Source organism: Tupaia chinensis, unplaced genomic scaffold, assembly GCF_000334495.1.
Source record: "Tupaia chinensis unplaced genomic scaffold, TupChi_1.0 Scaffold000392_1, whole genome shotgun sequence".
Taxonomy (NCBI): domain Eukaryota; kingdom Metazoa; phylum Chordata; class Mammalia; order Scandentia; family Tupaiidae; genus Tupaia; species Tupaia belangeri.
Window position 1 is genome coordinate 2,336,582 of NW_006159894.1, and position 72,089 is coordinate 2,408,670.

The following is a 72,089-nucleotide window of genomic DNA, read 5'->3' on the forward strand; positions in this document are numbered from 1 at the left end:
GCTTGTACAAATACAGATAATCACAGTCTCCCTAAATTAATCAGCCATCTAGACAAGATTTTATTTAAATTTTAGTCAGAGACAAGCATATTAGTAACATATTTATAAAACATTGGAGCGAATCACATGATGTTTGATGTAACAAAATAAAAGTTTCTGTTCTATCTACAGGTAAACCAGATTTTTTTTTTTTAGGCATATTTTTGCTATAGGGCACAAGCATTCGCCAGACAGACAAAGAGAGAGTGAGAAATCACCCTCCCTCCTCCCCTCCCCCTGAGGGGATGGACACACCACAATCCCTTCTCCTATTCTCTTGGGATTTTGGGTAGGCACGCACATGTGACCAGTGTGAGTTTGAAGCCGCTGGGTCCAGGACTTGAACCATGGTTGGCCATGTGGGAATATAATACCTTAACCACTATGTCACATGCTGGCTTAGTAAACTGGTGTCATGGACTCAATTCACAGCATAGGCCATCAACTGGCGTGCAGATAGAGTCTTCTGTGAAATAAGGCAATATGCCCAATGTTAGAGTTCGTCAGTGGATTTATCATTTATTCCACAGTAGCATCATTACCAACAACATTTACCATCACTGAACTACCACTACCACCACCACCACCACCACCATTAGCTACACCATTAGTATCACCTATCACCACCACAATTGCTATCACCACCACCATCACAAGGCACAGTGTGTTTACGTACTTATTTTGCTTTTGTCTCTTTCTCTCTCTCTCTCTCTCTCTCTTTTTTTTCTATAGGGACATGTACTTTCCTGAGACAGAAGAGAGAGCAAGAGAGAGGAGAGAGACAGAGTGAGAAGGAAAGTGAAAAATCACACCTCTGGAGATGGCAATGCTGCAGTCCCTTTTCCATTCTCCTCTCGAGATGTTTTTTGGGCATGCACACACAAGGGCCTAGTGTGTTTTTCAAACTTCCAGATCTAGAACTCGAACTGCAGAGTTGGCCATGTGGGAGCCTTAATCACTATGCCACCTGGATGGCCCTTATTTTACTTTTCAAAATATATTCACCTACATGATCTCATTAGATTTTGTCTACTTGGTAAGGTTGGCACACCTGGCATCACTATTCTCACTTTATCTGTACAGAAACTAAGGTCCAGAGAGAGAAGGTAGTATGTATGAAGACACCAAAGTGGTTGATAGAAGTTCAGACTAGACGAAAGCCTGGTTCTTCAGAGTCCAAAACGAATGCTTTTTTTTCTTTTTCTTTTTTTTTTAATGCACCCCATTCTTTGAATGAAAATAAAGAATTCCTTTTTTTTTTTTTTTTTGAGGCTTTTTTTATAGGGCATGTGCACTCGCCAGAAAGTTGGAGAGACCAAAAGCAAGAAATCACACCCTAGGGGAATAGCCACTTTGCAATCCCTTCTCCTCCATTCTCTTCTTGGGATTTTGGGCACACTCGTACACACACTTGGTATGAGTTTAAGCCACTGGGTGCAGGACTTGAACCGTGGTTGACTATGTAGGAGTCCAGAGACATAACCATTACACTGCTGGTCCCGAAAATAAGGAATTCTTAACTTCTGATAGTAACGACTTTGGTATAGGGACCAGCTGATGGTGTAATGGCTATGTCACTGGACTCCCAACATAGTTGACTGTGGTTCAAGACCCAGACCTTGTGACTTAAAACTCAGGCCAGATGCATGTGCATGCATGCCCAAGATCCCAAGAGGAGAATGGAGGAGAAGGGATTGCAGCATGGCCATCCCTTGTGGGGGGTGATTTCTCACTTTCAGTCTCTCTGGTGAGTATGCACACACCCTGTAGCAAAAATCTCTCTAAAAACAAGCAAGCAAGTAAACAAACACACACTCTGGTTCTATATTTGAGTCAGTCTTTAAAATGAAATGACCCCTTAGTACCATTAATCCCAACCCCTAATATTTCACATGAACAATTAGCCACTCAAAGTTTATATAATTCCAAGACGTTGAATTTCAATCCAGATTTTTTACTTCAATTTCAGTCTTTTCCACCTTGAAATGCCCCCCAGAGTCTCCTGATTCTTTTGAGAACATTGGAAGTCCAGACACTCCCCTGGGACCCAAACTTTGCAAATATGGTTGAAAGTTGCCGCTTTACTTTCTCTTCTCAAAACAGTAGAAAGAGAAGGGAGGAGGTTGCTAGCTTCTGGCCATATGCCATCAGCCAGAAGGACCCACAGCTCCAGGATGTTCCCCATGGCCCACTCATGGGCACCATTCCTCTCCCAAGTTCCAGGTAAACCCAACACTGTTCTCCCATAAGAAGGCTGGGGCCTCTGCAGTAAAGTCTTACTTGCCTCGACTTTCAAGGGACCTCCTGGGTTCCAACTTGGGGCCCACCATTTTCACACTTTGGCTCTAGGCTGGGCTGGCTGGGCTGCAAGACAGCTCTGTTGCTAAGGGCCATTGTGGAGCATTTGACTACCTTGCTCTGGGTCCCTTTCTTTTTTAGTTCAGAGGTCAAATTCGAGTAATAAATATCTTCCAAGGATTTATCATTCCTCCTGAGAATGTTGCTGGCCAACCGGAAGAGGAAAATCACCCCGTAGATACCAATGATGGTGAGGATGTACCAGGCGGCGCTTGTGCCATCTGGCAGCTTCAAGGCCCTGGTGGAGTTGTTATCATTCCTTCCCTCCATGGAGTGACTGAGGAAGGTGCTGGCCTGGGTCTGGTTGGAGTCTCCCTGGGCAGTCCACTTGATCACTGAGAAACAGAGAGGTCCAGATGAGATCAGCATCCTGGGAAGAGGGCTGCCTGGTCCAGGAAAGGAGGGAGTGGATCTTATGTCAGGGAAAACATGGGAATGCCTAGAGGCTTTCTCCAGGAATGAGAAGGGCCCTAACAATATATATGAAGGGTCTTTAAAAAGTTTACAGAAAAGGCTGTATGATTTTTTTTTAATCAAAAAATTTCTATGGATTTCAAAGCTTTTTTTTTCTTTGCTCTAAAATAGATTCATTCTTTAATTCCATGAACTTTATGAGATTCCTTCAAGTATCAGTATATTTTAAAATGTCCAAAGAGTTCAAAATGCCACGTTCTTGACTAGGAGATGCAACATGATAAACACGTCAATTGTCCTAAAATAATTTACTAAATTAACATAATTGTAATAAAAATACCAGCAGGATGTCTTTGTGAATTAGAAAAGCTATTTATGTCGAAAAATCTATTGCCAAGACTAACTAGAAAAAAAAATCTTAAAAAAAAAAACAAGTGATGCAGGCCAACAGGTAGCATAATGGTTAAGATACTGGACTCCCACATGGCTGACTATGGTTCGAGTCCTGAACCCAGTGACTTGAAACTCATGTCAGGCATGTGTGTGTGTGTACCCAGAATCTCAGGAGGAGAGTAGAGAAGAAGGGACTGTGGTGTGGCTATCCCCACTGAGGGGTGATTTCCCACTTTCTGTCCCTCTGTCTCTCTCTGTCTCTCCAGCTAGTATACAGCCCTATAGAAAAAAGTCTCTCAAAACAAAACAAAACAATAATGAGTGAATTGACCTAGCTGGAATTAAATCTACCTAGCCAGAAAAATCAACTTATGTCTATTTTTAAAATGAATGACTGCTTTATACTTCCAGCCTGCGGAAGCTCGCTGGGCAAAGGACGTGAGTGGTGCTCTGCAGAGTCAGGTATTCCTTTCCTTAGAAATATCTCTGTACAACTATAATAGCTAAGACAGTGTGAAATAGATACATAGACCCGTGGCCTCCATGAGCACCAGTGGTACAGAGTAAAACCAGCAGAGATGGGTTAGGAAAAGATAATAAAAGAGCATCTAAGCAGTAGGAAAAAGATGGGTTATTCAATAAGTACTATTGATGTAATATAGCATCAATCCACATCTCTCACCGTATGCCCCAAAACAATATAGACAAAGCAAATATTTTAGCATAAAAATGTGAAACAATTTAAAGAACTAGAACAAAAAGGCAAATATTTCTCTTTATCATCTTCAGTTGGCTATCTGGGGTCCAGCTGCCTTTACCACCATGCCACTGACTGGCCCACGAATTTTCTTAATAGCCTTCAGTTCTGTAAGAAAAAGTTCAAAAGAAAAATATGCAAAAGTATATGGACAAATAAATCATAGTAAAAATAATGGAGCTTCAATATAAAGAAACCCTAAATATCATTCATATAAGAAATTGCAAATTAAAATTACAATAGATAACATTTTGTTACCTGCTGGGTTTGCTAACTCACGATGTTTCGGAATGCCCTATGTGGATGTGTCTGTGGGGTAAACAGGTCTAGGACAATTGCTGATCAATGTGAAAATTCATACAGCCAGTATGGAAGGCACACTGAGAAGATCTAGCAACATGACAATTAGACTTACCTTAGACCGCAGATGCTCTAGGACACATCTGAAATAATGCATGCTTATGGTTAGTCACTGCAACCTTGCCTCTGATGACTAATTCTTGGGAACAGCCTGATTAACACCAACTGGGGGATGGTTAAGTGCGTGTCGGAACTTCTATGCAATAGGATATTACAGAGTCAAATAAAGGAATGGGTGTTTGTTAGGAAGTAAATATTAATAGGTGAAAAAAAAAAAACCAAGCTAGCAGTGCTATACTATGAGACCACATGTGCGTAAATGGGGTGGGTAGTGTTACCTGTTTGTAGTTTATGTATGGAATATCTCTAAGAGATACACAAGAGAGATACTTATGGCTGGCTCTGTGGGAGAGCGGACGAAATCCTTAGGGCTGGCTCGGGGGAAGGGCGGGCGGGGGGGGGGGAAGGAGAAGTACTTTCCACTGTGTGCTCTTCTGTACACTTTGCACCATAAGTACTTATTTTCAAAAGAAATTAATTTTACAAGGAAAGAGTATAAGTTGATACTTTTCTGGTCTCCTTGGTGAATGCCTTTGGGCAAAGACATTGTGTGCCCTTGAAAGACCAGAAGATAAAGATCTCAATTGCTGTTTAATTCAAAACTGTTTTCTCTACTTGTGGAGCCAGTGAAGAGCATGAAGTGACAAAAACCAGAGAAGTAGTACAAAATTTTACTTTTCCCAGTTGAGCTTTATCAGTTCAAACTCCTATCTCTTGCTCTCGGTGAACACAGATACATTCAGACATGCCATTAGATAAATGTCAGTGTGCTGAGTGGACCAAAGGTGCTTCATCAACGCTTCCTATTTGATATTATTTACTGCTAATTCATTATGCTGGTGTGAGACTCAGAAAGGTCAGTGTGTTTAATTTTTGTTAGTTGCTAGAATGAGTTAATTACCTTCTTCCTTAAAGATGAAGGGAGAAACTATTGAAATATAATTTAAGAAACCACATGCAAGAAAGCCCAGGGTCAATGAAGAGATGAATCACTCATAGGAAGCAACGCAACAATCACAAATTTTATACCACTGTTAGTTAAGTAGTTTGAGACCTTACATGAAGGAAGAAGAAAAAGAGAACTCCAAAGTGATTTCTTAGAAAACACAGCATATCAACTCAACAAGAATACTATAAACATTAATTGAGGAAAGAGAACTTACTTAAACTCAGAACATATGTATAAACTCATAGGACTTTCTGGAAATTTTTATAGAACGGTGTGATATGTTCAAACACAAACAAAATATACCTAATTAAGACTATGAAAGATTAAATTTAAAAAATCATTTTCTACAGAAAACATTATTTCACTTATTAAAATGCACTGTACTTCAACTTTATGTTTTGAAAAGGTAAGAGTAAGTTAGATTGTATCTTAATGGATAAACACATTCGTAGAAGAGAGAAAACTTCATCTGTGCCACTTTGCACTTCTAGTTTAATGGCGTAAAATACATCAGTAATTCTAGAATGGCTCATCCTTGTGTTGCAGCAAAATACTTACATTCCATGAGGTGAGCTTTTCCTTAAGTCTTGGGGAGGCACGTTTAAGCCAGCTGCCATGAAAGGGGACGATGATGAAAGGAGAACTCCTCCTCCTCCTCCTCCTCCTTCTTGCAAACGATCACAGTCCCACTGCACTTAGGCTGTAATGCATTGCTGCACTGCGTTCCTGAGCAGGGAAAAGCATGAAGCCTCAAGAACTTTAGGGCAGCACCACACTGAAACCTAGCAAAGGGTAAGTGGATGCCTTTGCTCTCATCCAATTAATCAGAGGATCTAGGTTGGTCTGTCTTCTGTTGGCTTATATTAAAAAACCGTTCTTGGTCTTTGGCTTGTTAAGAAGGTCTAAATCAAAAGAATTTTAAAAACCGTGCTGGTACTTGGGAGTCTCCAGTCCTCCCAGGTTCAACCAAGGCCTGCAGTGGCAGGAAGCTCACGCTGGGGATGGCTCACCACCGTAGAGTCTGGATGGTTCCTGAATTTCCCTGTTCTGCACCTGTTGCAGGTGGGGCAGATGGCCAGGTGTAGCTGAGTCTCGTCATTATAGATCCAGGAAACTCCATGGGCAAGAGTCACTGGCTTCCTCTTGGACAATGTCCTGGACAAGGAAACCCAGAGATGAGTGGAGCAGCCCAGGTGCACACCTGAGGGTGCCCGACTGCTCCTGGGAGGGTCATTGCACAAGGAGCTCCTGGCCAGGCTGTAAGGAATGGCTCTTCTCTTCCCATACCCCAGCGTCACAGCCCACAGTGGAACTGCAGTAGATCTAACTGGAAAGTGATAGAAAAAGAGTCTGGTCAATGGTTGAGATAATGGATGCACTAATTACTCTGGTTTAATCACTGTGCAATGTACCTATGAACTAAAATTCATATTGCACCCTACAAATATGCACAATCATTATGTATTAATAACAACAACAAAAAGATAGGGAATACAAAATGTCTAGGGGGAAAACTTTCCCCAGAAATAGGAGAGAACAATGCTGTCCTCGGTGGAGAAGTTCTGGATTCACATTCGGAGACCTTCCCGAGTATACCAGGCATATACGTCCTCACGATTTGGGGCTGGCTGAGGCTGGAGGTGGGTTGTGGCCTCAAGATCCTATAGGCATCCTTTCTTTCTTCTTTTTTTTTTTTTTTGGAGAGGTTTTTTCGCTATAGGGCGCGCGCGCTCGCCAGACAGAGACAGAGGGACAGAAAGCGAGAAATCACCCCCCAGGGGGGATGGTCACGCCGCAATCCCTTCTCCTCCATTCTCCTCTCGGGATCTTGGGCACGCACACACGCCTTGCGTGAGTTTTAAGCCACCGGGTCCGGGACGTGAACCGCAGTGGACTACGTGGGAGTCCAGCGACATAGCCATTATGCTAACTGCTGGTTCCCAGCATCCTTTCTCTTTCTGTGCCTCTCTCTCTGTCTCTCTTGCTCATGGAAGAAATAAAATAATATTTTTTTCTTTAAAGATGGGAAAGCAAAGAAGAGAGTATGTTAACACTTACGTAAATATATAAAGGGGAGGCAGCATAGAAAAGCATATATATCTGATTTTGCTTATATAGGTATTGAGCAGCCAATGAAAGAATGTCTAAGAAATTACAAACAGCAGTTACCTGTGGGAGGCAAGAACTAGGCAGATGGAAGGCCTTGATCCTATGTCTTTATGCGTTAAAGAATTTTAAGCATGTCTGTGTTACCTGCTCAATCGTATTCCGCCCATAGTTAGATACACATCTATGCTGGAGTTCATTTAGGCTCCTGTTGTCTCTTGCTGTCAGGTGGCCATGGCATCCCACTTTGCCACACAGATGAGTTTCCAGTGCTGGCCCTGTGAGGTAGAAGGAGCAGCACCCTTGGGGTGTGAGTCTGGGCCAGGCCCGCCCATCTGTGGGCTCAGTTCCCTTCTCTGTCAGAAGGTGGTGGAGGACCAGCGGGCTCTGTATCCTTGGTCCTAAGGGAGTAGGAAGCCTGTGCTGCTGGATGAGAAGGGCAGCTCCTTGGGTAGGCATCCAGGTTGCCTCAGGAGGGGAGGGCATGCCCAGGCCTTGGGGAGTGTGTCATTACAAGGCCATAAGGTATTAGCATTCAACTTAGGGGGACAATGGTGTGGTGTGGATGGAAGACAAGCTCTAGAAACATCGGGGAGACAAGAGAAGGTGGCTGTCATTATGCAACTATTCTTCCAATGGAATCTTGCCCAGGCCGCTTGGTAGAGGGGCACAACGTCAGGGGGTCGTTCTGCATCAGGGGGTTTCCATGCCACCTCTTAGAATCATGTAAAACAGAAGTATTGTTCCCATACAAAGAGTGGGACACTTAGGTTCACGGAAGTGACTGGCCCATGTCATGTAGCTCATAAAAGCCAAAGGTGGGCTGACTCCTAAGTGTTCTCCTTCTATGCTCTGAACGCCACCTTCCAGCTGGATGCAAGGTCTCGTGCTCTGATCCTACAGAATCACTCTGGCACTGGAGACTGTCACTGCAGGCACACATTTATGACCTTGACACTCCCCCTATTGGGCAAAACCAATCCATGATATTAAAGGTCAGGATCATGGATATCTTTCAGGTGAGGGTAAGCGATAGGGGTAGAGGGGACCCCATCTGGGACAATTTGCAGACTTGTATGCTTGTGCTATATGCACTTCATAGAATGGATAGAAACCTCCACCTGTTCTTCCCTCCACATGGAAAGCCTTGATACGTAGTGGGAAAACAAAGTTGAAGGTTTATATGGAAAAATACAAATGCTATTTCTGAAATATCGGCCACAGGCTACCATCTAAGAAAGAGTGAGCAGCCCCTGGGAGTGGGGGTGGCCAAGATCATGGTTGTTGCAGGGCTTCTAATACAGCATGGATGGTGCCACCTATAATATTTGTCATTCCTGAATGCTTACACAACAGCAAAACGGAGCAACCTGTACCCCGTGAAGGCCAAGAATTCGCCTCTGCCTATGTAGGCCTCCTTCGGTCTCTGGTTCAGTCTAGACAAATTCTGACTTAAATGCAATCAAGCAAAGCCACTCTGCCAGTAAATATTTATCCGAGCTGCAGTTCTGGGAAAAAGGACTCCCACACACTTCGGCATCTTTGACACAGAGAGCTAACTCTCCTAGAGGGCTGGGTTTTTATGTCCATTGAAGCGCTTAGAAGACGTTTGAGCTGGGAGCATAGGTGGAAAGATGTGAACTTCACTCTCCCTCACATTTTTTTTTTTTTAAAGTAAGAAAATAAGTACTTTTGCCTTTCAGGGTAAAAATGGTCATTTTAGAGCTGTCCCTGCAGCACAGATGTTAATCCCTCTGCATAGGTAGCTGAGTCCTACATGGCCAATTGCAGTTCTAATCCCAGCCCCTGTGGCTGGCAAAACACCCTGTGTGTGCATGTTTCTGTGCCAAAAATCCTGATGGGAGAAATGGAGGAAAAGGGATTGTAGCAAGACCATGCCCCATTGGAGATGCTCTCTTTCTGGCAATTAAAAAAAATTTAGCGAAACTTAAATAGCATTTAAGAAAATGCTAACAAATACATTCTCCTATGACATTCTTTCTGAGAAGTTTTTTAAGGGAGGCAGACCTCAGCAGTCAGTCCCAATACCCTGCAATGCAAAATGACATTAAAGTGACAGTGAAGGAGCCCTGAAGAGGGCAATTTAGCTTTCCCTTGCCCTACTCCTACAGAGAAAGAACTTCTGCAGCCCCTCTTGTCCAAGAACACAAGTCCAGATGTTTTTACCTCTGCTAAGGGTATGATCTTCCAGAATACATTATTAAAGATGCTGTATTTTATTTATTTGTTTGTTTGTTTATAAACCAGAGGATGTGTGTGCTTGTCAGAGGTGGGGAGGGGCAGGAGCAGGGAGTGGGAGAGGTACTAAGCAACAATTAATAGGATGCCTCTGCTTCACAGAAAACAAGACAAAACAAAAAGAACATGACAAGTGTTGGCAAGGACATGGAGAAACTGGAACCCTGCTACAGCTGGTCATAATGTAAGATAGTACACGTGGTATGAAAAAGGGTATGACAGATTCTCAACAAGTTGATCATATAATTACCATACTATATACAAATTTTACTCCTTAGTATCTAAATGGATAAACAAAATGTGGAATGTTTTTCAGCCATAAAAAGGAATGCTGTACTAATACATACTACAACATCAATCAAACTTGAAAACATTATGCTATGTGATACAAGCAAAATATCATGTATTATATGATTTCATTTATATGAAATGTCCAGACTGGGTACATCCATAGAGGCAGAAAGAAACTCAGTGTTGTCAGGGGCTAGAAGAAGTAGGGAGTAACTGCTTAATGAATATGGGTTTCCTTTTGAGTAATTAAGATGTTTTGGTACTAGATACATCATTGTGAATGTGTTAAATGCCACTGAACTGCAAATTTGAAAAATTTAATTTTATGGGGCTAGCAGGTGGCATGGTGGACTTCCACTTGGCTGACCATTGTTCAAGTCCCAGGCCTGGTGACTTGAAAATCATGCTGGGTGTGTGTGCATGCCTGCTCAAAATCCTGAGAGGAGAATGAAGAAGAAAGGACTGTGGCATGGCCTTCCCCCTCAGGGGGAGCGAGGGCTGATTTCTCACTTTCCCTCTCACTATATCTTTCTGTCTCCCCAGCAAGTGCATGTGCCCTATGGCAAAATCTTAAAAAGGAAAAAAAGTTAATTTATTGTTATGTGAATTTTACCTCAAAAAAAAAAAAAAAAGAAAAGAAAACATGTAAAGAAATAAATTGTATTTATTTATTTATGTATTTTTTAGAGAGAGAGAGAGATTTACTATAGGAGAGACAGAGAGAGAGAGAGAAAGAAAGTGAGAAATCACCCCCACAAGCGGGATAACATGCCACAACCCATTTTTCTTCATTCTCTTCTTGGGATTTTAGGCATGCATGCACATGCGCCCAGTGTGAGTTTCAAGCCACTGTGTCCAGGACTGGGACTGTGCTTGGCCATGTGGGAGTCTAGTACCTTCACCATTACAGCACCTGCTGGCCCCAAAGAAATAAATTTTAAATTAATCATCTGATTCTGGAAATGTAGGAAAACAATAACAAGCCTAAAAAAAAGGAAAAAAAAAAAGAAAGAATAAGAGCTGAATTTAGAAACCAGGAAAATAATAAGTATAATAATACATCTGAAAGTCAGTTCCTTGGGAGAAAAAATTTAAAAAGATAGACCATTAGCCACTGTGGTAAAGAAATAAAGAGGAAAGAAGAAATATTCAAAATAAGTACTATGAAGGGAATAACTATAAAAAATTTTTAAAATGATCCTTTAATTCCTTTTCTCAGTTCTGTGTAAATCGATTGGAAAACATTGACCAAATGGATAATTTTTTATTACTTATGTAAATGACCAAAACTGACCCTAAAGAGATTTTAAAAGTCTTAAAATGTTTGTTACCATGTAAGCTGATGAAAAACTGACTAAAAAGTCAACCACCCAGAGAAGCATGTGGTTCTGAAGGTTTCTCAGTGAATCCTACTAAATCTTTACTGATCGGAAAACACTGATGTTAATAAACTGTTCTAGAGAGCTAGGAGAAAAATCTCTCTATTCTGATGAAGCTAGCCTGTCGATGATAACCTAACCTGATACAGTCACCATAATATTGGATCATTGGAAAAGTTATGATGTATTTTTCTGTGCAAAAATGTGTCGTGACTTTTCAAGAAGCCCAACATATAAGAAAATCACAAATAAACTTTGCTGCAGATATCGGTATAAATATTTTAAATATACTATAGCCAGTAGATCCAACAGTGTGTTATAAGAATTATAAAAATTGTTCAATATTAGGAGATCCATTAATGTGCTTCACCACATATATAAATCTCAATAGAATGTTTTTATCTTCATAGATGACAAGTAGGTATGTGTTAAATTTCAATTCCATCCCGATTTAAAAAATCTTGATAGATACTTAAAGACAGATATTTCTCTAATATGCTAAATGAATATAGCTGGAGACAGAAACTAGACTTATGTCTAATGGTGCGACATTAGAAGCAACTCAATATTGTCAGGAATAAGACACAATTACTGATTACTACCACTGATATTTAGTATGTATTGTATCAAGGATTTGTCTGATTCAATCAGGCAGGAATGAAAAAAGTGGTACAAAAGCTGAAAAGGAGAGAAGTGGGAATAATTACTGCCTGTGTGACAGTAAATTAAGAGAATCAATTGCAAAACTGTTAGCAACAGTAGGATAATTCAGTACATGGGGTAGGCACAACGTACACATCAAAAAACCAGCATCCAAGAATCTATGTCCACAGCAATAACTCTGTAAATACAATTGAAGAAGGGTCTATCAACAGTAGGAACCAAAAATATAAAACATCCAAAAGTATAGGAAATATACTGGATTCATATAAAGAAAATATGTAAACAAACAAAAAGGAAGCTTTGACTAAATGTTGCATAGACAGATTCGCTTGTATCAAGATAACAAATCTCTCTGAATTGATTTATAAATTCACTGTACTACCCAATGAATTCACCAAGTGAGAATTCATTTTTGTTGTTAATTGTTTTATTTTCCAAAAATACGCTGAATGCCAAATACCCTGATTCCATTTTTTAATGATCTTTTTCTTTTTTTTCCTTTCCAATGACATATTTTGTGTTTTTCAGGCCCTTGTTTTCTTGGTACCAATGAATGGAATTCCAGCTGCTAGGTTTGAAAAAACCATGGCAAACAAGCAGAAAATGTTCCTTCTTCTGCAGCTGCAGATAAGGGCAGACAGTATTCTGTGTCATAAACACCCATCCAGCAGATGTTACTCTAACAAAGGAACAGGTGCGTCACCTGGATGTCAGAGGTCACTGTCATGCCCTAACAAGCAAAAGTCATCCTAACTTCCCAAAGGCTTAACATTCAAATTGGTTGGCCTTGGCAGAAATACTTGAATTGATTCCTCTCTTTCTTCAAAGGTGAAGCATTTTTTTGGGGGGTGGGGGTGAGGGTGTCTAGTTTTCCTCTTTTCTCATGCAGAACATAAAGTAAATAACTCTGTTCTTTTTTTTTTTTTAATTTAAACAAAGAGTTTGGGATTGCCTCATTCACATTAACGTAGACAAGATGCTAAAATTGACACAAAAAATCGAATGCACAAGAATAGCCAAGAAAATTCCAGGAATAAAGTAATGAAAGAAAATATCACTACAAGATGTTAGAACATATTGTAAAGCCACAGAAATTAAAAATATTTGATCCTGGCATATAAACAGGCAGACAGCTTAATGGCACAGAATGAAGTCCAAAATAGACTCAAAATATTCAGGAAAGTTGTATAAAAGAAAGGGAACCTTTCAAAGCAACGGGGAAAAGATGGGTTATCTCAGAAATTGATGGGACAATTGTATAGATGTCTGGGAAAGGGTGAAATACTTTAATACTCGTCTCAAAGTAAATTCCTGATAATCCTAAGTTGTGTGTATGTATACATATATGCATGTATATGTTAATAAAGCCGTGACAGAGTAGGGAAAACATGGAAGTTTTCTTTTTATAATCCGGAGCGTGATGATTTTTCCAAACATGACACATGAGTCTAAATAAATAAATAAAGACTGATAAACCCAACTATGTAAGAATTAAAAATTTCTCCATGGCTTAAATAAAATAAAAAACAAACAACAAAAAAATACTAGCAAAAGGGCTGACATCCATGATGAACAGAAGGTAGAGGGGAGCATTCGCAACAAAGTGATAAACTCAAATTTCTTAATAGTCAAAAGGCTTTTTGAATTATGAAACAGGCCAGCAACTCACGAACAACTAGTCACAGAAAACAAAGTACATCTTTCCAACATATGAAAATGTGCTCATCCTCCCTTGTAATAAAAAATAAGTATGGATTAAAATCACGATGAGATTTCATTCTATGACCCGTACAGGAGTAAAGACCATCTAAAGTGGTTTAGCTCATCTATACAAAGCTGTCAGAACAGTGTCCAACACTCAGAGCCAGCTCACAGAAGTCACTTAATAGTATTAACCACTTAACCTTGATTATTATTATTTATTTTATTTTTTTAAGAGATATTTTTGTTATAGGGCACATGTGCTTGCCAGACAGACAAAAACAGACAGAAAGCGAGAAATCGCTCTCCAGGGGGAGATGGCCCACCTCAATCCCTTCTCCTTCATTCTCCTCTTGGGATTTTGGGCACACACGCACACGTGCCCAGTGTGAGTTTTAAGCTGCTGGCTCTCGGACTTGAACCACAGTCAACTATGTGGCAGTTCAGTGACATAACCATTACACCATCTGCTAGTCCTGACTTAACCATTATTAAGGATAATTAGCATTATTAAAATTTATAACATACACATCTTAGGTCTAGTCATTGCTTGTTTGTAACAGCAGAAGATTGGAAGCCACCTACATATCCATCAGGAGAGGACTGGTTAAGGAGAGGGTGGAAACCCAGGGCACGGGCTCCCATGCAGGCACTGGAAGAACCGGGCCGATGTCTGTGTCTTAGTAAGGACACTCTCCCACGTACTGCGAAGCAGGGGAAGAGGAAGCATGGTACAGGCGGGTATGTGCTGTACATCATCATTACAGATGAAAGGTGGATATTATTGTATTGGCATATCTCTGAAGACACAGAATCTTTTTATTGTCTCTGGGCGTACCTGTTTATAAATGGTTTATTTTTACCGTATGTCCATTACCTATTAAAAAGGTAATTTTTTTCAAGTAGAGATTTTGCAATAAACTTGTTAGCACTTTGCAGACACTCGACCATTTTAATGTAAGTTTGAAATTCTTGCTTTCGAATATTGCAAATGTGACCCTCTACACGTCCGTCCGTCTGTGCACCCCGTTTGCACTTCTATAGGAAACGTTCCCCTGGGTAAGGTAAATACCCTGTGTCACAAGAGAGAATCAAGAGAGCAAATGGCAAAGTGTAGTTTCTTGACTTCAACCAGAACAGGCCTTTTGAAAATCAGTAATTCCGTCTGACACACTACCACCGACACTGTTGATGTAGACGGCCCTGATGCTAACGCCGCTGGAGCAGGAGCGTCTCAAAGCGCATCCGGGAGCCCCCTGGAGTCCGAAGCTAAGACCCACAGAATTCTTTTACTGGTGACAATGGATGTTGTGCTCTCCTGTGGCAGGAGGCTGCTATGACAACCGGGTCGTTGTGGCAGAGCAGCTACAGGATTCCCTGTGTGACCAACTCAAGAACTTTCAATAGAGGGCGCTAATGAGACAGTGACGGTTGGGCTTGTGTGTTTTATATTGTAACAATAGTTAAGTGGAATTCACACATTCATTTATAAGGCGATTACAAATTTTGAATATGTAATTCTGGGCCTAATGATAGTTACTGATTAGCTTTTGTTTGTTTTTAAATACAAATTCTAGTGTTGTATACTTACCAGACAAAACTGCTAAACTGTGGGGTGTGTTCAGCTAGGGCCTCAATCTGAGAAGTTTCCATGGTGCTTCTCACCTGTGCTCGCAGGCCTCAGAATGCCATGCTTAGGCCAGATGAGGCCAATGTTGTCAAATTTGGCAACATAGTAAAAATAATGCAGAATGGTTCTAGAGCAGGAGTTAATGCATGGATGCATGCATGCACACACACACACACACACACACACACGGCCAGATAGCCAGCAGTTTTGAATTTGTGATCCATATGATCTCTGTCTCAAGGACTTATCTTTGCCTTGGTCTCATGACTGGAGCCTTAGGCAGCATATAAATCAATGTGTATATCTGTGTCCCAATAGACTTCATTTATAAAAACAAGGCAGACTGCACACCTATTATTATAGAAGGGCCCAAACCCAGAACTCTGATAATACCAAATGCCCATAAGGATACTGAGTGACAGGAACTCTCATACTTTGCTGGTGGGAATGTAAAATGGTACAGTCACATTGCAGGACAGTTTGGGGTTTTCTTACAAAATTAAATATGCTCTTATATCATCCAACAACCATGTTCCTTGGTATTTACCCAAAGGAGTTAAAGATTCATGTCTGCACACAAACAAAATCCACGTATAGATGTTTATAGCAGCTTTATTCATAGTTGCTAAAACCTGGAAGCAACCAAGACATCCTTGTCACCAAGTAGGTGAATGGATAAATATTGGGTCATCAGAAAAGTCATGACATATTTTTCCATGAAAAAATGTCATGAATTTTTCAGTGACCCAGTAAATGATAATATTTTCAATGGAATATTACTCAGCACTAAAAACAAATGAGTTACCAAGCTATAAAAAGACATGGAGAAACCTTACATGCATATTATTAAGTAAAATAATTCAATCTGAACATATTACATATTGCACGATTCTAACCACAGGACATCCTGAAGTGGCAAAACTATGTACCCAGCAGAAATATCAGTTGCTAGGGACTGGGGGGAAGGAGAAATGAATAGGTGGACCACGGGAAAATTTCAGGGCAGTGACACTGCTTTGTGGGGTAGTGTAATGGTAGATACATGTCATTTGTCCAAACCTATAGAATTTAGAACTACCAGGAGTGAAACTTGTTGTAAACTATGGACTATGGGTGATTATGATGTGTGACTAAGTGTCTTCAGTTACAGCACAGGGACTGTTCCGGTAGCGGATGTTGATAGTGGGGGAAGCTATACACATGTGGGGGCAGAGGGTACATGGAGCATATTCGCAGCTTCCTCTCAGTTTTACTGCAACCCTAGAATCTATAAATAGTCTTTATTTGAGAATTACAAAAGCAAACAAGAAAGCAAGTTGTGGACTACATTTACCCTCAGGTTGTAGTTTGCCAAACTCTGGTTGAAAATGATCATTCTTGTCTCTAAAATCCAATGACCTCAGTGGCAATGTGATTTTTTTTTTTTCAATTTCTGCCCCATGAAGTTGAGGGTGCTACTGGGCTGGGACAGGCACAGAGTCAGTGGTTTCTCTTTGCTCAGTTAGTGTTCAGACATCCTGTGACCCTGTGCGGTGTGTGTGTGTGTGTGTGTGTGTGTGTGTGTGTGTATGTGAGGGAGACATACTTAATATCTCAGCACTATATGAGGCTTTAAAGTCTCTGGTCCAAGACATCTGTTCAAAAAATGCTGTTGTCAGATGTCTCCATTCTCACCTGTTACATCAAAACACACAGTTTCCTTGCCTGCTTCAGCATCTCCCAAAGCTCCTGTGAGCACACACGCACTAAAAAACACTTCTGTCCTATTTCCTCCATTGGACCGTAGGAGCCTCCCTCCTTCTCTATGACCTAACTGTGTGGTGAGCCTTTTGCCACAGACTGAATGGGTCCCCCGAGTTTCCCATGCTGAAATCGTAACCCCTGAGGTGATGGTGTTAGTAGGTGGGACCTTTGAGAGGTGATCAGGTCATGAGGGCGGAGCCCTCATAAGTGGGGTTACTGCCCTTATAAAAGAGATCTCAGAAAGCCCCCTCACCCCGGGCCCTGTCTGAGGACACAACAAGCAGGTGGTCTATGAACAGGAAGCAGCCCTCAGCAGACACGGGCTTCCGAGCCTCCAGAACTGTGAGGAATAACTGTCTGTGGCTTACATGTGGGTCAGTCTATGGCAGTTTGTTACACCAGCCCAAACAGATTAACACAGCATTCCTCCCCCGTTTCCTGTTTTATTTATTTATTTATTTTTCTGTATTCAGGTTGTGGCTTCCAGCCTCCTAAGCAGTGACACTACCTTGCAAGTCAATGTGGCTGGGCCTTTAATGCCTGTCTAACCAATTTTCATATTAATTTCTCTGTTAAAGCAAAGATTTCTGTTTTTCTGATTGAACTCTGACTAACCAACTACAAAATAAGATGAGGCACGCTAGTGTCAGGGATGAGCATATGCAGTGAAAAACTACACTTGGGAAATTCCCAGTTGGGGGAATCTTATCTGCAGGAGCAGAATGTGACCTTATCTGAAAATAGGGTCAATGCTCGTGTAATTAAGGTAAGTGTCAAGATGAGATCAACCTGGATGAGGCTGACCCCTATATCCATTGGCCTGTATAAGGGACAGAATGGGTCACATAGACACGGGACATAGAAGGACAGAGGTGGCGGTTAGAGAGATGCAGCTGCAAGCCAGAGGGTGCTAGGAGCCACCAAAGGCTGGAAGGGGAGAGGAAAGATCCTCCCCTGGGGCCTCCAGAGTTAGCGGGGCCCTGCCAATAAGTGCATTTCTGGCCTACAGAACTGTAGGAGAATACATTTCTGTTATTTCAAGCCACTGCTTTTTGTGGCTATTTGTTATGGCAACTATAGGAAAAATAAATATGATCTCTCACCTAATTTTCTTAGAAAAGCTGTGTTGAAATAGCTGAGGGCCAGCTCCATGGTGTGGTGGTAATGCACTGCTCAAGTGAAGCTGGATCACACATGGCAGCTGTGGTTGGAGTCCCTGGTCTGGTCAGCCTGAACCATGCCAGGCTCAGGGAGAAAGGCCCAAGATCTGACAGTCTGGAAGTCAGGGGAGAAGAGACCGTGGCATGACCAGACCCTATGGAGGGCATTCATCCCTCTCTCTTTCACTCATGTGCACACACATGCACTCTACCATGAATAACTGTGGGAAAAGAAGTCTGGAAACATGAGTCATGTTCAGTGGATCTCCTGGGTTCCCTCAGAGCCTGGATATTCTCCATCCTTCATGTTACCTGAGCCCCTGAACCCCATCCTTGGTAATGCAAGACGCTTCCCTGACCCAGGCAGGTGGACCTGGTTCCCACTCATTTCCTTGCGCTCACTGTCCATCACATTTTCTCTTTGAAACTTTCCAAGAGGAGCCTACTTTGGGTATTGTCAGTGTGAGAGCGTGATAACCACGGAGGGAGAAAGGTGGTGAGCAGGCTGGGGCAGTGTGGTGCAGCCACAGGGACCTGCCCCCACCATGTGGCCTTAGACAAGCAGCATCTTCTCTCCTCCTTCTTTTCCATGGAAATAGCCGAACACTCAAAAGATTACGACTGCCTAGGTTTCTGAGCCTCTGAGGAAAGCAGTTCAGATTTTTAATCTCAGATACAGCGAGGGTCTTCACTGTTGCCCTGGTCTCACTCCCTTTCATGATTTCTCAACTGTCCAGGGAGGGACTCGCTCCACCAGATCCCCTCATGTGCCCCTGTCTCTTCAGTCCTGGGGAGGCCCCAGTGTGAGTTGCTCCTGAGGGACAGGCTTGTCTGCCGGCCGGGTGGTTCACATTGTCCGCACTCAGAAGCAGGTGTGGAAGGCTCACAAGGATAGAGAGCCAAATCCCTTTGCAGAGCTCTACATGCCCAGATGGGCTGGAGAAAGGCCTCTTCGATTAGGCAGCCACGGTCCCACATCTGGGCTAGGGAGGCGAGGGCTGGCTCTCCTCCTGCACACACCACAGGTGTATCGCCAGACTCAGTGCATGGCCTACTCTGCCATCCCCAGAGGTGGTGTGTTTAAAACAAAGGCCCAATATTATGCTCTATGTTGCCACCTGGGAAATTGGAAGGGCCTTGAATGGCCAAACTGCAAGCTCCCCTCCCTACTCTGCTCCTGCAGATAAGATTCCCCCAGCCCAGCAATCCCCCTTATCACAGCACCAGATGTAGCTCTGCTCATCCCTGAGGAGCGGGCTTCAGTTCCCTGCTGCTCTCTGGAGTTATCCCCGCAAACCGATCACACCCTTCTCCAGGAACCAGGGCCCCTGGACCTCTCTCTACTGCAAAGCCTGCCTCCCACGGCATCAGCTCGTTCACTCGGCTCCTGAGTACCATCACCATCTGGCCCTGCGTGGGGTGCACTCTCCCTGTCTCTTGGGCTGTGAGTACAAGTGACTGATACTCACTATGCTTGTCACCTGTTCAGTGTCCGGTGCCATATGCCTGGACATTCCCACAGCTCTCAAGTGGGCAACTCTCTTTTGCCAACAGGATAAATAAGAGATGATAAGAAATAAATCAGAGGAGACTGGATGGAGGCACAGCAGTAAAGCCCCGTTCTCCGTGAGGCTGATCCACATGGAAATGTTTCAGGTTTGTGCCCGGAGACAGCCCTGAGTACATGGTCTGGACCGGCTGAGGCTGTGGGTGGGCTGAGGCGTTGGGATCCTGTTGGGGTGCTGTCTTTTTCTCTGTGTCTGTCTCTCTCACTAAAGGAAGAAATAAATAAACTTTAAAAAAAAAAAAAAAGCCGTCAGGGCCAGCAAATGGCATAGGTGCTGGACTCCCACATGGCTGACCACGATTCGAGTCCTGGACCTGGAGACTTAAAAATCACGCTGAACTGCAACCAGCAGTGGTGTAATGGCTATGTCGCTGGACTCCAATGTAGTCAACCACGGTTCACGTCCCAGACCCAGTGGCTTAAAAAAACTCACGCCGGGCACGTGTGCGTGCATGCCCAAGATCTCGAGAGGAGAATGGAGGAGAAAGGATTGCGGCGTGACCATCCTCCCTGGGGGATGATTTCTCGATTTCTGTCTCTCTCTCTCTGTCTGTCTGGCGAGCGCACACGTCCTATAGTGAAAATCTCTCAAAAAAAAAAAAAATCACGCTGAGCACATGCGTTTGCATGCCGGGCATCTTGGGAGAAGGGAGGAGATGGAATGTCAGTGTGGTCATTCCCCTTGGGGAGGGGGGTGATTTCTCGCTTTTCCTCTCACCATCTCGGTCTTTCTGGCGAGTGCAAGTGCTCTAAGGCAAAAATCTCTTAAAAATAAATAAATAATCAAGCCCCCAAACATCAGAGTTCCCCAGTGTTACACAGGCATGGAATCCTTTCTGCATTCACAGAATGAGTGGTCACAGGCCTGGACTCTGAAAGGGACCCAGGTCTAGGTGAGAGGTCATTTTTCCAGGGCTGGAAAGGATGGCAAAGAATTATTCCTGGAATAGGCAGGAGACTGAGCAGGTTCCAGCACCCAAGAAAGGCCCTAACAGTCTTCCACGATCTCTGAGCTGACTCCGGGGTGCTTGCTCAGAGGAGGTATCTCACAAGGCACTTTCAGAAGCATGCATTCCCCTCCCATGTCATAGTAGTGCCCATGGAGGATGCCATTGCCCTGAACTTGACAGAAGTTAAGCCTCTCAACGGCATCAGGAGCCACTCAGAATACTGACCCAGCCCCAAGCAAGCACCCAGGGACTCTGGTGCGGAAGGTTCCCTGTGTGTTGAGAAACAGACTCAAAGTAACCACAAGGGGGCAGAATTCCTTCTACTGCACACGTGTGAGTCTTTGGATAGAGCCCCGTGTCTGGAAAATATCTACAATGCTCAACTGCTGCTTCACAGAACTCAGACACAGACTAAAGCACTTGGCTTACTCTAAATCTCCTGGCTCTTTTTTGTGTTTAGATTTGTTCTAAGTATCCAGAGTCCGCTTACTGAAGGGGTTTACCAATCTGTATCAGTCCATTTGTAGCTTTAGGTACATTTCTTTGGTCCTTGAGCCCTGTAGCCTTTGTTTACCTACGTGGGCTGAGTCAGTGCTCTCACTTATGCCCATAGAGAAGTCTCTGCTGATGTGGATTTAAGATAGGGTGTACCCTTGAGGAGGCCACGTGCAGTATGAGATTCAAAGGTTAAGGAGCCGGAACAGTTTTCTCAGCCTGCCAGCTGATTTTTGACTTGTGGCTACTGTTGGATTCTGACAGGGGAGCCTAAGTTCAGACGCTAATGCAAAGGCAATGTTTCAAAGCATATTCTCATATTCATAGTTGGCTTCATTTTGAAGCAGTTGGCTTCCCTTTTTTTTCCCCCTTAAATGGCCTGGTTCAGATACCAGTTTATTCTCTCTGAGCAGATATCTGGGTATGCAGTGTAAATGACTGAGGATCATCTTTGGGAATACATTGTCTGGTGTTACCAAATGATTTGCACTAAAAAGTGCATCGCTGGCACTGATGACCTTTCCTTGCCCACTGCTCAGGCCTGCGGGAGTCTGGTGTGTTGAGGTAGCTAGAGAAGGGTAAGGGCTGGAATTTAGGGAGCAGACTGTCTACTGGCTTCCTCCTGTAAGTGACTTATGACTTGGGGGGTGTCCCTGAACCTCATGGAGTGGTTGTTTCCCCTGCAGTTGTCCAGTCGTCCTCCGTGGAGCACTTCAAAACCACCTGTCTTGGGAATTGCACACAGCATGTCTATGCTGAGGATGCTTAAAGCCATTCACTCAGCTAGGCCAAGGGGCCCAGAAGGGAGGTTTGGGCTAATGTGTGCCAGTCCGTGACAGCCCTCGACCTCTAGGAGACCAGAACCTAATTTTTCTGTACATACTGTGACCCACCTGTCTAACACAGACTCACTATCATTGGTCTCAAGACAAGAAAAGGAAAAATTATTGAGTATCAGGTAGGTGCAAAAGTAGTTGTGGTATTGCATTGTTGAAATTTGTCATTTGACATTGGATATATTATTAAATATAATATGGTTATATTATACACCATTTAAATTCACATTTCTTGCTTTATTACTACTATTATTATTGCTGATGACTTGTTACTTGCTGTTTATTTTATAAGTATTTTAAATTATGGAAATGACATTAGACAAAAAGGAAATTCGAGCAATTTCCTCATTTGAGTTCAAAATGGGTCAAAAAGCAGCAGAGCCAACTTGCGACATCAAGCACACATTAGGAATTGCTAATGAATGTACAGTGCAGTGGTGACTCAAGAAGATTCGCAAAGGAGACGAGAGCCTTGAAGATGAGGAGCTTAATGTCCAGCCATCGGAAGGTGACGATGATCAATTGAGAAGAATCATCAAAGCTGATCCACTTATAACTACACGAGAAGTTGCCAAGGAACTCAACCAATCATTTTACAGCTGATTGGCATTCGAAGTAAATTAAAAAGGTTGAAAAGCTTGATAAACGGGTGCCTCATGAGCTGACTGAAAATTTTTAAAAATAATCATTTTGAAATGTCTTCTCTTATCCTACACAACAATTAAACCATTTCTTGATTGCATTGTGATATGCAATGAAAAGTGGATTTTATATGATGACAATCAGGGAAGACCAGTTCAATGGTTGGACTGAAAAAAGCTCCAGGGCACTTCTGAAAGGCAAACTTGCACCAAAAAAGGTCATGGTCACTGTCTGGGGTGGGGAAGGGGGGGGTCTAATCTACTATGACTTTCTGAATCTCAGAGAAACCATTATATCTGAGAAGCATGCTCGGCAAATCAATGAGATGTGCCCAAAACTACAATGCCTGCAGCTGGCATTGGTCAACAGAAAGGGCCCCAATAATGAGGCCTGACTGCATGTGGCACAACCAATGCTTCAAAAACCGAACAAATTGAGCTACAAAGTTTTGCCTCTTCTGCCATATTCACCTGACCTCTTGCCAACCAACTATCATTTCTTTTTCTTTTTTTTTCTTTTCTTTCTTTCTTCTTTTAGGTTTTTGCCATAGAGCACAAACGCTTTCCGAAGAGAGATGGTGAGAGGGAAAGTAAGAAATCACCCCCAGGGGGGATGGCATGCCACAATCCCTTTTCCTCCATTATCTTCTTGGAATTTTGGCCATGTACGTGCATATGCTTGCATGATTTTCAAGTTGCCAGATTCAGGACTTGTGAACTGCAAGTGGCCATGTGGGAGTCCAGTGTCTTAACCACTACGTTACCTGCTGGCCTCCTGACTGGCATTTCTTTAAGTATCTCAACAACTCTTTGCAGGGAAAATGCTTCCACAACCAGCAAGGTGCAGAAGATGATTCCAAGAGGTCATCAAATCCCAAAGCATGGATTTTACACTACAGGAATAATCAAATTTATTTCCTATTGGAAGAAATGTGTTGATTGTAATGGTTCCTATTTTTTTTTAAATAAAGATATGTTTACACCTAGTTACAATGATTTAAAATTCACAGCCCAAGACTGCAATTCATTTTGTACGAACCTTTGTTGGTTGGAAAGTAATTTTTTATAGTGAGGGGGTCCTGGCACCCAACCGGGGTCAGATGAATGGGATATTCCTATGGGGTCAGGTAAGGATAGCCTGATACAGAGCTTACCACCAGGCTGGGCCCTGAGGAACCCTCGGCCCTGGACCCCACTTGGGAAGGGAAGGGCTTGCTCTATGACTCTGCTGTTGCTTCCCACTGAGTATGTCTGGGGCTGGTGGAGATATTCTTTCTGTTTTAAAGCAGAAATTGTGGCTTTTGGGCAGAAACCAGCACAGGTCATATTTTGATTGGTCCACACAATTTTTGAAAGATAAATTAGTTGTCAAAGTATAAAAATCAGGGGATTTCACACAGCTTCCCCTAAATATCCAGAAGTCCATTGAAACTGCGCTCACACTCTTGGCTGACTGAAAAGGGCAGGGACTGAGTGGATCTAGAGTTTGCCACCAGCCCAGGTGAAGCTTCTCTCCCCGGCTTTCTCTCCACAGATGGCAGAGGGGCCCACAGCTCTCTGTTCTGGCATGGTGTGTGTGAATGGCAAAGTTTTCCAAAGGCGATCTTATTTTCCTTGTCCCCCTCCCGGTGAACTGATATCCATTTTCTAAAATTATCATAGTGATACTAAAAGAATGCATACACAGATCATGATAAAAGGTGTTATTTAAAAAATCTAATTAATAGCATGAAAAAGCATTATTCCCTTATCCAATGACCACCTAAAATATTGCATGCAAAATAGAAATTGAGATTCTATCTGTTTTTATGGAGAGATTTTTGCTATAGGATGCAATGTTCACCAGAAAGACAGAAAGAGACAGAGAGACAGAAAGCAAGAAATCCCCCCCACCCCCCTGGGAAGATGACCACACTGCAATCTCTTCTCATCCATTCTCCTCTCTGGATCTTGGGCACACACACACACATGCCTGGCTTGAGTTTTAAGCCACCAGGTCTAAGATTGAACTGTGGTCAAGTACATGAGAGTCCAGTGATGTAACCACAAAAGAATCTTGTGGTCCTGAGATTCTTTTTTTTTTTTTTCTTTTTTTGGAGTGGTTTTTGCCACAGCCCACGTGTGCTCGCCAGACAGACAGAGAGAGACAGAGAGACAGAAAGCAAGAAAGCCCCCCCACCCCCCTGGGAAGATGACCACACTGCAATCTCTTCTCATCCATTCTCCTCTCTGGATCTTGGGCACACACACCCACATGCCTGGCTTGAGTTTTAAGCCACCAGGTCCAGGACTTGAACTGCGGTCAACTACATGGGAGTCCAGTGACATAGCCATTATGCTAACTGCTGATCCCCTGAGATTCTATTTTTAAAGAGCTCAGAATAGGGCTGGTCACATGTCCTGGTGGTTAAGGGAAGCAGGATCCCATGTGGCTGAGTGTTTCCCTCTCTAGGGCTTGGATTTGAATCCAGCCCTGGAGGCTTGAAAAACACACCAGGTGCATGTGCATGTGTGCCCCAAATCTGGACAGGGTGGAGAAATGGAGGAGAAGGGATTGCTTACCCGGGGAATTGCCATGCCACAATCCCTTCTCCTCTATCTCTCTTGTCTCTCTGTCCAGCACACACACACATGCCCTGGCAACTTAAAGGTAAAAGAGCTTCAAATATTACCTGACACATAGCAAGCACTCTATGTATGTGAAATCAAAATTTAAAACATGTTTAGATTAATGAAGATATGTTGTGAATCAATGAAACATGGGGAAAAAAAAGGAATGGAAAGCAACTGCAGATACCAGAGACAGTGTGGGAGGAGGATGGGAAATGGCAGAGGGTGAGAAATAGGGGGAGAAAATACACATATATATACAAGAAACAAGAAATGGAAAATTATTTGTTGGTGATAACATGTATGATTAAGCCACTTTGCAATGTATTTTAGATAGGAAATCACATTTTGTAAGCTGTGGTGATGTACAATGAAAGAATGTAAAGTAAATAAATTGATTTAAAAAATGCAAAATTTAAAACATGGTAGCAAGAGTTGGAAATTTGTGGGTCAATTCATTTCCCTTTTCTCCTTCCCCTTTAAAGCCATGAGAAAGGGGAGGGAGGAAGAGATAAGAGGTTTGCATTTCAGGGAAGTGAAAGCAATGCCTGGTCCTTCAAGGACAGGAAGGACTAAAGCTCCAGGCAGGGATCTCCCTCTGCCTTAAAAGGCACAGCAATCTATGTGGGCAAAAGTGAGCTTGTGATAAAGACCAGTCCGTGTGCCTGGAATAGCAAAGTCAGTGTGCAGTCTGGATGACCTTGTGGGTCACGTGTGCTTGCTCTGCGTCCCTCTCCAAATCTGCCTTTCCTTCATTCTGGGTAATATGTGTCTACCTGAGGCTGCATCTGTCTCGTACAGGGGTCAAGAGGTGTCAGCAGTTGTCACTGGGCTTCAGTGGCCCGTGAACATTTGAGACAAGGGAAAAATACTATGTCTATGTGCACTTTTTTCTTTAGAGATTTTTGCTATAGGGTGCGTGTACTTGCTGGAGAGGCAGAGAAAGACAGAGAGACAGAAAGTGAAAAATCACCCCCCAAGGGGTGATGGCTATGCTGCAGTCCCTTCTCCTCCATCCTCCTCTCGGGATTTTGGGTATGCAAGCGTATGTGCCTGGCATGAGTCTCAAGTTGCCGGGTCTGGGACTAGAATTGCAGTCAGTCATGTGGAAGTCTAGAGCCTTAACTACGATGCCACTTTCTGGCCCCCTATGTGCATTTTTTCAGGAGAAGAGGATCATGGATTTCATGAGATTTGTAAAGGACTCAGTGACCTAAACCATTCATGTTGAGGACTGCAGTAATCCAGAGACTGATTCATGCCAGGGCTCTGCCCTCCAGATGACTCCTAGCACATACAGAGGAATCACTGTGTGTCACAAAGGGAGTCTTCAAAAAGCTCATGGGCCCAGTGAGAATGCATATTATGGAAAAACTATGCATGGGTTTCAAATCTTTTTTCACACCCAAATAAACTTGTACTGACTTGTTATAACATGTCTGAACAGGATCTAGTTTGAGGCATTGAGGAAAAAACAACAGTTTGAAAAGAGCTCCTATCAGAGCAACATGAATTCCATTCAAATTGAAGCAAGAACAAATATCAACTTTATGGCTAAGCTTGGGTGAAAGAATGGTGAAGTCAATGTTTTCCAAAAAGTTCATGGGACAATGCTCCACAGAAACCAGCAGTTTACTCATCCTAAGAAGGGATGAGACAATGGTGAAGATGATGCCCACATGGGCAGACCATCTGCTTCAGTTATTAAAGAAAAATGGATCTTGTTTATACCCTAACTGAAGTAGACCAATTAACAGCACAAACCATAGACATCTCAGTTGATTCAGCTTCCACAATTCTGACGGAAAAAGTTGAGCTAATATCTGTGTGGTCGGTGCCAAAACTGTTGTTACCCATTCAACTGCAGAGCTTTCAATGGGAATTTTAAATAAGTGAGATTAAGATCCTGAAGTGGGCCACCCAGTGGCATAGTGGTTAAGATGACTGGACTCACATGGCCAATTGCACAGTTCAAGTCCTGGACTTGGTGGCTTGAAATATATGCTAGATATGTGCATGCGCAAAATCCTGAAAGGAGAAATGGAGGAGAAGGGATTGAGGCTTGACCATGCCCCATGGGGGTAGTTCCTCACTTTCTCTCTCTATCTTTCTCTATTTCTCTCCAGAGAGCACCAGCACCATCTGGCAAATTAAAAAAAAAAATCTTGAAGCAGTATTTTAAAGAATTGCGACAGAGCCAACACATGGCTTTACCTTCACAGTCCTGACGACAAGACACAATTAAAACAACGGCTACCAAGAGGCAGAAGTGGTTCATTCAAAGCAAAAACAGACACTTTAAGAGTAAAGGTCATGGCAGCAGTTTTCTTGGGAGCTTAAGGTGTTTTTCTTGTTGACTTTCAGGAAGGCCAAAGAACAATAATAATAGCTTATTATGAGAGTGCTTTGAGAAAGCTAACTAAAGCTTTAGCAGAAAAATGCTCAGAAAAGCTTCACCAGAGAGTCCTCTACCATGACAGTGCTTCTGCTCATTCCTCTCATCAAAAAAGGGACAAAAGAGAAAAATAGAGACAGGACATTTATGAGACACAGAAATAGATGATTACCCATTGATGATAATGTGTATAGTATCTTCAACTGGACTGGTGTGAAGTGTATTCATGCTGGGTAAACTCACTTTATAAGCTGTAGTGATGTATAGTGATTGTATAAAATAAATAAAAAAATAATAATAATAAAGATAGGTTTTCAAGAGTTTTGATGAGAAAACATTGGATATCCACCTTACAGTCATCATTTGTCTCCTTATGACCTCTCTTTGTTTCCTGATCTCACAAAGTCTTTAAAGGACACCCATTTATCCTCAGCTAATAATTTACAATTGCAATGTTGACATGGTTAAATTCCAAGAATCTTTGGTTCTTTAGGAATGGATTAAGCATCTGGGAACATTGCTCAGAAAACATTTTCTCCAGGTACCATCCTCCTCCATCCCTAGTCCCTTCCCATCTCTCATTCATGATGGGAAGTGAGCTGGTAGCCAAAGCAGCTGTGACTCTGAGTGGGGTGAGAGGTCCTGCATTAGTTTGCCAAGCTGCTTTAATAAAGTAGCCCAAACTAAGTGGTGTGAACAACAGTTATGCATTGTCTCACAGTTTTGGAGGTCAGAAGTCTGAAATCAAGGTGTCAACAGGATTATGTTTCCTCTAAAACCTGTTGTAGAGACATCTTCCTTGCCTCTTCTTAGCTTCCTCTGGTGGCCAGCAATCCATGGCATTCCTTGGCTTGTGGCTGTATCTTCCAATCTCTGTACTCATCACCATGGAGTGGTCTCTCCATGTGTCTGTGTCCGAATTTCTCTCTTCTTGGAAGGACACTCGATACATTGGAATAGGGCCCATCCAAGTGACCTTATCTTATCTTGGTCGTATCTGCAAAGATGGTCTTTCCAAAGAAGGTAACATTCACAAGTACAGCAGATTCAGTCTTCAGTATATATAAACATTTCTTTTTTTAGCAGGGGCACAATTCAATCTACAGAACAGGCACATCACCTCAAAACATGCTGCTGCCTCATCCCACATGTTGTCACTGCCCACACCCACTCTTTTCCCTGGGGTTTTGGAGCAGGGGGGCACCTCTTCTTCCTCCCCTGATAACTGCACCTTCCTTTGTTATTCAGATGACCCTCAACTTTTGATAAGGTTACATCCCCATAATTTATCCTAAATTGAAAATATTGTAGTTGTTACGGTTTTAATGCCCCCCCCATCTCCAAATTCACATGTCAGAGTTTGGTTGTATTGTGAAGGTATTATAAGGAGCCTTATTCTGATAGTGGTGTTGAAAAATGGGCCTTGTGAAGTGATTAGGCATCAGGTAGGGCATCTGTGATCGAGTACTGGTGGGTTTCTAAGGGGAGGGAATGAAACGGGCAGACACACACACTACTCCACACATTCTGCCCTCTGACATGTCGTAATGCCCTGTGATGTCTCAAGACTCTTTACCAGCAAGATGTGGCTTCTGGATCCTGGACATCCAAACTGTGAGCTGAATAAACCTTTATTCTTATACATCACCCAGTTTCAGGAATTTCTATTATTAGCAACAAAACAGACTAACACCACAGACAAAATGCATTTTATACACCTTGCCTACTGAACATTATAGCTTAGCCTAACCTACCTTAAATGTGCTCAGAACCCTTACACTACAGTTGACTCAAATCATGTAACGCAAAGCCTACTTTACGATAAAATGTTGAGTATCTCATATAATTTATTGAGAATTGTACATAGTAGAGTATCGTATCAGTTATTTACCCTTGTGATTACGTGGTTGACTAAGGGCTGAGATCAATGTAGGCTATTGCCTACAACTGGGAGAGAGAATTGTACTGCATATCACTAGCCTGGAGGAAAAACAAAATTTGAAATTCCAAGTGTAGCTTCTACTGAACACCTATCACTTTTTTTTTTTTTTGAGAGGTTTTTGCTATAGGGCGCGTGCTCTCGCCAGACAAACAGAGAGACAGAGAGACAGAAAGTGAGAAATCACCCCCCTAGGGGGGATGGCCATGCCATAATCCCTTCTCCTCCGTTCTCCTCTCGGGATCTTTGGCATGCACACACATGTGCCTGGCGTGAGTTTTAAGCCACTGGGTCTGGGATGTGAACCGCAGTCAACTACATGGGAGTCCAGCGACATAGCCATTACGCTAACTGCTGGTTCCAACATCTATCACTTTTGTACCATTGTAACATGGGAAAATTGTAAGTTGGAGACCATCTGCACAAAGGAATACTTTTTTGTCTTCCATTTCAGTCCTATAGGAGGTGAATTTCTTTCAGATTGGAATGTGTGAGTGGGAAAGGTGTGTGTGTGTGTGTGTGTGTGTGTGTGTGTGTGCGTATTTGAGAAGAAATGCATGAAAGGTGAGTGTAAAGAAGAAGTGGGAGGCAGGAGGACAAGAAGAGGATATAGCCATGATGGTGAGCAAGGAAGTGACAAGGGCAACAGACATGGTATTGTGCTTGGGACTCATATAGGGATATCATACCTTTGGGTCCAGTCCTGTAAGGCAGTCTTATTAATGGAGATACTCATTCTGCTACTTCGACAGAGACCAAAGTAATGGTGGCTTAAGTGGAGTTGATTTCTTTTTCCTATGAAGTCTGACCTGGTGGGTGGTCCAGGAAGGTGGAGAAACAGTGCTCCATGACACTACCTGGGCGCCGGACTCTTGTTTTTCTGCCATCTGTAGGTATATCATTCTTTTCTAGTGTCAAAGCTACTTACCACCTCATCCATGTCCCAGCCACTGGGAAGGGGAGGAAGTGGAAGGCAAGCTCTTTCTTTTTCAAGAATTATTCAGAAAGGGCACTTATCACTTCTATTCTACTGGCCAGAACTTAGTCACATGATCTTGTTATTACTAGCTACAACAGAGTCTGGGAGATGCAGTTCTTATTCTCAGAGGCCATGTTCTCAGGGATTCTGCTAAATTTAACAAAGCAGGGACAGATACTGGAGAACAACTGGCAGACTACTATAGAAGGAATGTGATTTTAGAAAGCGAGTGTCATTAATCCACCCTTCACCCTTTAAAATAGGAAAAAAGATCCAATGGTACCCATATAATAAAGAGTATGATTAGAAAAATCAGATCATCATGTAGGGTTTGTCTTGAACATGTAGGGTTCATGACAAAAGGTTTGTTTCAGGAAGATATGCGTTGGGCCGTTCCACAGCCAGCTGGTTTTCAATGACATAACATGCTCTGTAGCTCTCCAGAACCCGGGCCTGGAAGAACGCTTTATCCTTCTCCTGCCAGGTGTCTGACTGGATGTACACGTTGAATGGATCATGTGAGTGCTCCAGCTTCTTAGAGCGGATGTAACTCAGCATGATGCCCAGGGTGAAGAAACCAAAGAAGCCCAGCACCATGAGGATGTAGAGCACCTCCAGATCACTGCCACTGTTGCGAGAGGACTTGCGGGCCAGGCCAGACACATTGCTGCCCTGCTGGGGCATCTCCTGCCACAGCTGGGTCAGAAAGGGGGTCATAGCTGTGGCGTTGAACAGGATCATCTTGGGCTGTAAGGTTCCACTCCTGGAGGGCCAATGTCCTAGGCAAACTTGCTAAAAGAAAAATGTAACCAGAAATCAAAAAGAATACATGGGCCAACACCTACCATTCTTAACACAATTCTTAACGGTCTCAGATGAGAGGGCTCTTCAATCCACGGCATGGATATCATATCTGTATAATACTTTTCCTGACTGATTGATTGATACATCGATTCCCTTTTATTTCCACTCCCCACTCCCACTCCCCACCCCCACAATGACAGCTGGAATGAATTCCTTTAATAAGTATTGTTGCATATTGTTGTGGTATTGTGTAGGATGTAATAGTCTACACAACTGGTACCATTTGGTCTCTTTCCTTTTTTCCTCACCCCTCTGTTTCTGTGACCTACTTATGTTGTTGTGTGTCATGCTTTACTTTTAACTGTGGAAGATCCATGGAAATCACCCACTTTTTTTCTTTCCCCACTCTCTCATGGATAGGCACTGCCATGGCTACCAACTCCATAAACAAAGGGGAGAGAAATCCTCATCCTTGTCCTCCTATAAACCTGAAAAAAAAACATACATTTTGTGTAACCAGGGCCTAGCACTTTCTATGACCAGCCAGACTGCAAGGCTGTCAGGGCATCCTTGAGGTCATGTGCAGCACATGGTCAAGGTCACCATGGACCTCCTCTTTAGGGCAGCTGTATTCATTTGAATGGAAAACCTACCTTATTGTATGGCAGCCTTTGAGTATGCTGAGATTTCACGTGGAGCTGCTCTTGAAGGGGCTGGTGTTAAAGCTTGTGCTGTCTGTCCCTCTCTGCCCATTGCCCTCCAATGAGTGGGGACCCTAGCCATGTAAAAAGTGACATTTTCTTCATCACTTTAATCTCGATGTCACTGTTCCTGAACACCCATAATAAGCCTGGGAATTGTAAAAGGTGTCTCCAAATAGCTGTGGCATTCTTTCAGGGTCTTTGAGTGCTCTAAAACACCCCCTAGGTGGCCTTGAGATTGCTGGTAAGATAAAACAGGTCTTAATAGTAGTAGTAGTCTGAGCACTTGCCAGTCTCTATCTCTAGTTCCTGTGGGGAAGCAAAAGCTCCAAGGTCAAGTTGCTGATGCCATACTCTGAATTCAGCCCAGAAGGGGCCACTGGGAGCTAATCAGACTTAAATGTTCCAACTCATTTTATAGGAGCTTCGCGGTAGCTGGGTAGAACACACCCTTGGGTGACTGTTGTAACTAGGAGTGAAGGCTATATTTGGGGACATTTTATGGCCAGAATCACTATGGAAAGAGAGATACCAACATCCACCAGGGCAGCTCAGCCTTTCCCAGCTAGGATGGGGACTGTGACATTGCACGCTACCTTGCCTAGGACAACTAAAAACCTCAGATGCTGGCTCCTCTCCAGAGTGACCAGGAGCTACTTTTTCATAGAACTGGCTTCATTTTAAAAACACACTGAACCCAGCACCAAGTGAAGCTGTGTGGCACCTTTCTGGGGCCCTCTTCCTCTCCTCATCTCTGGACTGCTGGTGTAGCTTAAATTCTATTTCTTGCCTTCTCTGCACACACTGCTTTCTCTCAAGGTGATCACACCTGCTCCTTTGGGTTCACCCACGTTGTTATGACCCCAGGTCTCCCTTCTAAGCATCAGAGCCATGTGTCCAATGACCTGCCAAGAACCCCTTTATTTTTGGCATCCCCAGGCTCCTCAAACTCAACAGCCCACTCCATCCTATAAGAGCCTGCTCTGTACATTGGTGTGCTGAACAGTGATAGTATCCACCTTGAAATCTGAGTCCTTCTTACTGCAAAAACCAAGCCGGTCTCCAGCTTGGAGACCTTGGCTCTTTCCTACCTGCCCAATCTTCGGCATCTTCAGCAGTGCTATAAGTCCTAAATTCGAGAGGCCCCTCTCCATTTCTACTCTTGTTGCATACCCAGGTCCCACAGTTCAGCCCTATACCAACTCTGTAGATGCCATTACATCTTTGCACATGTCTAGCACAGACTGCCTCTCCTTCTTGGCTCATGAAACTCCTAATTGGTATCTACTCATGCTGAAAGTCCAGCTCAGTACTTGCCTCCTTCCTGAAGCCTTCTCGGATACATAGGGCTGGGTTAGCATCACCCATACCATGCCCTATGTTAATTTCAGCATGGTCATGATTTCTGTGCCTTTACCTGCAAACCCTGAGTCTATCTGGCTCTGGGTATGGCACACAGCAACACAGGAGCTGCCCAGGAACATTTATAGAGTAGATGCCACAGAACTTAATACCTTTCTATAGGTGGAGGCTTTCTTTTTTATAACATGCTTATTCCAATTAATAGATGCCAATGAGCTAGCTTCAGAGCTTTAGTTAACAACCTCTTCAAAAAGGAAAGTATGGGGTCAGGCTCTGGTGCAGTAGTGACACTACTGGACCCACATGGGAAAGATTCTAGGTTCGTGTCCCAGGACTTCCCTGAGCATGATGGGTGTGCATATGTGTATATGTAATCAGGTTGGTTGAGATGGGGTGCATTATAGTATGAAGACCCTGTTAGAGATGTCTGACCATCTCTGAAAAAAAAAAAAAGAAAAAAGAAAAAAATCACCTCCCACTCTGAACCACAGTCTCAGAGAGCAAGCGTGGAGGAGTCATAAGTTCTCAAATTTGAGATGACATCTCCAACCCCAGGTTTGGAGTCATCCTGCTACTTCCTGGTCACGTGACTCTGGGCAGGTTCCTTAGCTCTGCTTAGTTGTGTCTTTTTTCATTTGTAAGATAGGTGGAACCATCGCATTTGCAGCCTGTCAGACCACTTGTCAGGTACAGGTGTGTAGAGTGGCCAGCACAGCATATGACACGGCACATGACACAGGCAGGTGCACACTTAGTCATGAGTTCACTTGTTTTACCACCTCATTAAGAAACTGCAGCCCATGGACTTTGAATCTGGGGTTTTAAGTTTGGCTTTCTTCTGTCTGATCACTTCTTTGCCTTGTGGAGAAATCAGTGACGGATGAGAGGCCAAGGCTGTTGTGTCTGTGCACAGAGATCTGTTAGGGGTTAAGCCACGTGGTCTCAGAAGACTCTCAGGTACTGGGTCTTACCTGAAACTGGCATTTAGCTCCATTCTAACCATGAGGGCAGGCAGGAAGCTTTGGTATTAGATTCTAACTCAATGCTCATAAATTCTTCTTTAAATGACTTGAAACCATTTATGAATGCATAGAACCCTACCCCAGAAAACAGGCAGACCTTGAGCTGATAATGTAATTTTATTCCAGAAACTCAGAGTGACCACAACTGATGAAAAGCCCTGCTACTATGACTGTGAGAGAGTCCTTAATGTTTAGTGGCTGAAATTACGATGGGCAGCATTTGGAGAGCCAAATGTTAATTGGTCTAGAACCACCAACTCCATACAACAGACTCATTTAGGAGCAAATACTGCAATTAATTCATACTTTGGGGTTTACCAAGAAGGCCTTTGCCACAGCCTGGTGGCCAAGAGACCTGGAACCTGAGGGGGAGGGCTGTGGATTGAGAAAGGACAGGCAGAGAATAGTGAGGGTCAGGAGGACTGGGTGTCTGATGGAAAATGCTGTGGCTCCACGCCATTCTGTGCTCATTCTTTTATAAGGGAGGCAAAGCCCTGTACTTCAGCTGTGGAGCCCCTCATGTCCTGCGTCTTGTGGTTCTAAACGAGCCTCTCCTGGCCTTCTCTGGCTATCGCTCAGCTTTCTTCTATCTGTATCGCCCAGCAGTAGATAATGTCTTTGTTTAGAGCTTTAGCATGCCCTACAGCGTAAGCACAAAAACTATATCCAGTTTGAGGCACTCCCTGCAGGCCTGTTACTTAAAATCAGATGGACTTTTCTATTGCTGAAGGAAGAAACTAGAACTATCTCCTTTGGAAACCTTCCAGACCCAAACCATACTCAGCCCTGTTCCAAGGCGACGGTACTCAAACTTCAGCATGCTTTGGGACCTCCTGTTAAAAATGCAGATTACTGGGCTCCATCTTTAGAGTTTCTGATCTAGTAGGTCCAGGGAGAGGCTGAGAATTTGCATTTCTGGTTCTTCCCAGATGACTCTGATGATGCTGGGCATGGGACCACACTTGGTATCTTATGGGATCACCTGTAGCATTTTTATTTCCTTTTTTTTTGGGGGGGAGAGGTTTTTGCTATAGGGCATGGGTGCTTGCTAGACAGACAGACAGAGACAGAGAGATAGAAAGCGAGAAATCACCCCCCAGAGGGGATGGCCACGCCGCAATCCCTTCTCCTCCATCCTCCCCTCAGGCTCTTGGGCACACACGCACACGTGCCCAGCGTGAGTGTAAGCCACTGGGTCCAGGACTCGAACCGCGGTCGACTATGTGGGAGTCCAGCGACATAGCCATTATGCTAACTGCTGGTCCCTACCTGTAGCATTTTTAAAACAGTGATAACCTGGATCACACATCCAGAGATTTTGATGTTGGTGGTCAGAGTTCGGCTCTGGTACCAAGAGCTTTTAAAAGCCTCTTAATGGGTCAGCCCTATAGCCTAAAGGTTAGGGGAGCTGGATCTGGCATAGCTAACTGCAGTTCAAATTCTAGCCCCAGAGATTTGAGAAATACTCCCCATTGTGGGGTGCTTTATTCCTCTGTCTCTGGTGAGTGCTCATGTCCTTAGGCAATTAAAAATAATACAATTATAAATAAAAGCCTCCCAATGATCCTAGCCTATAGTCAAGATTGAGAACCACTGAGCTATGGTATGGAATCTTGGAGAATTGTCCCATTGGTCTTGTGCTGCAGAGTACCTAGAAGAATTTTTTAGAAACAGGATTTCATAGCCTAATTTTCAAATCTCATTTGTTCTTCAGGCTTTCTGTTTTGGCCTTGCCTGCCTCCAATGTGGTCTGAAGAGAAGATGTAGAGACAAGTCTTCACCGTAACCTCAGCTACCCTCGTCCTAACTCAGGCTGGCACCTTCAGTTATGATTCGTGGGGCAGACCTTTATGCTGGACCAGAAAAGTCAAGCGAATTTACTGCCTTCTAAATGACAATGCTGCATTTTTAAAGAAAATAGTTTTTCTTATTTTACATTTAATGTATTGGATTGCTTTGCCAAATGTCCTCTGTGACCCAAAGCCTGCAGGCTGAGTCTCCATGGTATTTTTGTGTAATGAGTCTCAAAATGAATTTGCAATGTCCTCCTTAACAGTCAGCATGGTGTAAAGGACACAGGGCCGAATCTGCATGTCATTTGCGAGTTTGTATCAGACTCTCTAAGTTCATGTCCATTGTGACGCCAAAGCACGCACAGGCCCAGCGGCCAGGGTTCTAGGCTGCTGGGCTCAAATGCATTTGGACAGCACCTGATCCACTGGTCTCACTTTATAGGAAATGGGGCTCCAGAGTGGCAAGGTGACTTGCCAAAGGCCATCTCTCTTATCAAAAATACATCTAAAATGTAATCTTTTAATTATTGACTCACATTTTATCGTAAGAAAGGGAGTTCCCAGGATCTTGTAAAGGAGAAATGGACCCTTAAATTAGGCTCAAAGGAACTAAGAACTGGCCATTTTTATCAAGTAAAATTTGAATCTACTCAAAATGGGATTGGCTTTCTAGCAAAGAAGCCATCAGAAGTCATTCCTGTCCCCACTCCTGTAAGCCAGCCAGCCACAGAGACAACTAAGCTCTTTGTAGCTTACCCAGTAAGGAAGGAGTTGGGAAGACAGCAGCAATGGATTGGCCACATTCAAACAAAACCTGTTTGATGCTCAGCCTGTGTTGAACATTCTCCCTTCTTCATTTCTCTCACTTGTTCTAGTAACTGGGTCACTTATTAGCAGTGATTACGGCCTGGATGCTTTCAGAACAGAAGCTTTCCCAGTACTGTCAACTTTCACTCTTTCTTCAGCATTTACTTGCTGAATGAGGCTTTCTGGATAACTCTAAGTTTTCTTCAAAGAGAGCTCGATTCTGGGTCTAGGCAGGAGGTGGAAAGGGTGATTATCAGAGCTCAGGGATCTGTGTTCCAGCCCTGGCTCAGTCCTAGACCAACTTCACAGCTCAGTGCCTGAGTTTATTTATCTAGGGAGAATGGGAGTAACATTCCTATCGCTGACAGCATTCCTTAAGCATTTCCTCGAAAGAGCACCTAGTCATGAAATCATTTGGCTGTATTTGTTTTAGAAAACAGAATCAGGCTAAATGCAATCATGGATAAGTCAAACTTCAGTGAATATGATCTTAGAGTTAAGAATCCCATCGTCAGTTTTCTTGGGAAGAAATTATCTGTTGTTTTCACCTCTACCACAACATTATTTCCAAATTCTGGAAACACGGTTGGCTTCTAGTAGTAAAACAGTCGCTAGAGTCACCAGACCCTTCAGGACAGAGGGCTGGCCTTGAGTCTGGTCCTAGAATCCGGGCTTCTCAGACCTCTGTTTGGGCGATAGATGGTCTGAGGTGCAACACTGACAGCTCAGGGACTCAAGCCGGTGAGTTAATGAGAAGAGCCCAGTCAAACTCAACATGGAAAGAGGGTGAACATTTGGGAAAGAGAACGATGCCTAGTGAAGTCACTGACTTCATAGGAAGATGGAATGAAAGTATGAGGTTTATTTTGGTGCAATAGTCTTTGAAATTCTTGCATAGTTTTTTCATAACATGCATTTTACTTGAATGTTTTGAAGCCTCCTCCTATAAAGAGAACAGAAAGGAATCTTATCTCTGGTGAATAAAATCAATCCAGGGAGACTTGATTTTCTTAACTGAAAGTGGGAGTAACGGAATCTATGCTGATTGTACTCCACAGGGCTTTGTAGCATAAAATAAGCCCAATGCTTGATGTGTGCTATGTTTCTTGTAAGTGAGGCATGCCCACAGTATCTGCTGGCTAAATAATATGGTACTTGACAAGTGGACTTGCATGTCAAACTGTGTATGAACCCTCTGAAGATGTTCCCTCTTGTCCTTTGACCACTCCTGTGCCGTGTCTACACCTTCTCCTATAACACGGATGGTATCCTAACTCAGTTGTTTGTAGACCTGTCTGGGCATTTTTCCCCAGAAGCTCCTGAAGGTCAGAGACTATCTTTTTCATCCCACTCCACCACCCAGAATATTTTAATGAGGGTTTGCTGAACCAAATGAGGAAGTAAAGTGTTAAAGACTACAACAATGGAAATGTGAGAGTGAATAACTGATCATATATACCATACTCTGGAAATAGACGGCTAAATAATCAAATAAAAACCTTTTGAAATGTAGTATGTTTTTCTATATTAAAATATCACATGATTTCTTTTGGTTTATGTTCTTTTGCATATCAAAATTTGCATTATTCATATAGTTTTTAATATATAAATGTGTATCTGCAAACCACCTTATTCCTAAAGAGACAGTCAGCAATAGTTAATATTTAGAGTATCATTTTCATTCTTCTTCCCTCAATCCAGGTAATTTTTACTCTGCTTTCTACTTTCCCCCCATACTACTTATTACCTGTATAATTACTGTGTACATTTTTAAATATTTGTCTTTCCTACCAAAACATAAGCTTTTGAGGGTGGGGCTCTTGCATGTGTTTTTTCCTCCTTGTATCCAGAGTGACTAGAACAGTGTCTGGCATATGTAGGAGCACGATAAACATTCATGGAAGGCAGGCATGCATGCATGAATGCATCAGTGTTCCATTCAGCTCCCAGGGAGACCTGAGCCCCATGGGAACAGTCTCACTCTCACACATAAAATGATAGCAGTGAGCCCCTCTGATGTCTTCAACATAGACTTTATTTTCAAAACAATTCAGTTTCCAATAAACTGTCAATAGCAAGAGCCCCCTAAATATTTTTAAGACAATTTCCTCTGGAAACTGAGAATACCTTCTTCATTTGAACCCTCAGCTCACCTGATGAGTAGCATGAAACAGTCCAGAGAAAGCAGGAGGTTTTTGCTTGGTCTTGGGAAATCTGTCCATTGGGCTGCTCCGAAACTCACTTGTCACACACAGATTCTAACGACTCTGTGAACTCTGCAAAGTCCCCACCACCCTGCCCATATATGACTGCTACTGCTACTGACAAGGCCCATCCCTTGTGGAACTTCCTTCTTCACCTAACCATGAACCCAAGTGAGCTGTCAATGCACCTAGAGCAATCTGAAATCCCAGGGGGTATTTATTGTGGTTGGTCATATATCCAGGGCTGCTCCTTGGTCAACTTTCTTCCAAGAGTCTCCCATTCTCCCCACTGCTACAATCACAATTAGATATCAGACATGTTCTCTTCTGTCCCATGCCCTTTCTACCAAGTGATGCCAAGATCCAAGAACCTTCTTGGACAGAGAGGAGAGAGGGGGAGAGAGAGAGAGAGGAGAGAGATCTCATTTTGAGGAAAGTATATACTCAGGTATTGCCTATTGCCTGAACTGGAGGTTCTTGAAAAGTCACTGGGTTCGTGGGTGGTTTTAATTTCCTTTTGATGTTTTCAGGTATCTTCCAAATTTTCTACACAAATGTCTGTACCTTAATAATAATGGGGAAATGTATTTGCTGTTCTATGGCAGTAAAGCTCTTTTGCTATGCATTTATTTTATAAGTGAATATGGGCAGAGGGAAACGAGAGGAGAGGCCCATGTCCCATCGGGTCTCCCTCTACTAGGGTCGCAGCGCTTCCTGCCTGGCCCGCGTCTATTGCGCGTCTGGACTGAACCAGGTCTCAGGAATCCCCTTAGAGTCGTACAACCAGTACACGCGTGAGCCAGGCAAAGTGCCTGGAGGCAGGAACCCCTGACTTACTTACCCAGGTCTGGGGTGCCGAGAGAGCAGGCTGTGAAGCGAAGTCCGCGCAGCGAGCTCTGGGGCTGCAGAAGGCTGAGCCCGGGCCGGCACCCTCCGCGGGGCAGTGCATGGCGCGGGGCGGGCGGGGCCTCCCGCGGCCCTCGGGGGCCCCGCCCCGCTCAGCCAGCTAGTCTAGCCGAGGCCGGGGTCTCCAAGGACAACCCCAGCCCAGCCTAGATCCCCCGCCCTCGCCCTCTGAACCCTGCGCTCCAGGCTGACCCTGCCGAGAGCGGAGAAAAGCTTTGGATCACGCTGGCTGGGTAGGCTCAGGGTCCGCAGCACTGGAATTGGTAGACGACGAATCTGTCTTCCTGTTCAGGAGTCTGGGGTTGGAGGGAAGATGCTGAGGCCAAGGGAAGAGTTTGGGAGATCCCCATCCTCGGCTATGCGCCCAAACGCACCCGAATGTCTCTAAGCTGAAGACACCCCAGCTGTGGCTTCATGGTCACATACTGGTTCCTGGCCCTGAGCTGGAGATGGCGCTGCGGACCAGACAGGCAGGGTCCCGCTGCGCGGAGTTTTCCAGAGGTACCCAAGCCTAAGTACCTGCGCTCCAAAGTCCTTGGGCGTCTGAATGACCTTTTGTCCAGGAAGATCTTTCCCCAGGAGGCAAACAATGCAATGGCTCAGGTGACTTGGCAAATTCCTCAGCTGTTGTCCACCGGCTTGGCACATGAGAGTGAGAAAGGAGCTGCCCTGAAGGGATGGTCTGGTAAAAGCTCTGGGGATAACCTGGTCCGTTCCTGGGCTGCCGGCCAGTGCAGAGAGGTGAAATCCTGACCTCTATCTAGATGCCACTGTCCCGGTCACCGCCCCCAAGGCCTTCCTCCCACCTCCTCCTTCCTAGGCCTGGGAGTTCTCAAGGGACAAGGTATGTGGAGGTATTCTCAGGATCCACCAGAGGCGGCTTTCCAGGACTCAATATTCTGCTGACAAAGGCAGAATTGGCCCTCCCCTGAACGTGGGCGCAATAGAAACCCTCCCAGCTGCTTAGGCTTTGATGTGTCATTGTACGACTGATTCTACTCCGTGGAAAGGCTCTGAAGAGCAAGAAAGCTTTACGCATATAAGGTTCTTGTTTCACTTATACGAACTAGAATCTAAACGTCAAAAATAGACAGATGATTAATTAAATTATGGTATATATGAAAATATTATTCTCCATAGTGGAATCATTACGATCATGTTTACAAGTAATTTATAACAAGATGGGGCCAAAGCCCCCAAAGTTGCTTTTTCCTTAGGAAAATCTGAAATTCTCTCTCTTTATATTGTAATATTAAATGAAAAAAAAATACCTCCTCTGCTGAAATAAAAAACCAAAACCAAGGCCCTGCATTACACCCACAAGACGCCAGGCATTATTTCAGAAGTCTGTAAGGAACACGTCACCATGTCAACGTTCTCTGTTAGTGATGGGCTTACTCAGGATTTGTTTTCTTGTTTATGCTATTTCGTGTACTCCTTGTTTTTTTCTTTCAGTAAAACAAGTTGATATATTTTAGTATTTAGAAAAAATACATAACCTTCACCTGAAGATTCCTGGATTATCTCTCCTCAAGGTCACGATGTTTGTATTTAGCATTTTTTGGCCCACCTTTCCACAAGAACTCCACCGGGGAGAAAAATGGTAATGGATTGAAACAAAATATTTGTTTTATCCACCACTTAGGTACAACCCTTAGGTAGACACGTGTGGAGTAACCCAGACCAGCTGTGAAGATTGCCATCTTCTCTATCAGGGGATGGAAAAATGACTGCCCCCCTGCCACCAAGTCATTGTGAGGATGACGTGAATGGACGCATGCTCACGGTTAGCATCGTCCAAGCAGTGGGGTCTTATTTCTCCTCCTGGCTAGGGGCATCCTACATATGATGAATTATTTTATCATGATGATGCTATGGTTGTCATTTTCTATTTATAATGAGAAGATATTATTTTGCATATCTGAGAACACATTTCCTCACTGAATTACTCTGACCTTGCAAATTTGATAGTGAATTTTTTTTTTAATTCTTGGTGAATTGAAACAGTTTCTTCTTTTTCATTTTTTTCTTCCTTCTCCCTTTACTCTCTCATTCTTACTTCTTCCCATCTTATAGATATGATTGATCTTAAAACAATAACATAATTTCAATCTATAAAGTCACTGTGTCACTTCCAGCTCTCTCTCTTTCCTTGTCACCAAGCTCTTCTTTCCCCTCCACTTCTTCTTTTCTTTTCTTTTTTTTGTCTTTTACTAGAGAAGTGGAAGACGTGGCCCCTGTTCCTCTGTGGGTTCATCTTCATCTTCAGTGAGCTCCCACCTCGATGCATATGACATCTCAAGTCAAAGCCTCAGCCACTTCTTCTTTTTCTTAGGGAAACCTCACATCCTACCTCCCAACTCGGATGTCCTTCTTATGTTCCTAACACTGCTCATGGCCCACTGGAGAAAGAAAGGCTCTGCTTTGAGGTCTCACTACTAATTCTCAGCACTCTCCTACATTTTGCAGCATAGTTAATTGCAGCATGAGCCAAGTTGTATGTTAGTAAGTTCTCTAAGTAAGTCTGTAGGTGTTTTTATTTTGAAAGTGTTGGACCTTTCTCTACCATTTTCAGTTTTGTTTGTTTGTTTGTTTTTGCTTTTATTTATTTTTTTTCTTGCCATGTTTAGTGGACCAAAAGAAAAAAAAAGAAGAAGAAGAAAGAAAGGCTGTCACCAGAGGAGACCAATGCTCAGTAACTCACCTCAACTGCAGGATTGTGTACCCAGTTCTTTATGATTGCCTCTGGCTGCCATTCAGATGATGTCCAGGTGCCCTTGCATTAGCCTGGGGTCATTGCCTGTCCTTCGGTCCCTCTCTAATTGCTTTTAAGCCCTCCACCCCATAGCTCCTCCTATCTCTGTGGGCAACTCTCATTGCCTTGGGTTTCAGAACTTCAGTGGGAAACATCCCTAAGGCAAACGACTTTGTTTAATAGCAGTGAGCACAAGCTAGGTGGAGTAGCATGGTAAAATGGTCAAGCTTCCTCCCCATGAGAGAAGCAAAAGGACCGAGGGCTCTGAAGTCCCCTTCTGTCCTTTGGTGACAAGTGATAGGTAAAAAATGATGGATGAGAGACCCACCCTGTCACCTGGGGCATCCCTAAAGCTGCCCGTCATCATATCACATGGAGAGCGTAACACACCCCTGTGTTCTCCAGTGGCCATTTGGTGCTCTTGAGTTTCTTCTGTCCCCCTTCTTTGCCAACATCTTCCTGTTTAATTCACTGAGTTGCTGGAGGCCTGTCTCAGTTTCTTCAAGGGTTTCTTTTAAGCTGGTGTCGTATACATAAGAGGTAATCTCTCTCTAATTTCTATGGTCACCTGGCATTTTCCTAAGATCTCTTAGATGAAGGCTTCCCCCTTCATTTGCTTGGGGCTCTCAGGTGGTTTCAGCTCACAAACTTCATTTGCACCGCTTTGCTTCTCCATCGGTGCTTCTAGACCATTCTCTGTGCACAATCCACCATTCCCCTCCAGACCCTTTCTGTGGGATCTGCTCTGTTTCCTGCTTTTCAAACTGTTGGCTGATGACCTTTCTCCAAATAGGACCCTTCAAGACTTCCTCAAACCTCAGTTCCGCGGCAAAGGTGTAAGACTGGGGTCAACTGGCCAGCATGGAGCTTACAGGCAGAAGGCCTGTTTGTTTATTTTTCATTGTGAATTCATTTATTTAGAAAGTTTACTCATTGGGACTTCCACGAGAGAGAGAGAGGCAGAAAGAGAGGCACTACCAACAGGGCCCTCACACTATGATCCACTCCAGTCTCAGCCTAGATCGTAGGCACATGCAAGCCGCTGGCACACTCAGGGAGGCCCTGGGACGCGAACCTGGGACCTTTCTCCATGGGTCCAGCTGCACAACCACTATGCTACAACCTGACACCCGAATTCATTTTTAAGATTAAAAAACAAGAGCTAATATATATATATATATGAGAGATTTTTGCTATAGGGCATGTGCACTTGCCAGAAAGAAAGACAGAGACAGAGAGATAAAAAGTGAGAAATTATCCTTTAGGGGGGATGGCCATACCGCAGTCCTTCTCCTCCATTCTCCTCTTGGGATCTTGGGCATGCATGTACACGCACCCAGCGTGAGTTTAAGTCACCAGGTCCGGGACTCGAACTGCAGTCGACTACATGGGAGTTTTTTTTTTCTTTTTTTTGCGGAGGAAGGAGGTTTCTGCTATAGATAGAAAGCAAGAAAGGTTTTTGCTATAGATAGAAAGCAAGAAATCATCCCCCAGGGGGGATGGCCATATTGCAATCCCCCCTCCTCCATTCTCCTCTCGGGATCTTGGGCATACATGCACACATGCCCGGTGTGAGTTTAAGCCACCAGGTTCGGGACTTGAACTGCAGTAGACTACATGGGAGTTCAGCGACATAGCCATCATGCTAACTGCTGGTCCTAGAGTTCTCGTATTAATCATCAAGATTTCTGGTTTCTATTATAAAACCCAAGGGATCAGGAAATGTCATGTTTACCTTTGGTAGAATAATAAATGGGCAGTAGGTGATGATGTTGGCCCCTCCATACAGATGTGCAGACTAGAGAGTTTGCCATAGGCCCCATCATTCCACATTCTCCTTCTCAAGGACACTTAGCAGGCTCACTTAGTGAATGTCCTACCTGCTTCTGTAGGTATTGGATTTGTTACTCTGTCCTAGGCCCTCCCCATTCAAGACTTATTTTCTGCAAAGCCCTTTACCTGACTGTCCCCTTATTTTGCATATCTGAGAATACATTTCCTCACTGAATTACTCCTACCTTGCAAATTTGTTGTGTTGCAAGTGGTTTTTTGGTTGTGTCAGTTGCGTACTTTTTGTTTATTGTTTTAGTACAATGGTTACTAATTTTTTTCAAAAATTTCTCAGGAATCTATGAAAAACTATGGCTTTCCTTTTTCCTACCTAAAAATGCATCCATGTGCAACACATTTTATTTACAATTTAAGAGATCTATGGACTCTTGACATGTTATGGAGCTCACAGCTGCCAGGTGAGAAGACATAGCGGTAGGGTAGGGATTTTTTTTTTCGTTAAATAAACTCAACTATATAGCATTGATTCTATTGTGCTCAACAAATGCCAGCAAATGTTGTCCAGCTGGTGGATAGCAAGAATGTCCATTGAAATAGTCATTGCAAGGCCTCAGGGAATGTCTACACCAAGCCTTGGCCCCCTCCAGTGCTCCAGGGGAGATGATGCAGCTGGCTCTAGACCCAGCTGGCATCCCAACTGCCCCTGTATCTGACAAACACAACCTTTTCACATTGTTGTGAAAGGAGCACAAATCCAATTAAGAAATCTTTTCCAAAGAAATTATAGTGTTCCCTCTGCCTTTCCCCACCCCTTTTTGTCCCAGAATAATGTTGTGCTGATAGGAACATGGATAAATTAATTACAGTGTGGAATGTTACTCATGGGTAAGAAAGAACACTAAATCTCCTCATGTGGTGTTTGACATTTGAATATAAACATTGCCTTTATGCTTTTTAAAAAACCTCAATCGGTCCAGTATATACAGACATGGGTATAATCCTTTTAAATGCTATGGATCTAAAATGACAATGGTAACAATATATTCTGTGTTTTACTCAGCCAAAAAGCGGGGACACGCAGGAATGAGATTAGCATCTCTTCAGTCCCTGCATGTCTGATATTATTTTGGTGTACCTCCAATTCCTGATAACAGAGAAGCACTGTTGTAGCAAAAGTCCCTGAAACTGTAGGACATTGGCAACCTCGAATTTAAAACCAGTGTAGACAGCACATGAAGGTCACTTTCTAGAAACAGCAATGTCCACAGCCACCATGGTTTCTGTGTTATTTCAACCAGGACTGGAAGCCTGGAAGTCTGGATTGATGTGGATTTGCATGGGCCCTACATGAATGAATGAGTGAGTAAAACAGAGGTGGTGTTTAGCATGAAGCAAAGGGAGCTGAGAGGTAACATATGCAAATGACATCTTTAGGAAAACAACTTTCTTTTTTTATTGAGAGGTTTTTTGCTATAGGGTGCGTGTGCTTGCCCAGAAAGACAGAGAGAGAGAGAGAGAGACAGAAAGTGAAAAATCACCCCCCAGGGGGGATGGCCACAGTGCAACCCCTTCTCCTCCATTCTCCTCTTGGGATCTTGGACACGCATGCACATGCGCCCGGCGTGAGTTTATGCCACCAGGCCCGAGACTCGAACCGTGGTCAACTACACGGGAGTCCAGTGACATAGCCATTATGCCAACTGCTGGAAGAAAAACTACTTTCAAAAAAACCCTGTTAAGTGTAAAATTTGTAAATAGTGAAAAGCTTTCCATGACTAATTTGATCTTCAAACTGAATCTTTATTCTAATCTTAAATTAGGTCCCTTTCCTTAAATTTTTACCAGTAAATAGTCCCCTACTCACCTTTGGACTCTCAGGTTTGTTTTTTGGGACTTTGAGAGGAGCTTTCAGCCCTCCCTGCCTGATCCAGACACCCATTTCAGCAAAGGGCCTTGCCGGACAGATGGCAGGCTGCTTGCAGCTGGAGGGATTAATGGCTGGGACCCTGGTTCATCCCCTCCTCCACTCACTTTTGAAGCCTCTGGACTTTGGTGTTTTGTATTGCGCGCCACACTATCTCTTCTTTGTTATGAGTTGAAGCTCAGCAGCTCAGTTTCAGGCACACCTGTTCTCTGGAAATGGAGAACTTTGGGTCACCCAAGACCAGAGACAACGACAACCAGGTGCTGGTGAGCAACAGGGAAGCAGAGAAAAGAGATCACCAATTGCTTACTCCTGCATACCTTTAAATACTCAGAGATGGGACCAGCAGTTAGTGTAATGGCTGTCACTGGACTCCCATGTAGTCGATCGTGGTTCGAGTCTCGGACCCGGTGGCTTAAACTCACGCCAGGCACGTGTGCATGCGTGTCCAAGATCCTGAGAGGAGAATGGAGGAGAAGGGATTGCAGCATGGCCCCCCCCCCCCCGGGGGGGTGATTTCTTGCTTTCTGTCTCTCTGTCTCTCTCTGTCTTTCTGGTAAGTGCATGTGCCCTATAGAAAAAAAACAAAAACAAACAAACAAACAAACAAACCCCAAACAAACAAACAAAAAAACCTCTCCAAAATAAATAAATACATAAATGCTCAGAGATACCTTGAATAATTTAGGAAGGAAAGTATAGATCACTAGATGACCAGAAATCATCATAGAGGCACAAAAAATATGAGCAACCAACAAAATGTCTCTCCCCCAAGGGATATCTTCAATTCCTCTTCACCCACAGATAGTACAATGGAACTTGTAGAAATGTCAGGTAAAAATTTCAGAATATTTATAGTGACAAAACTAAATGAGATGCAAGAGAAAAGTGACTATGAGCTCCAGGAGTACTTTCATGATTTGAAAGATGAAATAGATACCATTAAAAAGAATCCAACAGAGTTGTTAGAGATAAAGAATGTGATACAGGAAATGAAAACCTCCCTCGAAAGTATTAAAAGTAGATTAGATCATGCAGAAGATTGAATCTCAAATGTTAAAGACAAAACCTCTGATCTAGAAAAAAGACTGAGAAAATGACCAAGAAAAATGAGGATAATAGATAAGAAATACTAGATACTATCAAGCACCCAAACATCTGGATAATTGGTATCCCAGAAGAGGAAGAAAATAAGGGCATTGATCATTTATTCTATGAAATCCTGGAAGGAAACTTTCCAAACTTAGCTTTTCATAGCCAGATTGGCCAAAACCACAGACAAAGACAAGATACTAAAATTGGCAAGAGGGAAACATCAAGTTACTTACCAATGTTATCCTTTCAGGCTAACATTGGACTTCTCATCAGAAACAATGCAGGCAAGGAAAGAATGGGGAAATATAGTCAAAGTGTTAAATGAAAAATAATTTCAACCAAGAATAGTATACACGGCAAAATTATCCTTCAGATAGGAAAAAAAAGATAAAAACATTTTGCAGATAAACAAAACCTGAAAAAATTTACCAATTCCAGACTAACTCTTCAAGAGGTCCTGAAGAAAGTGCTATACCAGGAAAACTAAAAAGTCAGACAGATGAATATAAGAGAACAAAAAACAACCAAGAAAATGGCTCACTTAATGATAGGAACATGTCCAGAAATCTCGATAGTAACATTGAACATTAATGGATTAAATTCTCCAATCAAGAGACACAGACTGGCTGAATGAATTAGAAAAACAGAAACCCTCTGTCTGTTGCCTACAAGAAATGCATGTTATAGATAAAGAAATACATGGACTAAAAGTGAAGGACTGGAAAATGACATTCCATGCAAACAGAAATAAAAAGAAAAAGGCTGGAGTTGTGACGCCAATTTCATACAAAATAGGCTTTAAGACAAAAACTGTAAGAAGAGACAAAGAAGGGCATTATAGAGTAGTAAATGGGTTAATTCATCAAGAAGACATAACACTTACAAATATCTATGCACCCAACCCAGGAGCACCTAAATACATGAAGGAAAGACCCCTGGAGCTAAAAGGAGAGAAAGGTTGCAACACTATAGTTGATGGGGATCTTAACACCCCATTGTCTCCTTTAGACAGATCTTCTAGACAAAAAATAAGCAGAGATACAGGACTTAAACGATACTATAAATCAAATGGGCATGACAGACATCTATAGAACTTTCCACCCTAAGACCACAAAATATACATTTTTCTCACCCCAACATGGAACCTTTTCAAAGATTGACCATATGATATGACACAAATCAAGCCTTTATAGATTCAAAGGCATAGGAACTATATCCAGCAACTTCTCTGACCATGATGAAATTAAACTTAATATTAACTTCAAGAAAAATCCTTGAAAATACACAGACACATGGAATCTAAACAACCTACTTCTGAATAACTGCTTAACTACCAAAGAGATTAAGTCTGAAATAAAAAATTTATGGAAACAAATGATAATGAGTATATGAGTTTCCATAATCTATGGGACACTGCAAAAGCATTCATAAGAGAGAAATTCATAGCAATATTGCACATATGAAAAGACGAAAAGGTGGCAAATAGATAACCTTTTTGCCTCGTACCTCAGGGAATTGGAAAAACACCAAAAAAAAAAAATATCCTGTAAAAAATGCCAGGCAAGAAGAAAAAATAAAGATTCGAGCAGAAATAAATGAAACAGAAAATAAATTAAAGCAAAAGTTCGTTCTTTGAAAAGATTAACAAGATCAACACACCATTAGCTAGACTGATAAAGAAGAAGAAAGAAACCAGATAAATCAAATATGTAATGAAACAGGCAGCATTACAACAGACACAATAGAAATACAAAACATCATTAGAAGATACTATGAGCAACTATATGCCAACAAATAAGAGAAAATGGAGGAGATGGACAAATTCCTGGATGCATATAATCTAGCAAGATTGAAGCAAGAGGACATAGAAAAACTGAATAGACCCATAACAAGATTGAATAATTAATAAATAACCTCTTGACAAAGAAAAGCTCAGGTCCTGATGGCTTTACTTCTGAATTCTACAAAACTCTTAAGGAATACTTAACCCTCATTCTACTCAAATTATTCCTAAAGATCCAAAAGGAAGGAAATCTCCCAAATTCATTTTAGGAAGACTCTATCATCCTCATTATCAAAACAGATAAATACATGACAAAAAAGGAGAACTACAGACCAATATGTCTAACAAATATAGATGCAAAACTTTTCAACAAGATACTTAAAAATTGTATCCAACAACATACCAAAAAAATTAATCATGGCCAGGTAAGCTTTATTCCAGGGATGCAAAGGTGGCTCAACATATGCAAGATCATAAATATAATTCATCATATTAACAGAAAGAAAGATAAAAACCATATGATCATTTCAACTGATGCAGAGAAAGCATTTGATAAAGTACAACATCCCTTCATTATTATGACTGTCAGGAAATTGATAAAGAAGGGTTATTTCTCAACACAATAAAAGCCATATATGAAAAACCTATAGCTAACATTATAGCTTTTCCACTAGAGAAGGCTGCTCACTTTCTCCACTTCTTTTCAATATACTGCTGGTAGTCATAGCCAATGCAATCAGAAAAGAGAATAATATAAAAGGCATTCAAATAGGCAGGGAAGAGTTGAAAATATCTTTACTTGCAGGTGACATGTTAGTATACTTAGAAGATACAAAAGTTTCCATGAAAAAAAATCTCAAAGTAATAAATGAATACAGTAAAGTGTCAGGATACAAAATTAACAAAAAAAAAACTATAGCATTTCTATAAATAAACGAGTTGAAAGAAGTAGATCTGAAGAAAGGAATCCCTTTTACCATAGCCACAAAATATAAGATACCTAGAGATAAACATAACTAAGGAAGTCAAAGACCTTTAAAGAGAAAATGATGAAAATCTTTAGAAAGATAATGAAAATGACACAAAAAAGTGGAAGGACATCCCATGTTCCTGGATTGGAAGAATTAATATAATCAAAATAGCAATTCTACACAAATTAATCTACATATTTAATGCAACTCCATTCAAAATACTAGAGACATTCTTCACAGATCTTAAAAAAGACAACCATAAATTTTGTCTGGAATCATAGAAGACCTTGTATAGCCAAAACAACCCTATGCAAGAGTGGAGTGGATGCATCTCACTCCCTGACCCCAAAACATACTATAAAGCTGTGATAATCAAAACAGCATGGTACTGGCACAAAAACAGACAAGTGGACCAATGGAATAGAATAGAGACCCCAGAAACAAACCTCCGAACTTACAGTCAACTGATACCAGTCAATCCACTGGGAAAAGGAAAACCTCTTTAGCAAATGGTGCTGGAAAAACTGGGTATCCACCTGCAGAAAGATGAAACTGAATCTCCATCTTTCACCATTAACAAAAAACAACTCAAAATGGATAAAAGATTTGAACCTAAGACCTCAAACTATAAAACTACTGGTGGAAAACATTGGGGAAATTCTGGGAGACATCGGTGTAGGCAAAGACTTCTTTTTGAAGAGGTTTTTTTTCTTTTTTCTTTTTTTTTTGCTATAGGGTGCCTGCGTTCGCCAGACAGACAGAGACAGAGAGACAGAAAGTGAGAAATCAGCCCCCAGGGAGGATGGCCACACTGCAATCATTTCTCGAGATCTTGGGCACGTGCGCACACACGCCCGGTGTGAGTTTTAAGCCGCTGGGTCCGGGATGTGAACAGTGGTCGACTACATGGGAGTCCAGAGACATAGCCATTACACTAACTGCTGGTCCTGATTTAGGCAAAGACTTCTTAAATAAGATTCCCAAAGCAGGGGCAATAATCCCTAAAATAGGCAAGCGAGACTATATCAGACTAAGAAGTTTCTGCACAGCAAAGGACACAGTAATTAGTGTGAATTGACAATCCTCAGAGTGGGAGAATATTTTTGTAAACTATGCCTTGGAGAAGGGACTTATAACCAGAATACACAGGGGACTCAAGTGGCTTACCCACTCAGAAAATGATTAACCCAATTAAAAGATGGGAACATGAGTTAAAAAAAATCCACTCCTTAAGGATGACATATGAATAGCCAAAAGGCATATGAAAAAATGCTCAACATCCCTCATTATAAAGGAAATGCAGATCAAAACAACAATGAAATACCACCTAACTGCATTCAGACTGACTAAGTGCTAGAGGGAATATGAATTGCTCCAGCCACTGTGGAGAACAATTTGGAGATTCCTCAAAATTCTACAAATAGAACCTCCATATGATCCAACAATCCCACTCTTGATATCTCCCCAAAGGACAGAAGAATTCAAAAAAGAAAGAAAGAAAGAAAGAAAGAAAGAAAGAAAGAAAGAAAGAAAGAAAGAAAGAAAGAAATGTAGCCCTCAGGCACTCAAAGAAATCTGGGACCAGCAGTTGGCATAGTGGCTGTGTCGCTGAACTCCTATGTAGTCAACCGTGGCTCAAGTCCTTGACCTGTTGGCTTAAACTCACACCGGGCACGTGTGTGTGTGTCCAAGATCCCAAGAGGAGAATGAAGGAGAAAGGACTGAGACATGGCCATCCCCCCTAGGGGGTGATTTCCCATTTTCTGTCTCTCTGTCCCTGTCTTTCAGGTGAGCACACCCTATAGCAAAAAGTATGTCTCTCAAAACAAAAACAAAAACAAACAAACAAACAAAAAAACAAAGAAATCTGGAAATTTGCCATGAAGCAGATGGGAACTCCAGATGCGTGCCTTGATATTCTTTTTAATCCTGCTTTACTTCTGTATACTCTTCCTTTCTTCTCCTCATTCCACACTGTCTTCAGTATCCATAACTATTTTTACTGCACTGTCTCTGTGTGCAGTTGTCCAGGAAACGTAGCAAGGATGAAGATTCACCCACAATCTCTACACTCTGGTGACCTATGTACCTGTTATTACTTTTAAAAATCTACAGTCAGTGTGGATGAGAACTAACTGCTGGTTTTCAAATAACATTATAAAACCCAAACAATAATAATAATAATAATCTGAAAAAAAGGAAAAGCTATTTGTGGATGATGATGTGCATAGTAATGTCTTTGTCTTGATTGCTATGCATGGTAATTGTGCTAGAAAAAGAAGTTTTATACACTGTAAAGATATATGAGACTAAATGTAATATAAAAATAATTTTAAAAACTAATGAGAGGTAATGAGCAGTTAGCATAATGGCTATGTCGCTGGACTCCCACGTAGTCGAACGCGGTTCGCGTCCCGGACCCAGTGGCTTAAAACTCACGCCGGGCGCGTGTGCGTGCGTGCCCAAGATCTCGAGAGGAGAGTGGAGGAGAAGGGATTGCAGCGTGACCATCCCCCCTGGGGGGTGATTTCTTGCTTTCTGTCTCTATGTCTCTCTCTGTCTGTCTGGCGAGCGCACATGCCCTATAGCAAAAACCTCTCAAAAAAAAAAAAAAACCTAATGAGAGTAAAAAAATGATCAATAAGTAAATCTCTTTGGTGACTAGTCAGTTCAATTCAGTATCTGCTGAGTTCTCTCATAGGTAGGGTATAGGGCATCAAATCCAGTTATGTTCAACTTTACCCATCTTTCAGGGTATTGTGATACTGCCACTCCTCCTCCCTTCACACACCAATCTGTGCCCCGCCAGGTCTCACAAAGGTTTTTTCTGACAGAAGTGACCCTCTCTCCCTGCTGCGAACAGCTGTGCAGGTTCCAACAGCACCAAGGTGGCCCCTTTGACCACTTTCTGCTCCGAAGTACTCTTAGGACTATTAATCTCTTTAGCCAGCCCAGATCAGCTTTTGCCAGGAATTGGACAAGAATCGGATGCTATTGCTGTGATTTTTGGGCTTCCATGTCTGGGACTTGAACTGCTGTCTGCCATGTGGGAATCAAGTGCCTCAACCACCACACCACCTGCAGGCTCCAATCTCCTGCCCCAATCTACCCTCTTCCATTAGTCCTTGGTTGTACATTTGGTCACAGTTCATATTCATTCATCTGTCAATCATCGATGACCTCATCGACTGTCTAAGTGTCTGCTTCCAAAGGCCAAATTCTGCCAACTGATTTGCCTCTCAGTTCTCGACTGTGAATAGCAAGGAGCTTAGCATCTTGAAAGAAATTCACAGATATTTCTCAAGTGGATAGCTTGTTACTCATCTATGTGAGATTTAGGGGACACTCCTTCCTGAACCAATTGCAGACTGGACTGTACTACTTGGTAACCCCTGAGGACAGAAGAGCAGAGCCTAGTGAACATCTGCTGAGTGGGGTTGAAGTCCATGGAATGTCAGAGCATGGACATTTAGACTAGAAAGGTAAGTAGGAGGAGTAAATGTGAATTACTGTATCTAAATTAAAATCTGTTGCCATGACAGAAGGTAGGACCTTTCTTCTTTGATATTATTCTGGAAATTACAAAATGCCCAAAGAATCATAAGCACTGAGTAAGTGGGTGAGAGAATTGTCTTTAACAAATGCCATGATGGCTCAGTGTTCTATTGGGTTTTTGAGAAAGTCATGACACATTTTTGCATAGGAAAAAATATACAAAAATACGTCACGACTTTCCCAACAACTTGTATATCTCTTGGCAGAAGAGTGGCCTGAAGACTTAAATGAGATGAAGTCTGGGAATCCCTTGTGGTATTCCAGGCTCTGCAGCTACCCAATCATTCAGTAAACCCGAGCTGAAGCTCTTGAGTTTTTTATTTCTTATTTTGCTTGTCAGTTGGGTTGCTAAGAATATTTACTCTATTTGACTCACCATGCCCATGTGATCAAGCAAAATAGCTTCTTTAAATCTCTATGTAACAAGGTAGAGAATTGAAAATAATAAAGATAGGAAAGAATGTTCTGGACAAGACAACTCACTGAGCTCATGGTTGGCTCTATCTCAACTCTGAACATAAAGTCATGACAGATAAGGTATAAAAATAGAATGCTAAAAAGAGAAGTGTGGCTCCAAGGAAGCAGAAGAGGAACTCCTGGAAGCCTCTGACCCACTGGGCTCTTTGTCTAAAATCAGCAAAGAGTTTGGTCCTTTCTGGGCAAACCCAAGATATCCCACTCAAGATGGCAGACAAGAACCAAATACAAAGAACTGGAGCAGGGGCCTTGGAAGAAAAAAATAGTACCTGTCACTGCCTGGAGGCCAAGATTTTAGAAGAACAAGGACCCAGGAATGTGAAACTGGAGACCCGATCATTTGCCCAAAACTGAGCTTTGTCACATATTAGCCTCATGATGAGACAGTTATCCCCAGGATCACTTTGGAACAGAATCTCCAAATTACCATTTTGAAATAATCTGGTCTAAGATGGAATTGTAGAGTCTAGGTGGATGCTATTGGTCAGGGAAGGGGTGATTGGATGGGATGGAAGCAGGTGGGCAGAAAACTGTGAAGAAAAAAGCAAACAAAAGGCCTAAAAAACAAAATTCTATAATAAGTAAAAGCAAATCTATTATTAAGGACGTCTGATAATCCTTGTCTCGTTTTATGAAGTTGGCATACCTTAAAACCAAACCACATGAGGACAGGACCCAAGAAAGAAAACTACAAGCCAACCTCACTCCTGAAAATAGATGCAAAAATCTTAGCCAACTGAATCCAGTAATTTTAAAATAAACACTATATCAAAACTAAGCTTGATTTATTAAGGAATGCCATGTTACTTGAACATGGCATAACATTAGGAAACTGAGGCACATACATCACGTATTAGTAGGTATTACTGTTAATGTTATAGTGTGACAAAAATCCCTTCTCTGTTGGCACTTATATTCAATTTGGTTGGGGCAAGGAGATGGGAGGAAGAAGAACCAATAACAAATGAAAGAAATAGAAAAACTAGTACTCTGTTAGATCTAAAAGGGGAGATAGATTGCAATACACTTGTTGTTGGAGACCTCAACACTGCACTATTCCCTCTGGACAGATCATCTAGCCAAAAATAGATAAAGAGATAAAGGATCTGAATGATACCATAAATGAAATGGACTTAACAGACATCTATAGAACTTTCCATCCAAAAACCACGAGATACACTTTTTTCTCACCCCTACATGGAACCTTCTCAAAGATTGATCACATTATAGGGCACAAAGCAAGCCTTTACAGATTCAAAGGCATAGAAACTATTCCAAGCATCTTCTCTGACCATGATGGAATTAAACTTGAGTTTAATTTCAAGAGAGATCCTCAAAAATACTCAAATACATGAAAACTAAATAACCTACTCCTGATTGACTCCACAACTACTGAAGAAATGAAGACTAAAACCAAAAGATTCATGGAAGCAAATGACAATGAGGACACAACTTTCCATAATCTTTGGAACACTGCTAAAGCAGTCATAAGAGAGAAGTTCATAGCAATTAGTGCACATAAGAAGAAGACATTAAAAAAAGCAAATGGAATTAGAAAAGCAACAGTAAAAAAATCCAAAAAGCTCCAGGAGAAAGGAAATTATAATAAAGATCTGAGCAGAAATAAATGAAATAGAAAATAAATGAACCGTACAGAAAATAAATGAAAGTAAAAGCTGGTTCTTTGAAAAGATAAACAAAATCGATACACCACTAGTGAGACTTATTGAGAAGAAGAGAGGAAAGGAACCAGGTGAATCAAATCTGCAATGAAGCAGGAAATATAACAACAGACAAAGAGATGGACAAATTTCTGGACAAATATAATCTACCAAGAATGAGTCAGGAAGACATAGAAAGTCTGAATAGGTTCATAACAAGTCAAGAGATTGAATCAGTGATAAATAACCTCCCAACAAAGAAAATCCCTGGCCCTGATGGCCTCATCAATGAATTCTACAAAACTTTCAAAGATGAGTTAACTCCCATTCTGCTCAAGTTATTTCTAAAGATCCAGAAGGGTGAATCTCTCCTGAATTCATACTAAGAAGCCTCTGTCACTCTTATCCTTAAAACAGATAAGGACAGGACAAGGAAGGAAAAGTATACACCAATATCTCTGATGATCATAGACGCAAAGATTCTCAACAAGATACTAGCAAATCGCATTCAACAACTTATAAAAAAATATCATACACCATGATCAGGTAGGCTTTATCCCAGGAATGCAAGGTTGGATCAACATATGCAAAACCATAAATGTAATACATCATATCAACAGGAATAAAGATAAAAACAATATGATCATATCAATTGATGCAGAAAAAGCATTTGATAAGATACAACATCCCTTCATGATCAAGACTCTTAGAAAAATAGGTATAGAAGGGCCATTTGTCAATACAATAAAAGCCATCTATGAAAAACCCATAGTAAACACCGTCCTGAATGGAGAAAAGCTGAAAGCTTTCCCACTAAACACAGGAACAAGACAAGGATGCCTACTTTATCTACTCCTTTTCAATATAGTACTGGAAGTCCTCGCCAATGCAATCAGAAAAGAGGAAAAAATAAAACGCATTCAAATAGGAAAAGAAGAGGTGAAACTCTCTCTATTTGCAGGTGACATGATTGTATACATAGAAGACCCAATGGTTTCCATGAAAAAATTTCTGAAAGTAAAACACGAACACAGTAAAGTTGCAAGATACGAAATGAATATACAGAAATATATAGCATTTTCTATATACAAACAACAGGCAGACTGAGATAGAACTGAAAAAAGTTATGCCATTTACCATAGCCACAAAAAGTATAAGATACTTAGGGATAAATCTAACCAAATAAGTTAAAGACCTCCACAAGGAAAACTATAAGAAGCTAAAAAAAGAAATTGAGAATGACACAAAAATGTGGAAGGACATCCCATGTTCCTGGATTGGAAGAATTAATATAATCAAAATGGCAATTCTACCCAAATTAATCTACATATTTAATGCAATGCCAATCAAAGTACCAGATGCATTCTTCACAGATCTAGAAAAGACAATCATAAAATTCGTCTGGAATCATAAAAGACCTTGTATTGCCAATGCAATTCTCCACAAGAAGAGTGGAGTAGGCAGCATCTCACTTCCTGACCCAAAAATATACTACAAAGCTGTGATAATCAAAACAGCATGGTACTATGGAACAGAAACATGTGGACCAACGGAACAGAATAGAGTCCCCAGAAATAAATCCCCAATCATACAGTCAACTGATTTTTGACAAGGGCTACCAGTGGGAAAAGGAAAACCTCTTCAGCAAATGGTTCTGGAAAAACTGGATTTCCACTTGCAGAAAGATGAATCTGAACCCCTACCTCTCACCTTTGACAAAAATCAAGTCAAGGTGGATCAAAGATCTAAATCTAAGACTTCAAACTATAAAACTGCTCCTGGAAAACACTGGAGGAACTCTGGGAGACACTGGAGTAGAAAAAGACTCCTTAAATAAAACCCCCAAAGCATAGTTGATAATCCCAAAAATAGACAAGTGGGATTACATCAGACTAAGAAGTTTCTGCATGGCAAAAGACACAGTAATTAGTGTGAATCGACAGCCTTCAGAATGGGAAAATATTTTTGTAAACTATGCGACAGATAAAGGAACTTATAAACAGAATTCACAAGGAACTAAAGCAACTGTTCCGAAAAAAAATGATCAATCCTATTAAAAGATGGGAGAATGAATTGAAAAACCACTCTCTAACGATGACATACGAAGAGCCAAAAAGCATGTGAAAAAATGCTCAACATCCCTCATTGTAAGGGAAATGCAGATCAAAACAACAATGAGGTACCACCTAACCCCAGTCAGAATGACTAAGACTAAAAAAACAAAAAATGATAAGTGCTGGCAGGGGTGTGGTGAAAAGAGAACTCTCTTACACTGCTGGTGGGAATGTAAATTGGTCCAGCCACTGTGGAGAACAATTTGAAGATTCCTCAAAAATCTACAAATAGAACTACCATAAGATCCAGCAATCTCACTCTTTGGTATCTACCCAAAGGACAGAAGAATTCTTCGTCAAAAAAGTGCTTGCACGTCAATGTTTCTTGCAGCACTATTCACAATTGCTAAGTCATGGAATCAACCCAAATGCCCACGAACAGATGAATAGATAGAAAAACTGTGACGGGGACCAACAGTTAGCGTAATGGTTATGTCACTGGACTCCCACGTAGTCGACCACGGTTCGAGTGCCGGACCCGGCGGCTTAAACTCACGCCGGGTGCGTGTGTGTGCGTGCCCAATATCCTGCGAGAGGAGAATGGAAGAGAAGGGATTGCGGCGTGGCCATCCCCCCTGGGGGGTGATTTCTCGCTTTCTATCTCTCTGTCTCTCTCTGTCTGTCTGGTGAACGCAAGTGCCCTATAGCAAAAACCTCTCCAAAATAAAGAAAAGAAAAACTGTGGGGCACATATACTCTATGGAATACTATTCAGCCATTAAAAAAACAAAAAACCAAAAACCAAAACAAAACAAAAAACCTGGCTTTTGACAGGAAGTGGATGAATATGGAAGATATACTGCTGAGTGAAATAAGCCAGGCTTTGAAGGAGAGGTATTATATGTCCCCACTTAATATAAACCGAGTGTCTGCACTCTATGACTGAAACCGATTGACTAAAGTCTATAGAAACACTATACACTAAATATCAGATAAAGTGTGTGTGAAAGAGAAGGGTTGGAGGAAACACATTTAGAAGAAAAATAGGGAGGCAAAGAAATGTATTATCTGTTGAAGATGGGCTAGGGAGAAATGTTCACATGTTGAAATATTCATTTTGTGAGCTAAATAGTATGATTGAACATATAAAAGAAAATGAAATAAAAAATGTAAAAAAAAAAAAAACCAACATAGAAGTGCTATGGAAAAATAGAAAAGGGGATAGGGATTGCTGGCTGGGGTTGTGCAATATTTGAATGTCCCCACCCCCCAAATTTATGTGTTGAGATTTGCTTGTGATGGATTAAGAGGGTAAAAACTTAATCTGATCATAGCATTGAAAGGTGGGGTCTTTGGGTGGAGATTAGAATTTGAGTCATCAAACAGGGACATTCTGATTGGCTCCTGCTGTTTTTTGTTTGGTTGTTTTTGGTGGCCATGTTTTATTTGTCCTGGTGGGTTTTTAAGGAAAAGTAATGAGATCAGAATAGATACACACAGACACAAATGTATGTGCTCCTGCCCTCTGCCATGTTGTATTTAGCCAGAAGGCCCTCACCAGATGTGGGCACCATATTCTTGGACTTCTGGCTTTTCAAACGATGAACTAAATAAACCTCTGTTGTCTTAAAATACTCAACCTTAGGTAACAGAACAGATTAAAACAGGGTGGCAAGGGAAGGCCTCATTGAAAGAGAGACCTTTGAGTAAAGGTCTTAAGGAAGCAAGAAGGCAAGTTACTCTGGTACCTGAGAGACTTCAGGAACCCGAGAGGAGGCAGAAAGAGCTTAAATGCAAAGATGTTGAGGTGCATGGGACCTTGTTATTGAAAAAATAAAAATGCCAGTGTGACTGGAGAGAGGGGCCAAGGAGATAGACAAAAGAGAATGAAGCTCACAGAGAAAGATCGTACAGGGACTTTTATAAACCCTTGTGAGATGAGAGGAGAAATATATGGTTTTAAACAGAGGATTGATGGGCTTTGACTTACACTTCAACATGCTCACTCTGACTATGATGTTGAGAATTGATTGATGAGGAAGAAGGGGAACTAATTAAAGAGTTAGTGAGATAACGGTAGTGGTTTGGACTGAGAAAGTAGCAATGAAAATGGTGAGAAGTGGTCAGATTATGAGTCATATTCATATTTATTTAAAGTAATGTTTATTATAGTATAATTTATATTCAATATAATTTATCCTTTCAAGGTATATAATTTGAAGAATCTTGATTCATGTATAGTCAGTCATACCATTACCATCATCATGAAGATATGGGATATTTCTTTCTCTCTGAAAGTTCTATTTCACCCTTTCATAGCAAACTCTTCTAAACCTAGTGCTTGGCAACCACTGATCAGATTTTTGCCCCTATACAGTTTCATTTTTTTCCAGAATATCATATGAATAAAATCATATAGTCTGTAGCCTATTATGTCTCCCTTCTTTCATTTAGCATACTAATTTGGAGATTCATCCATGGTGTTTAGATATCACTAGCTTATTCTGTTGCTGGATGAGGGGCCCTATTACCTGGTCCAGGAACCAAAAACAGACCCAATACTTCATTGCTCAACAAAATGCAGACAAATAAAATTGTTGAAGAAAGAGGAAAAGAGAATTTATTACAGTGTCGCCACTATTGAGTGTCTTCAACTGGACAGTCAACCTATAGATGCTTCATCGAAGGGAGGTACCATGGGACTAACAGCTATCTTTGGAAAGTATAGGTCTGGTTAATTTTTAGCTGATTCAGCTTTGAGACAGGAGTTTCAATTTTAGCCAAGGTGTACCATCAAACGTTTCATCTTTAAGACAGGAGTTTTAGTTTGTGGCTGGGGCAGAGTGTCCCTCATCATTTTAAGCTCCAGGTTGACAATTTGTCTCCTTGGAGTTTCTATGAAAAACCTTAAAGAAAGAGTATCAGGCTGAGAGAGAGGCAATTTTTGATTTAACAAAATGGAATCAGTCTGGCTAAAATAAGCCCTGTTACAATTTCCCACTGCTAATATTTCCTTTTCATTTCTGTGGAAGGTGGTGATGTTCTTTCTTCTATAAGTATTTGATAAACTGGGGCATCATTGGTATTTTTAAATGGAAGGCCTTGACATAGTAAAGGGTATTATGTTTGGCCTCTTTGTTACAAGGAGACAATTAATGGCTTTTTTAAAACAAAACAAAACAAAACAAAAACACTTCACATTAATAATAAAGACATCCGCAATTAGTAGGGTGAGCTTAGGGATTCCATGTATACCGAAGAAGGCATATTTCCTGGCTGAGGCAAAATAATTAAACCTTTACTGAAGGAGTCTTGAGATAAAGCATCTATAGCATGTATATGAGCACTCAGTTGGCAAAGCAAATCCGGTCCCAACAAAGGGATTTGGCACTCTGACATGTACAGGAAGCTATGTCTTAGCATCCTCTTGGCTAAATGACATTCCAGAGATGAAAGGAATGGCCTCTGCTGCATGTATATTGGTGACCAAAGTTACTATTCAGGTGAACCTGTAAAAGGTAAAGTAAAGCAGACTGCACCAAGGTACAGATCAGATGAGTATAACTTCCAAACATTATTCCCAAGAGTTTTCATTGGCAGTGTTCTCTAAATAACAGGTCTTGTTATCGAGCACGCTAGCACGAGAAAACACCTCTTCCACGGACTTCTTGGCTCGGTTTAGTCAGAGTTGACACAAACAACTTTATTTTGATTCTGAGAACTTTTACAATTTCCGTCTCTTGATCAATATCTCTGTAAATGGGGCCAGCAAGGGGCATTGTGGTTAAGGTGCTGGACTCTCATATGGCCGACTGCAGTTCAACTCCCAGACCTAGCAGCTTGAAATTCACACCAGATGTGTGTGTGTGTGTGTGTGTGCATGACCAAAATCCCAGGAGGAGAGTGGAAGAGAAGGGGCTGTGGTATGGCTATCTCCCAGCTCACTTTTCCTCTCACTGTCTCTCTCTGGTGAGCACAGGCACCCTATGGCAAAATCTTAAAACAAAATAAACTCTAAAAGCATCAGTGATCATTTATCTTACGGTCATGCTTCAGCTGTCCCTCGGTGCTAGGATAGACCTGTCCTGGTTGTTAATCTCATTGTCCCATTTAGGAGGGGGAAGATTGATGACTAGGGGTCACTGCCAAAACCCTTCTGGGCCACATGTGAGTAACCAGGGAGGTTTGGAGGGAGCAGCTCTCAGGTCAAGTTTACCTGAAGTTCACTGATCTTAAACTTGTCAGGAACTTGTACTCAGGAGTACCAGTTAGGATCTTTTTATGGGAATTGACTTTGGAACTGTGGATAACAAAAACTTGAAAAACTCATAATTAATAACTTTATGCCAGTTCATTCCAATAATGATGTAGTTGACAAAGAAATGAGCTGTTTATATTGCATCCAGTGCTTAACGATGTAACAATCAGAATTTAGGAGTGAAAACATTACATCAATGCTATCAGAATTTTATAAATTTCATAGTCTTTAGAATATTCACATCAACAAACACTAATTTATATAAAGCTCACAACCCAATATTTATAAATACGAAGCCCATAAATCTTTTTTTTTTTTTTTTAGATAAGTTATCAAAACGCAAAGAACCTCTTGCAGTTCTTTTTTTTTTACTAAAAGCAGGTCAATAAGAAAATCCTCATCGGGGTCAGCAGGTGGCTGGGATTGGTGATTGGGGCACTGGATTCCCACATGGCTAATTGTGGTTTGAGTCCTGGACTTGGTAGCTTGCTTTCTCACTTTCCCTCTCTCTGGTGAGCACATGTAACCTATAGCAAATAAAATAATAATAATAACAAAAAATACAATTAAAATAATTCTTAAAAAAAGAAAAAGAAAGCCTTCATTGTAGTAGAATAAAGGGAAAAACAACTTTAGAAATTTATTTTGGGAATAACCTTAAGCCATGTCTGATTTAGACAAAAATTATTACATGCCTTACTTATAAGTTTATCTCACAAACATACCTTAATTTTCTTGTAACTGTGCACATAGAATGTACATACAGTAATCAGAATTTTTAACTCTTAGAAGCCATAATTCCTAGAAACAAGGTATTTTGGATAATGTGTTATGTACTAACAGTTTATGAATATGTGTCTTAAAATTTTTAGAAAAACATGTTTTCTTAACAAGTTTTCAGTGTAGAGCAGAACAATCTTATTAATAGATTTAATATTTTTGTTCTTACAAAATATAAAAGGCCAAAAGGAGAAAAATTAAAACGTTATGTTAAAGGATTTTAACTTCTACGTCTCATAAATACTTATCATTTCATTTAACACAGCATAACTTTACAAGCTTAAATTATCTGAAAAAATGTATTTCTAAACATCGCATTTACAGCCATTTAATTTATTTTTAAAGCCATATGCCAGCGACTTAAGATAAATATCTAGCAAGCTATGAAAAATGGCTAACAACAAAAATAAATTAAAATAATAACTTGTTTTATCTTGTGTTTTGGTTTTCACAGTTAGTTGCTGATAACTCAGAAAATGTAGCTCGTTCACTAAACCAACACTATTAAGGCAAATATGATGTTGTCTGATCAGTAAAACCCTAGGCAAAATGTATGCTGAAAATTGTAACAATATCTTCATTTTTATTTATCTACAAATTTTGAAATCAGTTTATTTATCAAAGGTTTATTTAATTCGTATAAACTTGAAGAACATTTGAATTAATTTGTATGAGTGCTCTTATTTATTTATAAGCCAAATTAAATAGAATTCGTTAAGGACTTTATCATGTAGACATAGCATATAACATAACACATATACATATGTACATATGTACAAACACACCATGAACCCCTCAAAGCATCCCTATATATACACACATATAAACAAAGGATCTTACAACTTTATGGAAGTTTAGTTTTTCACAAACCTCTAACTCTTTTTTTCTTCTCTGTTTTAAATGAGTTTAGGAGTTAACTCCAAGATGTTTGCAATTCAGTCGGAACTAGCTGAATCACGGTAAGAAAGACAAAACTGTCAAGCAGCCTTGAAACCTCTCATATCTTAAAACCAAAAGTAAGTGGAAAAAGAAAGAAAAAGCAACAGATTCAAAGTAGGCTGAGCAAAGAGAAACAAATAAACAAACAACAACAACAACAAAACAAGCCCAAGTAGTACACAGAGAACTGAGAAGTGCATGGATTGATCACAGGATCACTGCCATATGTAGACCCATCTGCTAACATCCATCCCAAGGGACACTGAGATGAAATGGAAGAAGTGCATTATTAATCAGTCACACACAAACCTGGTGTCTTTCAAATCTTATCCCTTGGTCGTCCCTCCTTCATATTGTGCCTCAAATGGACCAAAGTATTCTGCCCAAACAAACAGCAAAGATTCAAGCTTGCCAAAACAGTTTACTGTATCCTTACCCAAAACAAATGACAAATGCCCAAATTAGTTCCTCAGGAGCCCAATCGTGGAGAACAGCACCTGCCAGAAGAAACAGCAAATGCTCCAAATTGGCTCCCTAGGAACCTGAATGGCAGAGACCAGGAAGAAATGTCCAATATCCACTGCCGGCACGACTTTCCAGGAAGCAAATTCGAGCTTGGTTCCCAAAGTTTGTTTCCTGGGGCATCAACCACTACCAGAGCATTTAAGGTAGCCACGACCAGACCAGGCAGGGCACAGGTGCAGAATCTTTGCAGCTAATTAGGCCTGGCAGCTGCTGAGATGTCCTTTCCTGGGGAAGGGGGTGAAGAGAAGAGAGTCTTGTGCCTGGGGTCAGCTAACTACAAGAGGCTGACCCATCGAGTGGCTCTGGCCACTAGTGGGTGCTCCTGGCTGGCTGGCCAAAACCAGGGGCCCGACGCCCTATTCCAGGAACCCAAAACAGGCTCCGCCCTTGGCTGCTCAATAAAACACGGAGAGGCAAAATTGTTGATGAGAGAAGAAAGGAGAATTTCTATCAATGAGGCCACACAGGGGAGACATCTAAGAATATATACAACTGGTCAGCCAACCTATAAATGCTTCTATAGGAGAAAGGAGACACTATGGGACTAACAGCTATCTGTAGGAAACCACAGATCCAGTTCATTTTTAGCTGGGGGGGCACAATCTAGTGATTCATCTTTGAGACAGGGGAGTTTCAATTTTAGCCGAGGTGTACAATCAAACAATTCATCTTCAAGACAGGCGTTTCCGTGTGTGGCTGGGACGGAGTGTCCCTCATTGTTTCAGGCTCCAGGTTGGCTACTTGTCTCCTTTGAGCTCCTATGAGAACCTCAGAGAGCATAAGGCTGAGAGAAATACAGTTTTGATGGAAATAGATGCAGTCGGTTTGGTTAAAGTAGGCCTCTGTTATAGTTCCTTTATTCATTATGGATTTTCCAAATTTTCTCTACTGCTAGCCAATAGATAACAAGATTGTTTCTACTTTAGGCTGCTTATAAATAGAATTGCTAAAAACATCCACCAACAGGTTTTCTGAGTAGATCTATGTCTTTATTTCTCTTGGATAAATACTGAGGAGAATTTGGTTTATATTCAAGGTTAAAAGAAAACTGAATATGATCTAAAAAGCTGTGGCATGCACATTCCTACTAGTAGTGTGTGAAACGTCCTGCTGCTGCCCATTCTTACTAACCTTTGGGACTGTCTGTTTAAATCATTTTAGTCTTTCTGGTAGGTGTGTAGTGGCATCTTACTGTGGTTTTAGTTTGAGTTTTTCAAATAATTAATAATATGCACTTTTGGGGCCAGAGGTGGTGTGGTGGTTAAGGTGTTGTACTCTCATGTGGCCAATCATGATTCTAGTTCCAGACCTGCTGGCTTGCTTTCTCACTTTTCCTCTCTCTCTCTGGCGAGTGCATGTGCCCTAAATTAAAAAAAAAATTAAAATAAGTAATTCTTTTTAAAAATGATAATATATATATTTTTTTCATATGTTAATTGACTGTTCATATCTCTAGATAGATTTCTTTTTCAGATAGGTATTCAGCAATTTATTTTTCCAATGTGACAGTGCCTTTCAAATAATAAATTATAAAACCTAATTTACATTCAAATTTTTATTAATATTTTTAAAATTTTGCTATAGTTTGCAGTACTCCTTGGAAAGAGAGAGAGAGAGTGAGAAAACAAAAGAGAGAGGGGAGGCGAGAAAACCCCCCTCAGGGATAACAGCCATGCCACAATTCGCTTCCTCCATTCTCCTCCTCTTGGGATTTTTAGCACATGTATCCAGCGTATTTTATTATTATTACTATTATTACTATTATTATTTTAATTCTCATTTTTTTAAACATTCAGTCACTATTCATCATTTGGCTTGTGAAGAGAATTTACCTAACATAAAATGCTTCTCAGACCAGTCCAGTTGAGAATATTATACATGTTATAATCAATAGATAATAAGCCATTTCTGTGTCCCACAAATGTCATGCCTCTTTATTTGTTCTCTTGCTATCCTTCTCTATACTCTTCCCTTCTCCCACCCCATTCCACATTGTCTTACCTACCCCTGTTCCACATTGTCTTTAGCATCCGTAACTATTTTCCCTGCTTTTATGCCCTCCAATATTTCAATCTCCACCATATTGTGCAGATAGTTGGTATACATTAAGTGGATACATACACTCTTACTTCCATAGCCTGGCTTGCTTCACTCAGCAATAACTCTTCCATATTTGATCACTTTCTATCAAATGCCAGGGTCTTGTTTTTTATGGCTGAATAGTATTCCATATAGTATATGTGTCACACTTTTTCAATACATTAATCTATTTGTGGACATCTGAGTTAGTTCCATGTCTTAGCAATTGTGAATAATGCTGCAATAAATATTGATGGCAAGCACTTTTCTGACTGAGCATTCTCCTGTCCTTTGGTAGATACCCAGATGTGGCATTGCCCAGCGTATCTTTTAATGTGCCAGATCTGGGACTCAAATTGTGCAGTCAGCCATGTGGGATCCAATCACCTTAACTACCATGCCACTGGTTAGCCCTGATTAATGCTTTCTTTAAAAATCATAGATCGGTGTTTGTCTAACCCAAGAAAAAATTACTATAATTTTCTTCTATCTTTTCTTTCATATGTTTTCATATCTATGTATGTATATATACACACATATATATTAAAGAATTATTTTATTTAACTTTATTTATTTATTTTTATTTTACCAAAGAGGGACAGAGAGAGAGAGAGAGAGAGAGAGAGAGAGAGGAAGCAAGCCTCTGGGTCCAGGACTCATACCACTGTCAGTCATGTGGGAGTTCAGTGCCCTTAACTACTACGCCATTTTCCAGCCCCCATTTATATATTTTTAAATATTTTTTTGCCATGGGAAATGTGAGCTCCTGAGAGAGAGGGGGAAAGTGAAAAATTAGCACCCTCTCATCAGGGGTATGGCCATACTCCATTCTCCTCTTGGAATTTTGGGCATGCATGTACATGTGTCTGGTGTATTTTTTAAGCTGCAAGGTCTTGTACTCAAACAGCAGCATTGGCCAAGTGAAATCCAGCATATTAACCACCACGCCACCTGATGATCCTCATTTTTGTTTTACAGTTTTAGGTGGCACCTTTAATCTTTTATCCAATTTTAGTTGATTTGTGTGTGTGTGTGTGTGAAGGGTAAAGAAAAGACTTAGGATTATGGTTCTACATGGAAATATTCAATTGTTCCAGTAATATTTTGCTATTACCCCCAAAGTTCATGTATTGAAATTTGATGGGCCATTTTGATGGTATTGCATGAGTGGAGACTTAATCCAGTTGTGGTGGGTCTTTTGGGAGTTAGGATTAGATAGGGTCATCAGGGTGGGGCCTCCATGACTGATCATTGGTAGACTTAGAAATAAAAAGCGGGTCACACAAACACACAGCCATACATATTTGCCCTCTCACTGTGTGATGCCATGCACCACCTCGGGACTCTGCAGACAGTTGCTGCCAACAGGAAGACTCTCACCAGATGTGGTCACTTGACCTTGGACCTCCAAAGCCATAAGCTAACTAAACTTATTGTTTATAAATTACCTATTATGTGGTATTTAATTGTTAGCAACTGAAAAACAAGCTGAAACACATTTGTTTTAAAGATTAACCTTTCTCCATTGCGTTATTTGGGCTTAGAATATTACAACCAGTTAAGTTGTCATTTCAGAATAAAGCAAAATAAAAGGATTTTTAGAATTTCAATGATGAAGAGTACTCACATTTACTAAAAGGACTATTATTAGTGGGGCCAGTAGGTGGTGTAGTGGTTAAGGTGCTGGACTCGCACATGGTCAGCCATGGTTTAAGTCCTGGATGTGGCAACTCGAAACTCTTGCTGGCTGCATGTGCATGTGTGCATGTATGCCCAAAATCCCAAGAGGAGAATGTAGGAAAAGGGATTGTGGCATGACCACCTGGGGGATGATTTCTCTCTCTCTCTCTGTGTGTCCGGTGAGTGCATGTGCCATATAGCCAAAAAAAAAAAAGAAAAAAATCTGTCTTTAAAAAAAAGGAAGAACTATTAGTAGTTGTACTTTAGCCAGAAGAAAAGAGAGCAGAAAGGAATGTGGGAGAATCAAAATAAAATTGTAGTCAATTAAAAATAAAATAAAGTTAATATTTTTAAATGCAAAATGGTAATGTGAATAAATTTTTTTTTTTTTGAGAGATTTTCGCTATAGGGCGCGTGCGCTCACCAGACAGACAGAGAGAGACATAGAGACAGAAAGCGAGAAATCACCCCCCAGGGGGGATGGTCACGCCGCAATCCCTTCTCCTCCATTCTCCTCTCGGGATCTTGGGCACGTACGCACACGCGCCCGGCGTGAGTTTTAAGCCACCGGGTCCGGTACACGAACCGCGGTCGACTACGTGGGAATCCAGCGACATAGCCATTACGCTAACTGCTGGTTCCCAATAAATTTAATCATTATTAAAATAATAATTTATTGATTTAGGAACTTTAAAATGAGAGAAAATTTTAAATGAGAGAAAGTCTAATAGATTAAAAGTTTTCTGGGGTGGGTCCTTATGTGATCAGGAAGAAGACAGAAATACAGAACCACTAGAGACTTGTGAAAAATTATTAAATTCAATACCTCATTAAATATGTTAAAAGTGGGAACCAACAGTTAGCATAAAGGCTATGTCACTGGACTCCCATGTAGTTGACTGTGGTTTAAGTACTAGACCCGGTGGCTTAAACTCACGCCGGACACGTGTGCATGCATGCCCAAGATCCCGAGAGGAGAATGGAGGAGAAGGGATTGCAGCATGGCCATCCCCCCTGGGGGGAGATCTCTCGCTTTCTGTATCTCTGTCTTTCTGGTGAGCACACGTGCCCTATAGCAAAAACCTCTCAAAAAAAAAAAAAAAGTTAAAAGTGTACAGGTGATTATGAAAACGATTAAAAAAAACTGTAAGCTGGGAAGCAACAAAATGTATTCCTTTATTTTAAAGTGAATAAGGAATGCTTTATCACAGCACTGGAAAATAGGAGAAAAAAATACTTTAAGAAAAAAGTGGTTAAACAGAAATAAAAAAATAAGATGGTAGAAATATATCCAAAAATATCAATAATCATAATAGCAGCAAACAAAATAATAATACATTCAAAGACTAGAATTATCACATTAAATAACAAAGTTAAATTTAACTATATGCTCCTGACAAGATTTACATCTAAATAAAGCCAAAATGGATCAGTTGGTGGCATGGTAATTAAGGCAACTGGAACCAGTTGTGGCTGACAGTGTGGCTCAAGTCTTGGACCTGGCAGCTCGAGAAATATTCTAGTCACAAATGTGTGGATTCCCAAAATCCTGAAAGGGGGTGGGGAGAGAAATGGAAGAACAGGGAGTGCAAATGACCATTCCTCAAGGGAAAAAAGTGCTTCCTCCCTTTTTCTTTCTCTCTTTCTCCAGTGAGTTCACAAGCCACCTGGCAAAACAAAACAAAACAAAACCCAAAATTCAAGACATAATCGAGGATACATAAGAAAAATACATGCCAAATCAACAATTATCTTGAAATGATTGGGATCAATAGAAATGTCATCATTCATACTTAATCCTAATAAACACATCTAATTAAACCAACTTGTAAAATAACCTGCTACACAACAGAATTTAGTTAATTTCATAATCAATATGCTCATCTGGCAAATGTTTCTTCTCTTTGAACCTACCCATTCTTCACCACCCACTCTCTACTATCCATTTCTCCTTCTTACAGTCACTAGTCACACCCATCCTTTCTACCTTCACATTTTCAAGTTTCTCAACCTCTGCTGTAGTGCTCAGTACAAATTAAATGGGGATATACAATGTGTATCTTCCGAAGTCTGGCTCACTTAGCTCAGCATATGTCTTTTATATTTACCCACTTTCAGTCAAACAATAAGATCTTATTGTTTCTTATATCTGTGTAATATTTCATAGTATATACATGCCACAGTTTCTTAGCCTAGTCATCAGTTTTTGGACAATTAGGTTGGTGCCATGTTTTAGCAATTGTAAATAATGTTGCAGTGGACTTGGATGTGCAGATGTCTGATTGAGTGTTTTCCGGATTACTGGGTCATATGGAAGTTCTGGTTGTAGGTTTTTGAGAAAATTCCATATTGTTTTCCACAGATGTTAGACTAATTTGCATTCCCACCAACAGTGTAAGAGTTCCTTTTTTACCACAGCCTTGCCAAAACTTGTTGTTCTTTATTTTTTTGATCCTAGCCATTCTAACTGGGGTTAAATGATATGTTGTTATAGTTTTAATTTGTATTTCCCTTATTATAAGAGACTTTGAACATTTTTTTCATATGGCTCTTGGTCATTTGTAAGTCTTCCTTAGAGAGTTGTCTGTTCAATTCATTTGCCCATTTTTAAATTGGATTATTCAATTTTTTATGGTTGAGCTGCTTGAGTTCCCTATATATTCTAGATAGCAATCCCTTGTCTGATGAATAATTTACAAATATTTTCTCCCATTCTGAGGGTTGTCTTATCACTCCAGTTATAGTTTCCTTTGCTGTGAGGAAGCTTTTCAGCTTACTGTAATCCCACTTGTCTATTTTAGGAACCATGTACTGTGGCTTTAGGAGTCTTATTTAAGAAATCTTGGCCTACTCCAATATCTTCAAAAGTTTTCCCTATATTTTCTACAAGTAGTTTTGTAGTTAAAGGCTTTATATTTAAATCTCTGGTTCATTTTGAGTTAGTTCTAGGTAATGGTGAGAGATGTAGATCCAGTTTCACTTTTCTGCAGATGGATATCCAATTCTTCCATTTGCTAAAAAGACTTTCTTTTCCCCACTGCTTTGTCTTATACCCTTTATCAGAATCAGTTGACTTGGGAACCAGCAGTTAGCGTAATGGCTATGTCGCTGGATTCCCACATAGTCGACCGCGGTTCGCGTACTGGACCCGGTGGCTTGAAACTCACGCCGGGCGCGTGTGCGTGCGTGCCCATGATCCCGAGAGGAGAATGGAGGAGAAGGGATTGCGGCGTGACCATCCCCCCTGGGGGGTGATTTCTTGCTTTCTGTCTCTATGTCTCTCTCTGTCTGTCTGGTGAGCACACACGCCCTATAGCGAAAATCTCTCAAAAAAAAAAATAAGAATCAGTTGACTGTATGATTTAAGGTTTACTTATGGATTCTCTATTCTGTTCCATTGTTCTATGTATCTATTTTTGTGCCACTAAAATGCACAAGACAATATCATGTTTTCATTATCACTTCTTTGTAATATACTTTAAAGTCAGG

At 41.5% G+C, this 72,089-nt stretch overlaps 2 protein-coding genes and 1 pseudogene across 2 annotated transcripts; 1 reads left to right on the forward strand and 2 right to left on the reverse strand.

Moving 5' to 3' along the window:
• Positions 1-1,859: 1,859 nt before the first annotated feature.
• On the reverse strand, positions 1,860-6,116 carry SMIM34 (small integral membrane protein 34). Its single transcript, XM_006153917.1, has 2 exons — positions 5,889-6,116; positions 1,860-2,732 (listed from the first exon to the last, which is right to left on the reverse strand). The coding sequence occupies exons 1-2, from the start codon at positions 5,893-5,895 to the stop codon at positions 2,332-2,334; spliced, it is 408 nt and encodes a 135-aa protein (XP_006153979.1). The 5' UTR covers positions 5,896-6,116; the 3' UTR covers positions 1,860-2,331.
• A 16,297-nt stretch (positions 6,117-22,413) lies between these two features.
• LOC106735446 (histone-lysine N-methyltransferase SETMAR-like) lies at positions 22,414-26,209 on the forward strand (annotated as a pseudogene).
• Positions 26,210-30,014: 3,805 nt separating this feature from the next.
• Positions 30,015-40,274, reverse strand: KCNE1 (potassium voltage-gated channel subfamily E regulatory subunit 1). The gene is made up of 2 exons (XM_006153918.2): positions 40,209-40,274; positions 30,015-31,466 (listed from the first exon to the last, which is right to left on the reverse strand). Exon 2 carries the CDS (start codon positions 31,413-31,415, stop codon positions 31,026-31,028), a length of 390 nt encoding a protein of 129 aa, XP_006153980.1. The 5' UTR covers positions 31,416-31,466; positions 40,209-40,274; the 3' UTR covers positions 30,015-31,025.
• Positions 40,275-72,089: the final 31,815 nt, after the last annotated feature.

What these genes read in the sequence shown, in the direction of transcription:
- KCNE1 (XM_006153918.2), bottom strand. Translation starts at nt 31,415, where the DNA reads ATGATCCTGTTCAACGCCACAGCTATGACCCCCTTTCTGACCCAGCTG.